We start from the raw sequence: 63932 nt of genomic DNA, 5'->3' as shown, positions 1-63932 counted from the left end.
ACCGTATATCCCCCCAAAATTAATTAGCTTTGGCGAAGTTATAAAAGCGCAAAACTCAATTTCAGTCTCAGTTGTTAGTTAGTTGTCTCTAAATGCATTTTGACGTTAATATAATTATTTAATTGTGATCGAGAACTTACATATTATGTGATAAGTTGATCATCCTCTGCTTTTTTGAATAACTCCAATATTAAAGATCCTTTTTTTATATATACAGTTTCACTCGAAGCTCCATTTATCGCTGGCGCTTTGTCGTCAGGTTCCGCCTTTTGTTGTTTATCGCTTTATTTTGTCGAAGACAACGGCTCTTTTGGCGATTAGAAAAAGGTCACACCGAAATGCACCTGTTTTTCGCCCGTATCAGATGTTTCGCCTGTGTTGTAAGTGTTAGTTTTATTGACTATCTTCAAATGGTCATATTTTCTATATGATCAAAATCATTATTGAGAGTTTTATAGGAGACCATTTTTAATTTTTTGAATATATTACGTTATTTGGTAAAGTTAAAAAAAAGACACGTCTGTTGTAAACCAGGAGTGATGCAGTCAGTTTGCTTATTGTATTGTATTCTCCATTCATCATCCTCATGATAACTACTCCAATATTCTACAAACATATATCAGTATACCTTGTACAGATCTAGAGGATGGGTATCATATGTTTTTGAAGTGACTCGATAGTCTCTGAAAAGTATTTGCTGCCTCAAAACAAATGCTTTGCAGTTATTCACGATATGGTGACTATTTTAGGTCCTCTGCCACAGAGTCTGCAGCTTAATTCTCTGTATAAAACAGCCCCATTTTATGCAGATGTTCTCTTACTGGCGTATGTCTAGTAACGAAGGCTATTCTTGCATAGTTTCCGCAATATTTTAAGCAATTATCCACATAATATACATTTTTTCATATAATTGACTGGACATATTTTAACGGTAAGAGTTATGTTGCCTTCGGATTCAGGTTTATTTCCGCTTGCATACGTATGTTTTTTTAAATTCCCGCGGACGGCTCTAAACCGAAGTATTCTGTAGCTGACGTTCTTCTAATAACTTCCTTGACACTTTCATTGCCGTGTATTTCTGATGATCTGGTGTAGTTAATTCATATAGCTTTTTTTCGTTCAAAGAAAAAATTTAATTTGTTTTTGGCCGCAGACTTTCTGATTTATCTGTGTTATTACTTAATAATAAAATAAACTTCTCAAAATATTATAAAATAGCACATTTAACTGTTTTAATAAACAAGCGAGTTATTGACACTGCATTGCAATGAAGGAAATGATCACACGACGAACAACACTATAATAATTCCACTTTTAAATTGGTATTTTCACTAAAATTATAGTTTCAACAAAAATGCCTGACTATGCATGTGTGTATGTGTATTCAGAAAGAGATGATGGCATTAGGTAACCTTTTTGCGACAAATAGGCCTGATCATGCAGATTCAGAAATTCAGACAGGAAGAGACAGACGGCATATCCAACAATTAAGATCAACCATGATAATATAATTACACAATTTATTTAATTTTTTGCTTTCAACTTGCAGAAACATGTTAGTTGATACAAACAAAAAACAATTACAAAAACAAATTTTTTTTGTATTTAGCATTGATTCCTTAGAATTTATTACGCGATAAATGATGCATGCAAAAGAGCATACCGGTATAAATACATATCCCCCCAAAATTAATTAGCTTTGGCGAAGTTATAAAAGCGCAAAACTCAATTTCAGTCTCAGTTGTTAGTTAGTTGTCTCGAAATGCATTTTGACGTTAATATAATTATTAAATTGTGATCGAGAACTTACATATTATGTGATAAGTTGATCATCCTCTGCTTTTTTGAATAACTCCAATATTAAAGATCCTTTTTTTATATATAGAGTTTCACTCGAAGCTCCATTTATCGCTGGCGCTTTGTCGTCAGGTTCCGCCTTTTGTTGTGTATCTCTTTATTTTGTCGAAGACAACGGCTCTTTTGGCGATTAGAAAAAGGTCACACCGAAATGCACCTGTTTTTCGCCCGTATCAGATGTTTCGCCTGTATTGTAAGTGTTAGTTTTATTGACTATCTTCAAATGGTCATATTTTCTATATGATCAAAATCATTATTGAGAGTTTTATAGGAGACCATTTTTAATTTTTTGAATATATTACGTTATTTGGTAAAGTTAAAAAAAGACACGTCTGTTGTAAACCAGGGGTGATGCAGTCAGTTTGCTTATTGTATTGTATTCTCCATTCATCATCCTCATGATAACTACTCCAATATTCTACAAACATATATCAGTATACCTTGTACAGATCTAGAGGATGGGTATCATATGTTTTTAAAGTGACTCGATAGTCTCTGAAAAGTATTTGCTGCCTCAAAACAAATGCTTTGCAGTTATTCACGATATGGTGACTGTTTTAGGTCCTCTGCCACAGAGTCTGCAGCTTAATTCTCTGTATAAAACAGCCCCATTTTATGCAGATGTTCTCTTACTGGCGTATGTCTAGTAACGAAGGCTGTTATTCTTGCATAGTTTCCGCAATATTTTAAGCAATTATCCACATAATATACATTTTGTCATATAATTGACTGGACATATTTTAACGGTAAGAGTTATGTTGCCTTCGGATTCAGGTTTATTTCCGCTTGCATACGTATGTTTTTTTAAATTCCCGCGGACGGCTCTAAACCGAAGTATTCTGTAGCTGACGTTCTTCTAACAACTTCCTTGGCACTTTCATTGCCGTGTATTTCTGATGATCTGGTGTAGTTAATTCATATAACTTTTTTTCGTTCAAAGAAAAAATTTAATTTGTTTTTGGCCGCAGACTTTCTGATTTATCTGTGTTATTACTTAATAATAAAATAAACTTCTCAAAATATTATAAAATAGCACATGTAACTGTTTTAATAAACAAGCGAGTTATTGACACTGCATTGCAATGAAGGAAATGATCACACGACGAACAACACTGGTATAATTCCACTTTTAAATTGGTATTTTCACTAAAATTATAGTTTCAACAAAAATGCCTGACTATGCCTGTTTGTATGTGTAGGCTGATCAGGCACAAATAGGCCTAATCATGCAGATTCAGAAATTCAGGCAGGAAGAGACAGACGGCATATCCAACAATTAAGATCAACCATGATAATATAATTACACAATTTATTTAATTTTTTGCTTTCAACTTGCAGAAACATGTTAGTTGATACAAACAAAAAACAATTACAAAAACAAAATTTTTTTGTATTTAGCATTGATTCCTTAGAATTTATTACGCGATAAATGATACATGCAAAAGAGCATACCGGTATACATCTGAGTTACAACATTCCGTACTCTACTGCCGTATTCACTTTTTTGCATTAATGTCCCTATCCCGAGAGGAAACACTGTGAAAAATAAAAAGTAATGATGATTTGCTTAAATATTTGTTCCAAAGTAAACATTTATTTTACAAACAGTATTATTGTACTATCCAATTGTCGATAAAATTCACACGAACTACGTTGTAATTATTTTCTCACCAATAAATTATTTCTAAATTTGAATAAGAACCTTAATAACCAATTAATCACTGACACCAGAAATCAAACATGACACATAATTTTTATTATTCTTCACTATTCACCATTAAAATGTAGATTATTATGACATAGTGAATTAGCATAATGTAAGTTTATTTCAATATCCAAAGATATTTTAAAATACTTATCATTAGAAAAACAAATATTGTCTAAACATAAACCTTAATTATCACATAAAGTTAAATTTGTTGTTAATTATAAGTTTTTGATAATTTATTTATACAGGAAGGAGTGTAGGGTTAATTTTTTTTATTTATTTTAGCTTATTTAAAAAAATAAGAAGCTTATTTAAAAAAGGTTGTTAAAGATTTTGCTGGTGTGGTAATTTGGAGTAAAAGTCGCTGCAGACCGTTTTCGTTGTCAGCTATTAGCACTGCATGGTTTGAATAACATAAAATGTTATACTACTTAACAGCAATAACTGTAACAGCAATAGAATTAAACATATTCTTATAAATATTCAATTGTTGTAGAACTATCGCATTAACCGAAGCTGCCAGGATGGGCTTTATTTATTTCTTTTACCTGTTTTTGATCGTTATTGTTCATTTTGTTTATTTCCGTTATAGAGAGTTGTACGATGAAAAACTCGTTTTTGTTGTTTGAGTGTTCAGTTTGCTCAAAAAATTAGTTTAGTATTGTTAGAAAAGTGTTTTTTTAAACTTTACTTCCTATATATTTTATAAGACTCAACTCCACCTAATAATTATGGCTATATGGATGTGCAAATATTCTATGGATAATGCACAATAGTAGTCATAGTATCATAGCAGGCAATTAAATAAAAAACCTAGTTTAAGCAAAACTTATATGACATTGATATTTATTACGTCAATATTATTAAGAATGAATATTAAATATTTTAAAAAGATGAAATAAAAATATGTAATTTGTTGATGAGTAGGAACCGGTTTGAAAATATTTTGGCATTCTTATTTGATGATAGAGAAGCTCGAAGAATAAAAATATCAGTGGAAAAACTTCTGATTCGTGAATACTTTAAACTGTGGACCAGTTATCTACAGTTCCATTGATGTCACATAAGCCAACCAAATATAGCATTAAAATGAGGACAAACTTTGAGAGCGTTACATCTTATGCGTGGAAAAATAAGACAGAATAAACGTGAACTTCCACTAAGCATTAAAACAACCAACGAACGAGAAATGCAAAATAGGGAAAACCGGGGAATTCTGCGCACCTAAGGTAAAATACTTACAAAAAGTTTCCTATGTGCAAACAAACTTCCATAATTTAACTACTGAAACGTGTATCTATTGGGAACGTTATTCCCATAAAAAATAGGATTAAAGTTTAACGGATTTTGAAGAAAAAAATTTACTTTAAAAAACTGTCATTTCGTGGCATTCCCCCAAGTACGGGGTAATTCTGCGTCGAACTAAATAAATCTTTATTCGAAAAAAAAAAAAAATTATTGTAATAAAGCAAATATTGTAAACAAAACAGATTTCTTAAAGACAAAATTAAAAAAAAAAAAAACATTAAAGAGATAATTTTACTTTCTGACTGTCTTTCGTTCGACCTTGGCACACTTATCGCATGTATAATTAACTGCTGAGTCCTAACCACTACATTCTGAATGAGTCCAATTCGAACATTACACAACGTTACCAAATTTCTTTGTCTCGTCCGAATTCATCGCACACCAAACACTCCTCATTTTCTAATGTTAGATCTACATCATCTGATTCATCATCATCACAAAGCTTACTCTCATCATAACTTTTAGACTCAGAATCATCAAAATGTAAGTTTCTAACTCCAGCTTTCTTGCGTACAGGTCGTTTCTTTGCTTTAGTAGCCAGTTTTCCTACCGCTCCTGTCGTTTTTTTCTTGGTTTCATTTTTTTTGGCCTCTTCAGCTTTTTCTTAATATTTCTCTTTTCTAGTTTTATTTCTAATTGCGTTTTTAGCAGTGTGGAAGTGAAAATTTCTGACTGTTGTTTTGCACGTGATTTGGAACTTTTCTTTATAAATTTGGAAGGAAGAGGAGCTAGCTTTTCAATGGGTATACTAGACTGAGTTTTAATATTTCCTGACGTTCCAGGCTGGGGCGCAGTTTGCTGGTTTGATTTCAATTTGGCATTATAAGATGGAGTCTTGTGCATAGTTTTATCACATCTCGATGGTCCCGTTTGGCGTTCGGTATTTCTAGGTGGAGTTCTCTGTATAGTGTCATCATATCCCGATGGTCCCGGTTGGGGTTCAGTATTTCTCGGTGGAGTTCTCTGCAGAGTTTCGTCACATCTCGACTGATCAAGGGCCCTGTCATCATTGGTAACGTCGGTTTCTAAGTCCATTACAACATGCATATCTGAAACTTCAGTGTGATCTATTAAGCTGAAATCATTTTCAGAGAATTTATTAGGATCTATGGGCCATATTCCAGCAATAAGGAACCCGGACATTTCTTTGTCCATCATGGCAACTCTCAGGTATGCTCCGTTAAAAATGGAAGCAAGTTCAAAATATGTGATCTTTTCATGAGTATGAGTTCTTAGATACAATCACACTCACGATTGAAATCATTCTTTAGGGGTCCAAAAAAAGTTAGGGCAAGAGGTTGAAGCCTGTGTGAGGTATGAAGGGGAATGAAACCATAACAATTCCGTGTGATCTGCAGTAAGTATAAATCTCCAAAGAAATGTGACTCCCATGGTTATCCAATATGAGAAGCACTGGATCTTATTTCGAGGCCTTTATATGCTGACAAAAATGTTTTATCCAATCGAAAAATAATTGTCCATTTATCCAACCGTTTTTTGAACATCTGTAGATGGCTCCAATTGGGCCTCCTCTCATTAATTGTGGATTTATACGTATTCGAGGGAATATGAACATAGGAGGGACAGCCAACAAAGTGAAGATTGCTGTGATGGTAGCCAACCTCCGATGGGAGACGGTACTGCAAGAAGAAGAAGGGACAAACTGTCCTGAAACATTTACAGCGCATACTATGGTAACATTTTCCTTCTTTCCCAATATATTACGGATCCTACTTGCTTTTGAACTTTTGGTGCCAAAATTTTTGATGGTTTCTGGACCGTAGAAATGCCCGTTTCATCTACATTAAAAATTCGACTCTCAGGAAATTTGAACTTTTCCATAACTGTGAGCAGATTGTTAAAAAATCGTTCAACCTCATCTTTATTGAATGCAGAAATGTAGTTTTGACTGATACCTTCGGGTTTTCTAACACTAATGTCTGGATGACGCTTTAAAAGGAGTTTTAACCAATCTTCACCAGCGGTCTTCTTTATCGAGTCGAAACGGTGTTTTATTTTATTCTCTTCGGCAAACCTGTATGCTAAACGCCTTAGTTCTGATGGTGTGACTCCAAAAAACATATTCGTCAACTTTTTAACATGGTTGGCTATGGTGGATTCCTGTTCATCATTAAAAATTGGTTTCCTGCCAAGTTTTTTTTTATGGCTATTGGACTTTAGTTTGTCACGTAGAGTGGATTCTGGAATATTGAATGATCGACCTACTTCTCGTATTTTTCGACCAGATCGTATAGCAGTGATCGCAGCTTTTAGTTCATCTTCTGTTCATTTTGATCTTTTAGTTTTCCGAACGTAAGCACGGGGCATTTTGGAATCTAAAATGCAATAAAAACACTATATGAGCAAAAATTCTTACACGGGGTAATACCTCGCAGCACGAAATTACCCCGACACAGCTGCGCGGTATTCCCCCTAAGTGAGTAACCTAACTTAACTTATCACTGTTCGTTAATGACTAAATAAAATGAATGCATTATTTTTGAATGTGAAATTATCTATACATATAAAGCAAAATAATCACTGAATAGTTTTAATGAAAATTAATAACAAAAGCACTTACCGCTTGTTAAAGATTAGTCGAAAATTACATCAAAGTCTTGAAAAACAAACAATCTGTGACCTTGTCTAAACCAATACTACGAATGCAGTCATATTACACACAAGTGGTCGGCTAGCAAGTACGAGACACCTCACTGTGTTGAATGTTGCAATACTTACGCCGTGTTGCCAAGATAATGATGCGCGATATTCCCCCGTGCGCGGTATTCCCCCTGTTTCCCCTACCTATTGTCTCTAATGTCTTAAAAAAAAACAGTCCGATGCATAAGACTTAAATGAAGGCACTAAGAAAAAACTCGAAAATTTTATTGCAGAAAATAATTTATAATCGATCGTCTTGTTTAAGATTTAAAACCCTCTTCGATGGTAAATTTTATTTTAAAACACAAAAACTATTTTTCCAAAAATACATAATTTTATGGGGAAAGGAACTACTGAAAGATAGAAAAAGCTGAAAGAATAGATACTTATTTAAAAACAAATTAACATTGATTAAGCCAAAGAAAAAATATCTAGAATATCAACTTAACCCTTAAGCTTCTCAAAGAAACGACTTTCTATCTAAAAATTGAAACGTCAAATAAAGAATTTTATTTTTAATTTGTGTTATAGTTTATTCGTCTTCCGGGTTTGGACCGTGTCATTTGTGAGTGACCCAAAAGTGGGTTCATCTCGACGTTTCGCTACAATTGTATGTAGCTTCTTCAGGAGAACAAAAAAGAAAAAGAAACAAAAGACAGGAAGATGGGTAGTTAGCAACGGTAACTCAGTTACTCAACGCAACCAGAGGCGAATACTAACTACCAAGATGGGCATTTGGTCACAGTAACTCAACTACTCAACGCAGCCAGAGGTGAAAACCAAATGCCAGGACAGGGATTCACGTCCAACAGCTCAGAACACTAACGCATCGAGAGGCAGGGAGTGAATCAAGTATTCGCCTCTGGTTGCGTTGAGTAACTGAGTTACCGTTGCTAACTACCCATCTTCCTGTCTTTTGTTTCTTTTTCTTTTTTGTTCTCCTGAAGAAGCTACATACAATTGTAGCGAAACGTCGAGATGAACCCACTTCTGGGTCACTCACAAATGACACGGTCCAAACCCGGAAGACGAATAAACTATAATTCTGACTCTGGCCGTGGAAGCCTACGATTTCATTTTAATTTGTGGTTTATTTCCAACAAGAATTTAATACCATTTTTGTGAAGAATAAAAAATAAACGAGAAAATGTCTTGTGCAATACAGTTAACTGAAATATTATGTCTTGTTGTTTTGAAAAGGTAGTACGGAAAAAAGGCGAACAAACCAGAATGGCAATAAGCTCATAAACACCACCGTAAAGATTTTTTTAATTATCTAGTGTTTTTTATTTTTGTAGTATTTTATGAATATTAATTTTGCATTTGAATCTGTTCTATAATCTGGATTTACACGAGCGAGTATTGACAGTAAACTTTTATAAACAACTTACAGTTGACTGAGTATCTTGATCCTTTTATTTCATACAATGTCGAGGAGATATTGGATATGTTCGTATATCGCGAGGACAGTGTTGTAACGTTATATATAAATTTTAGAACGTATTGATAATGTGAACATACATTTATTTTCTAAGCATGATTAGAAGAAATAAACATTGAGGAAGGCGAGGTAAAGGATGCATTAAGGAAATTCCAAACAATTATTACAGTTAATCTAAAAAATATTAAAACAAAACAGAATATTTCAAGAATGGAGATCGATCATTAAAATGGGAGACAAATATGACGCAGAAAATTACAGAAAAATTAATTTATTAAACAAAACACTAAAGTTAACAGCCAAAATAATAACTAGATTTAGGAAAATATACAAAAAAAATTAAAAATATGCGCTTAAATGCACTAATTTACCCCAAAATATGTATTAAAGATGCATTGCTTTTAGAAAATATGCATTAAATATGCATTGTTTTAGAAAATATGCATACTGTCAATGAAAACATATATTTAATAATGGTATATTAACTAATGTTTATTTTAATAATTAGAAAATAATATAAATAAATTTAAAAACTAAGTAGGTAATTTTAACGTACTAATGAATTGTATAGAAAGTAGTGACAAAGTAAAATATTAATGTATACCTCTTCGTTAGAATTATGGAAAAAATAAATTACCAAATGTTTTTCAAAATGTTCCAATAAAAACGTATGACTTCTATCTGTGCACTTATATTTGTTTACTGGGAAACTTCTTTCGACATCAACCGATTTAATGGGAGCATATTTTAAATTCACAAAAATATTTGGTTCTAAATCTATTTCTTCTTAAAAATTACCAACAAGAACGTCAGTAAGTTTTGGAAAACCATTATTTTTTAAAATTATAGTTTCAAATCTTTAAAAAATATCTTTTCCAGTATCACTTTAAATATTTTGACAAGCTGATCTAATTTCTTTTATTAACGCCATGCTTTCTACCCAGGATAACTTTGATTATTTTAATTTAGTAAAAGTTTTTTGAAGCAAACTGAAATCTGTATACTGAATGTATTGAATGAGAGTTACTGCTGAAGAACGTTGTTTTAAAAAATTTGTTTAGCATCTAGCAGAGATTGGGAACTTTTATCCGTTAAAGCGTCAATTATGTTTTTCAAATATACACAATAGCCTGAATAGAAAAAGCGGCTTTTAACCATGAAACCATGTTTCGCAACCCCATCGCATCGTGTTACAACGGGTCCTGGTGGAAGTGGAATATTTGGAAGCATTTCTTTATAAAGTTGAATTCTTATATGAGATTTGAGGAATACTTTTTTATGCTTGATATTAGTGTGTTTACAAAAAGAAAACTTTTTTCTAATTTCTTCCGCAGCTCTGTTAATTTCATGTGCTAAACAAGTAACTTGTATTAAGTTGGTATAAAATATTTTTAAATTTTAGTCTTGCCTTGACCAGAATATGATGCAGCATCGGACAAAAAAAGCAATCATTTATGGCTAGCAACAGCTGCAGGAACAAACAATTTTGATATTTCTTCTTGTACGAAACATGATATTGTTGCAGAGTTGGTTTTTTCTAATTGCTTGCATAAAATTAAATAGGATTTTGGAAAGACCTGATCGCTTAGAACACCAATCATTAAATGAGCGAGCGATATATCTTCCTGACGAATCAGTAGTTTCGTCAACACACACGTAGAAGTAATTGTTACTAATATTAGTTATTATCTATAACTGACGAGTACAACAAGTTGACATGGTTTCTCTTTAGAGTCCTCTCCCTTGGAATATTCAATTTACAATATTTTTTTAAAAAGAATTTAAGTTCTCATTAGATAATTTGGAAAGCGTTTTCGAAACCCATTTCTTTATAATCTTAAACTAAAGACATCAATAGAAGAAATTGATATTGGTATTGTATCAAAATTTAAATTTATTTAAAGGAGACACGAGATATAGCTTTAACAATAAGTTCATAAGTGCCTGGTTATCTGGTTAATATACCAGGTAGGGAAAACTGGAATCAAGGTGTACCCATATAAGCTGCTGCTACCTGGTGTACACGGATGGCTCAAAAAAATCGGAGGGTAAGGGAGCCTGCATAGTAGGGACAAATCAAGGGATACATTTCCTGGTGTCTATCTAAGGATGTGACAGTTTTCCACGCGGAAATAACGGCAATCCATCACTGCGTGGAAGAAATAGAAAGGCAACAAAAAACATTCCGTTCAGTTGCCAACTTCACAGATAGTCAGGCAGCGCTTAAGGCACTCAATTCTGTAGAGGTCAATTCTAAGCTAGTATGGGATTGTGTGGGACAAATACAGGCGAAACAGTTCATTACAGAAGATTCGCCAAAATGCACGGCAGATCTAATAAGCAAAGACAGGAAAACAGTCAAAGCTATAGTAGGTCTTCTAACAGAACACTGTAAGTTGAATAGGCACTTAAAGCTGATGGGATTATCAGATGATGACCTGTGCAGATTCTGTCACCTAGAAGAAGAAACAGCAGGGCACATTCTATGTCAGTGTGACAGTCTGGCAAATGTGCGGTTCTTTGCATTAGGAGAAGAAAATCCACCGGCAAATAGCTACATGGAGGGTACAGTCTCGAAGCTATTAGGGCTAGAGGACAACAATAAATCTGAAAAGGTCGCAGAGGAATAGGCCAAAAGGCCACCTCCGTAAATCTATCTATCTAGTTATACCATTATCTACGGTTAGATCAATATTATTTAAAATCCAAAATTTGATATAAGTTAACGTTTATGCATTTTATGCAATTTTTTGTATAAATATGCAAAACCCCAAATATTTGCTATAAAATGCAAGAGAATATCTAGAATACAACAAACCGGTATATTTACGTTTCGTGAACTTTAAAAATGTTAATTTCTCCAAAAAAGACAACACGCATTGTTATATCGGCAAATCGACTAAGATGTAAATAAGAGCTGAAGGGTCAGATAATAGAACAAGTTATGGAATTTAAATATCTAGGCATCACAATATCTAGCCACGGAAAGCTCGAAACAGAAGTGGATCAAGTAAATAGAGCAAACAGACCCTCAGGTTTCCTGAATGAAATAATATAGAAAAATAAAAATATCGTAAAAGAAGTGAAAGGCAGAATTTACAAAATAGTCATCAGACCAATAATGATTAGTATAATAAATACTAGGGAGAAACATTACCTTACACAGAGAGGACAAAAACGGGTAGAAATAGCAGATATGAAAACCCGTAAAAATTCGATGGTAAGACACTATGGAACAGAGCTAGATGTACTAGAAATAGAAGAGTAGAATAAAACGATCATATAATCCGAATGGCAACAAATAGAGCCAATAAAGACAGGAAGTAAAGAAAGTAAGACAGTCAAAGAGAAGACCACGAAAACGATGAAACGTCAACTTACTGAAGGCACTTTAAAAAATAGACAGTCATGTCTATACAAAAAGAAGAAGAAGAAAAAATGAGATTAGAACACCTTTGTTTGCGAAGTGTCAGTGATCTTTAACAGTAATAAAAATAATATGATCTTCCCTTTTTATTTGTTTCAACAATGTAGCCCAAATATAACAAACTAAAATATTTGAATATTTGGTATCTACTCATGATAGCTACTCATCGTGTAAAGGGAATATAGGGGATATAGTTCACTAATTTCCATGCGATCACTACACTTCTAACAATTTTATGACTCTTAACTAGCAAGTAAAACCGGGATCCAACGGTGCGTGAATGCCAGTTGTGGTCGGCGCATTGAAATGTCGTCGGGTCATTGACCATTTCCACAGACCATAGAAAACCGAGGTCTTAGTTTAGTTTTGCGCTCTAGCGCTTCCGAGCTCCTTTGAACCGTGTTGATTTACTGACAAATGACAGGACTCACCGCACCGACCGAAAATCGCCAATTCTGCCCTATCCAACGCCTTGTGAGCTGTCAAGATTGGAACAAGGAGTGGCACTTCGCAACGTTTTATCCCGGCTTAATACATTGTACATTATGCTATAATAAAAATTACACAATAAAACACAAAAATAATATTTGAAGCACAAGAGTCGAGTCAAGGACTTGAATAAGTTGCGGATTAAAATTTAAAAACTTAGATTTAGAATAGATGCTCTATTAATTTAAAAATGACAATTACTTTCCAGAATTAATTAAAATTTCTTTGTATATTAAAAATTATGTTATGAGAATATTACTATTAAGGTATTTTTTGTAGAAATATAAAATTAATAAATTTAATCAACGTTTCGGCGCCTAAATAATGCATACACTTATGGAGTCTAAATTTTGGGACAACCTGTACGATACGTTCTACCTCCAATATTAAACTCTCGAATATATAAAAAGGATATTATTATCCAAACGATTCAAATTGATCTCGGTCGTGAAACCGGTACGATAAAATATATTATCTTAACTAGAGCAATCACTTCATTGTAAATCGTGAATTAACATATCGTCAACATGAGTAAATACGTCTATCGGTCGCCGTTAAATGACGCTATTTGCGCTCCTGAAAGGGAGCAAAAGTGCCCATGGAATCCGAAGGTTGACAGATCGACCTCAATTCATACGAAGGTCGATTGGTAAGTGGAGTATAATATTTTTATATCGTTTATATTAAATGATTAATTCAATATTTTTGTTGATTCGTTTCTTATATTTGAAAATAATGGGCATTATACAATGTTTTATCTTTATAATATACTGCGCGGCATAGCGCAAGTTAGGGATGTTGCCAATATAATGGTAATGGTACTTCATTATGCATCAATTATGTGTAAGTAAACAATTGAAAGTTATTACAGTTTTTAAAAAAGCATAAAAACTTGAGACCTTTGACCTTATAAAGAGAATCAGGCAAAAAAAAAAACATTCTAAGCATTGACATAGCACCTGTACAGCCATTTGAAAATGATTTTTATTCTCTCGAATGGGATAAATAAATGTGATTGTTTAAAAACTACTTGACCGATTGTGCCCATCTTTCGGAAATGTGATAACTACATAAACATTCACATTATAAACTGTCTTTTAAATGTTTTTATTGTTTATTTTAGTAATTACAAACAATTGAAGAACATGCTTACTTTCGGCATTAATTTGGAATAACTTTTCTGTTTATAAATATTTTTTAATTTAAAAAATCTCATTTGAAAGAGAAGGTATTTTCAAGAAAGTCGTCTGTTGAACGTTTTTATTTAGAATGTGTAGTTTTTTCGCAATATTGAAATGAATGAAAAAAGTCGTTTTTTTTTTGTTTAAATGTCACAACGCAGTAAAAGTTTCGATAACCACGAGATGATATGCCTTTTCTATGGAACACCTTATAAATTTAATTTAATTTAATTATTTATTTCTTTGAATAAAAAAAAAGAGAAAACTAATGTTAATTGTTAATGTAGATCAGTGACTTAATTGATTAAGGTTGAAAGTTGTATAATTGTTGTATTATCGTTTATTTAATAGTTAGCTTAAATGGTTAGTAAAATAGAAGAAAATACTGGCGCACTTAAATTTTTATTTAACGATATTTTCGTTTTGATACATCAACTAGAAGACTTTTTACATTGAATACAACAGGAAAAAGCTTATTTAAATCATAATATAAATAGCGAAGAGTTATCAATCAATTAAGACATTGTGAAGCAACTATTACAATGCCGTTGAAACATTGGCATCTCGTCCTTCTCGAAAATTTAATTCTTTGAATTTTATGTATTATTTTTTATGATTACAAGTTCAAATTATTAAATATTATATATAAGTATATAGGATATAGGACTGAGCCAAAATTGATTGTAATGAAAATTACATTTTCACAGAATTTTTAAAATAGTCTAGATATTTGAAAACGATTTCCGGAGTGGAAGTCAATACGTCAAACATGAGTTAAAAATATAATTTTCACGTATAAACATAATATTGAATAGCGATTTCATAATTGTATTAATACATTCTGTAATTTTCGTTTATTTTGATCACAACCCAATCTACTATGACTAAAAAAGGTCTCAAAAAAAGCAACTATTACTGAACTTTGTCGAATACAATAAGTGAAATTCAACTATTCATAACGGTAATAATTTTGAATTAGAATTAAAATGAAACCAGTTGCTCAAAGTGACTTTTAACCCAAATGACAGACATACTTATGTCAAAGCAGTTTTTAATGGTCAAAAATAGTAATTTCAAGAAAAGACAAAACATTGTAAACCATTCTTTCCTAAAGAATGATTTTACTTGATTTTGTTGACCAAAAAGTCATTATACTAATTATTTTATCATTTTTATCTCTTTTTCTTAGTATTCAACATAATTTTTTACTGAGAATCTTGTTAAACGCTTTACAAAAACATCTTGATATTATACAATTTTTCCTTGTTAATATTAAATCGATTAAAAGTATTGTTATTTTTTAAGCAACAATGTAAATAAGTTTCAAAAATTGTTATTTTTTTTATAGGAAAGCACCCAAGCCAAAAATCTTGCCGAATGCTTTACATGCAATTGGTAATACTCCATTGATCAAGCTCAACAGAATACCTCAGCAAGAAGGATTGGAATGTGATATATGTAAGTTTTATTAATAATATAATTAAATAACACGTCTTTCAAATAAAACCGGGAGTTTTTAATCAAATCTTGTTATTTCCTTGGATTGATAAAAAAATAAAAATACATTAATTTTATCTAAAAGTTATCACAAATAAAATCGGTATTAATTAATAAATTGATTTACCTAAAATTAGATCTATTTGCTTTATTTATCCTTTAATTAATTTAACTGCATTGTTATTTCTTAAATTATCTTTAACAGTTTTAGGGTTTCTTTTTGGATATAATTTGGGATTACTGGTAACATATAAGATCGATTACATTAATTTTACATTTAGCCTTACACGCATGATTGTTTTGGTACTAATTTTCGCACTTTGGTACTAATTTGATCTGTTTGTAAAGAATATTAGCTAACAACATTCAATATTCTCTTTAAGCAAGCCGTTTATAAGCGCAATTAAAAATATATTCAAGCCCTATGACGTTACACTTAATAGGTTAACTGCCACGGGGGCCAACGCGGAGTCACATAAAAAAAATATATGGACTGCGTGAATCCGACCTGGACTCACATGCTAATCTCTCATAAAATATTGTGTAGTTCTACAACGGCTTTTTGTATGCATTTAAAATACTCGGAAGGGTTTTCGGCTTAGCCAAATGGTCTAGAAACCGTACTTGGACTGTGCTTCTGCGAATCCAAGCCGGACACACATGGCTTATATTATTCATAATTTAAAGAAAAATAAGTTTGTCTTATTTTTCCCACGAAATGCAAATAAGAGGTAATTTAAAATAAAAGTCAGAGTAAAAGTAAATGTTACCCAAATTAAAGTTATTTTTCACATAAAATAGAAATAATATAAAAACAAATTTATCTCTACGGTATCTACCAATGGATGATTTTGTCATTGAATGCGTAACCTTCCTTGTTCGTTTATCATTTTTGAGTAACACACTATACATCGTCTTGTTCTAGCACGACAAATGTCTCTAAGTTTGTGTTTGTGTTCCACAACGGCAGGAGCAGCAATAAAATCCCCCACAAGGCTATTAATTACTCCTCTTTGAAATTGGTAATTGTCATTTTCTCGATGGCGACATAAGCGTTTATAAGGCTGTACCGATCAAGGGAAACATCGAGAATTTTCGACATTACTTAATTCCTTTACGTAACGCCAAATTTAAACTTTTTATATCAGATATATAAATTTATTATTATAAAATTTTTACATTTATTATATTTAATTACATTCTTTGGTTTGCCTGTTCGCCTATTTTAATTTCTTGGAAATGAAGTTTTTAGAATTATACTTGTGGTTAGCGTGTAGTGTACCAATTACATGTGTTTTTCAGTATAAAACTTCATGAGCAAGTGTGACTGAGGTGTTATAGTTGTCAACCGCAAAAGTTCGTCCTTTGTCAAGAACCGCATCGATGAGTTTCATTACCACATTTTTTGGTTCACTGCTACCTTTGACATGTTCTTTTCAACAATATACGTTGAAATCGTATTTCTAACCACCTTTTAGGCAAAGTTTAAAGAGCTATATTCCAAACTTATGCCTTTGGTTGACAATATCCTGCTTGAATTTTAGCCGCCCTTGAAAGGCATTAAAGTTCGTCAATTCAGACGTTTTCTTTGGGAATAATATCAGCCTTGAATTTGTGCTTCAGTCTTTTAATCAATGGAGTGGTCTTCTGTCAACGGTCATCATTTATAACCGAATTGTCGATGAAATTGAGCGTTTTCCGTAATATCTGGAATACGTTTGTTGGCTTTATATTTTTGATATGGTTTGAATAAAGGGTATTCTTTTAATAAGATAACTGCAAACATGGAAAACGGTATAATGACATGTAGATAACTATACCAAGAAATCGTTTCATTTCGGTGACATCAGTGTTGTGCTATGTGACAATACGTTTTGTTCGAAAAAAAAATAAATTAAACGGAAATCTCAATTGATATAAATAAAGTAAAGGTACCTAAACTTATCATCATGAATAAAAATTCATCGTCTACAAAATATTTATAAAATTTTAAGGGAGATGTAAAAATTTTCATATAAGTTTCCACTGAAACCTGCAGAATCGTTGTCCTCAAATGTGAATTTGTGTTCATTATCACCGTTAACTGGGCCCCAGATAATAGCTGCATTCATTGCATTGGCCACCGATGTGCCTTCTTCTTCGAAGTCATTAGTATTTTATGAAATGAAGAATTCTGTAATTTCATCCGTAGAGTCCATGATATTAGAATTTGCTTGTTCCTTAATACTGGATTGTACAGCTTGTTCTACAGATTTAGAACCAACATTAATGGTATTTACGGTGGCACGTTTTTTTTATTCTGTTCTTCCGCCGAGTCTACAACACGCGATTTGTATTCACTAGTACTATCTTCCCCATCTAACGATGATGGTTGGTAGTAGTCGGAAAGGTCCGACCAAAAAAGACTGTTTTTTTGACAAAATTTCTTGAATTCAAAGTTTTTCTTGTTCTTTGACATTTATGAGTTTCACATGTTACTGTAGAAAAGAATACATCATCAAGTGCAGAAATCACGTGGACAGACCCAAAAGGAATAAGAAAATGAATAAAAATAAGTAAAATTATAAAGCAGACAAAAAACATCACGCACCATATGAACGGAAGATAAAATTGTTCATATTTATGTAAATATGTACCTACTTCAAAATCTTGAGATAATAATATACCTTTTTATAAAAAAAAATTACACGTGAAGTGCACTTACAAGATCAATAACATATACCTCTGTTAGTTTACACACTGATAAAATTATGTAATAATTTTAGGGTAAATATAATGTCAATATTTGCAAAAATCAGTATTTTTGACTACTTTAGATAAAAAGATAAGGAATATTGACATAAAAATAAATATAAATGACATTGATAAGAAATGGCACACGCGTATTGTTTAAAATCAATTTTAAATGACTCAGACTGACGAGTTATTTTGGCGTTAAAAAAGCAGTCATATAGTAGTACTAGTGCATAAGCAATAAAGAAATAAATAAATCTAAAATTAAAAGATTTTTATGTACATTGAATTATTGAAAGAAAATCATTGTTACTAAAAATAAGTTACATTATAAATTTCAACTATGAAGATACATATATGCGATAATTGAAAATGCAGGAAAAATGGTTCATTTAAGTAAAAAAGATCATATTGAAATATAACTAATGATCTGATATCGTGATCGTGTTCAAGCAGCATTCAAAAAGTTGAATGTTTGGATGGAAATTGTCCAAAATATGCTTATTGGACCATTTTTAATAGACAGAAGACCACCAAATTTTTAGTTTGAACAAGATGGAGTGCATCGTTACTATTATCGACGGCTTAGAAATTTTTTGAATGCTAACTTTCCAAATCGATCGATTGGCCGTAGAAGATTTACAGGATTGCCTGCTCTTTGATTATATTTATATTTATATATTATATATAATATATAAATATTATAAGATATATTTAATTTTATCTAAAATTACGTGTTGACATTAGACGATCAACTTGTTTGCAGGATTTGAAACATTGATTTGAATTATTCATGAATACTAAGTGGAAAAGTCTTGGAAAGAGAGGTTTACGAATTTAATAATAGCTTATGCTTGTCAGGTGGTGAACAGCGAGCATTTTGAACATTTGAAGTAATTTTTTAAATATATTATTCTGATTGATCTTAGTAAAAAAATATACATATTCTTTAACTTTAACTGTAAAGTGATTTACTTTTCGTTTTAACAATTTTTTCTATCAAACTTGATATGTGTGAATTAGGAATATCAAGTTCTTTTAAAATCTACAAAAATATACAGGCAATCCCATTTAAATTTAATAAGTTAATGGTATTTCCGCTGAAACCGAAAGTAGAGTAGTAATAAAAAATATGGCGTCATATGCGCTATGTGTCATTTTACTTACAAGCAAATAAAACCAACAAGCAACTTTCATGAACAGCGTCTTTGTTATTTCATAGATAAATAAAGTGACATTTGACCGATGGCATGGTTATGTTCGCTTTGAGGACCGCTGTGATTTTTGGCTTACATTGGCATAGACCGGCGACTTAAGAAAACTTCGCAATAGAAAGTCCAAATCAAAGGGTCAAATCGCACGATCTCCAGTAACCAGTTCATATCAGCTCCACGTTAGATGACCACGTCTTCAAACCGCTCGTATGGAATATCTAATGTGGCTCGTAGCGCCTGTTAAAATCACATGTTGTTATACCAATCAATCGACGATGATGAACTAGTCAACGCCGCGCGTCGGTCTCACAGAAATATGACCGGTGACTCCGCCAATCCAAAACTCACACCAAACAGTGACTTTTTCTCGATGAATTTGACTCTGAGACTTGATTAGTAAGGCCCCAAATTTGATAATTGTGTTTATTGACGTACCAATTAATTCAAAACTGGCCTCATCGCTAAAAATGATTTTTAGATGAAAATTAGAGCAAGTTTTCAACTGCTCCACTGCCCATTCAGTGAACACACACCGTTGTCTATGGTCGTTTAGACTAAGACTAAGTTGAGACTAGAATGAGACATGTATCTTGCGGTTTTTTGTCGTACGGAAGTTGATTGATTGTTTACTGAATCAGTGGCCTCACATTTATTCACCACACTGCGAATAGTCTCCTCGGTAGAATGATTTTGGCGACCGTAAAATGGGCAAAGCGCACGTAACGTTGTCCGAACAGAAAACCTATTTTGATTAAAAACTTGTATCATTTGCACGTGTTGTTGTACGCTATATCTATTCACGGTAATTTGGACAAATATACTAAATAAATAGCAGCCAATTTGGCAATTGTAGCTTTACAATATGGCCCCTACGAACTAGGAATTTTCGGAAGTTGCCATATTGGAAGACCCGTTAAATATATATGAACCCCTTCCCATATCAGTTGACCCAACGTTAGATTGATAAGAAAATTAAATTATAGAGAATAACAATAAAAGCACAGCGTAAATTTTAAAAATTTTAATGCATCGAACAACATTTTTGAATTTCCTAATTACTATAGAAAATATTTTATAACGTAATGAAACCTATTGATCAAACAGAATAATAATGAATTAAAAAAAAACACATATAATATGTAATATTAACAAAAAAAAAATGTAAAAGTTTATTACTGAGTTACATCTCTTTTATTTTTAATCACATCCGCAATTCTTCTAGGCATAGTTTTTACCAATTTCTGACAAAATTCTAATGTAAACGAATCCCATATTTGTTGCAATTTTTCCTTCAATTCGCTGACGGGCCTGGCAGGATGTTTTCTCAAAGCTTTTTTTATTTCGCGCCATAAAGTCTCTATCGGGGACAAGTCGGGACTATTAGAAACCCATTCCAGAAGTGGTACGCCATGGTCTTCAATCCATTTTAAACTCTTTTTAGAGGTATGACAACCTGCGCCGTCCTGTTGGAAGACAAAATCTTCAGCTGATGTTAGTGGCTTTTCCTTACCCTAAAATAAATGAAATTTATTAAAAATAATTCGTACTAATTTTTTCAACTATAAAACTTATTTTGTAAGTATTAAACCCTAATTTGTGGGCCTTTCGGTGACATGTTGATCTAGAAACGTGTCTTCCAATAACGTCACTCCATAAAACGCTTAACTCCATATAATTTGCTCGTCGATTTTTCACTATAATGCGTCTTAATACCCTTCGATCTGCTTCGGTTATTTGACTTTTTCGTATATTTCTAGTTTTTGTGACGACCGAACCTATAGTTTTGTATCTTCTTACAATATTTCTTACACTATAGTGTGACAATTGCAACATATTCGCGATTTCCGAATTGGATTTTTCAGAATTAAAAAATCTAATAATGATTGAACAAATTTTCTCATCGTTAACTTTACTTCGACCCATTGTACAATCCACAAACGGCAAAAAGCTTTTTAATACCACAAAATACATTTGACATTAACTGACAATATTATTGTTTTGATGTCATTTTTCCATAGCTACCCCTGGATTTAACATAATTATGAAAAAATCAACGTAATATGTTGACATAAGTGAATAATGTGTATAGCCAGGGTTTAGTGAAATTTTTTTCATTGTTGAAAATAAATAAAAATCATAAGGGTAATGTTTTTAAAAATTATTATTAAAAATACCATATTAATTAATATGGGGACTTATAAAAACATGCAGAGTATAATTTGTTTATGGTAATCGACTTAAACGTATTTTAAAGTAGTAAAATATGGAGATGAATAACTATCCTAGCAAGAAAACCAGAAAATAGGAATCAATCATCAGGACATACTGAAAGTTATTAAAAATACTATCTTTATGCGGTAATCTCCTTAATAGGAGAAGACAAACTAATGGTGTTATTTATCCTATTAATTGACAAAAATCGTGTAATGATTTTGGTATTTAATTACGTGTTATCAATTATTACGAAATAATCTTCTAAAGGCAACCAATATTCCATATCAATATTTAAACAATTATATTTAATTTATATTAATTTTAACAAAATGGTTTTGACCTTTAATAAAGCAAATGCCGATTGTGGGGTCACTCAGAAAACGACAAATATTATTGATAATTTCTGTATCAGAATCATAATATTTTACACTTAGTAATTTTTTTCTTATCGTTAATTTTCACAACACGGTCACTTTAGAATCTTATTGATTATAACAACTGCATATTTTTCTGTTTTAGTCATAAATAACTATCAATGGCAATATGGCAATGGCTCTTTAGATAACAAATTTTTTGGATTAGTCACATTTATAAGTTAAAGAATGTACCAATAAAGATAAAGATGGTTACTATATTATAAATATACTACTTCAAAGAATTATTAAAATAATTATCATATTTCCTTAAAATGTCCCATAACTATAATTACAATAGAGAATCATTTGAAAACTTAAGAGTGTAGCCGCAAAATTTTGGGCCAATGCTTTTTAAATGCATTTGTTTTTTTTTGAATCCTGAGAAAACTAATAAGTATTTTTGAAAAATTTAGACGCAGAATGAAAGATTACATTATTATCGAGGGTTGAAAGCTTCTATATGGTTTATTTTAGTAAGTTACGGGGGTGAGAAAGAAGAGAAAACTTAGTGTGATTTTTAATTTCAAATATCTCATTCAAAAACTTTTTGTTTATTCTCACGGACTTTCAGCCCTCGGTAATAACGTATTCTTTCATTCTGCGTTTAAATTTGTCAAAAATATTTATTAGTTTTCTCAGGATTTGAAAGAAATGAAAAATCATTTAAAAAGCATTGACAAGAAATTTTGCGCCACGCTCTTTAAAATTAAATTTTCTTCCAATGATTCCTAAGCATGCAGTTTCTTTGACTTTTGTATAAAGAAATTATCAATATTAAGTTTTCAGTCTTGAAATAAAACAAACAAAAATCAAACAAAGTTCTTCCATTTCCTCAAGTTTTAAATCAAATGAAGTATGAAGAATTCATTATGGTAATGAATAAAATCCTCAGAATGAATTATTCTGAGAATAAAAATAGACTGTCTGATTTCAATACGAAGTTCAACCATCCCTTATGCTTTTTGTGTACTGACAATGTCATATGAGAAGCACAAAAAAGGAAATTTAGACTTGAAGCAGGGTACACTTTCAAAAATTGAATTTTTCTAATTTCCCGCAATTTTCCAAGGTAAAACGTTTCGTTTTCATGACCTACAGGTATGCCATTTTTGTGCAAGTTCCTTATCGTGAAAACTAACAAACTTTCCCTTTGGGCACCAGAAGCCCTTACGCTAAAATTATGACTGAACTTCGTCAAAAAGCCTTTGGTCTAAAACGTGAAACAAGGCCATCATCTAGGAAAATCAGTTTTGAATGGTTGCTTTTCATCAACTGGATAATATGCTTAGCTCTTTTGGTCATATAGAACGATTATACGATTACCTCAATAATAAAGACTATAACTTTTGGCTTCTGTGTTGAAACGTTATCCAGTAATATCCTTTATATTGGAAATACATGCATTCTTTATAAATTTTTAAGTTTTATGTACAATTCAAATTGTTTAAATAAACAAAATAAAACAAAATTACTGACAGTGAAACTGGTCTTCAATTTAATGTTGTCACTCATTTCTAGAAATACTTGGTAAATTATGTGTTTTGTTCATTATTTAAATTAGGGCTTTCAGGACCTTTATTTACCACGATGTGTTCCATACTTTCATGATTTTTTTATACCAGAGCTTCAGGTTAAGTTTAGAAATTTACTATTCTTTAGAGCTAATCTTATAATTAGTTCCGAGAGAAGCGTTCAGAGATAAGTAGAAGAGTAGGATACATTATGTTAATTCCAGCCTTATTTTTTCTTCACAGACACTTAAAATTTACTAAAAATACCGAATTTAGTTACATACAATACCTAACGAAATGGTGACACTATACTCAGAATACGGAATGTCTTAAGAAAATATTTACTACTCCTTCTTTTAGATGTAAAGTGTGAGTTCTTCAATCCTGGTGGATCCGTAAAGGACCGCATGGCAAACAGAATACTAACAGATGCCGAGAACGAAGGAATCTTAAAACCAGGATGTACCATTATAGAGCCGTCTTCCGGAAACACTGGTATTGGTTTGGCTATGGCAGCTGCTATTAAAGGTATGTTATATATTATAAGTACGTACTGTTCTAGAGGTTTGATAACATTTTGTTTTTTTTTTCGTTTTATTAACTTTAATCGCTGTTGCTCAAATAATTTTAAGGCTATTGAAAATAATTGCTCAATTTGTTATATATCTTTTAGGTTATCGTTGTATAATTGTAATGTCAGAAAAAATATCCAAAGAAAAAGAATACGTAATGAGAGCCCTTGGAGCTGAGGTCATCAGATGCCCTGTCACAGCTAACTCGTTTTCTCCATATGGGATGTTTGGAACCGTACATCGTCTATCGAAGGAGATTCCTAACAGCGTTATTTTTGATCAGGTAAGCTTTTTTACACATCACTAAGACTAAAAAAAAAAAAACTGAATTGATTTTTGTTGCCAATGGCTTTCATTAATTTCTTCCTAGTTTTTTTGTTTATTTGGAGATGCCCATGTTAAGATAGATTGTGGAGTGTATCTAAAATACTTTCAGGAAAGGGTTATGACGTTGAGCTTATGTGCTGTAAAAGTTTAGGGCATCATTCTACTGTAGATGCTTTGAAGTGATTCTATTTCTATAGATTTCTTATTGTGCTTGTCTTCTACTGTGGTACGGATACGACAAATTTGCAAGATATGATGTCTATTTTGTGTCCTGTGGTATGTTTGTGGGTAACTTTAAGGCGAAATTTGCAATTCTTTGGACCTATTTAGTTTGTATTCTTCTAGTTAGGTTAATATGTATGTTACTAAATTTTAAGTAGATAGTATATATATATATATATATATATATATATATATATATATATATATACTAATATATACAATACACCTTGCTCCAACTGATTATGCAGGGAAAGATCCAAGGAAAGAGAGAGGCTTAGAATGTCATGGCTGCGCAACCTGAGAGAGTGGTACGGATGTACATCAAATGAACTTTTCAGAGCAGCCGTCTCAAAAGTCAGAATAGCTATGATGATTGCCGACCTCCGCCGCAGAGATGGCACTTAAAGGAGAAGAAGGGAATCGATCCGGGTCTTCTGCATGATCGTCAGATACTCTACCGCCTGAGCTATCCGGTCCTTATAGTGCAGTTAATTAGATTAAATTAACACTTGGAAAAGGATCACTACAAGAGCAATGCAACCAATTTGTTACAAGAATGTTAGAAGACCCTGAGATCTCAAAGCAAAAACTAACACATCGACGAAGGAATCTACATCCACCTGACAAAAAAGGAACAAAATGAGAATTAACTACGAGTAAATAGTATAAACTAATGTAAAGAGCAATGGAATAATTAGCAACAAAGTTGAGAAAAAAATGTTCAAAAAAAGGAAGGTAAATTCGTATCTACCACTTATTAGTGTTCCGCAGTAAGATACAGCATAGTTAGAGTAGGTTAAAATAACTTTGAACAGTTTAATACAATTGATATTTATTGTTATTTTCTTTATTTCGTAGTTCTCAAATCCCGGAAATCCACTAACTCACTATGATACCACAGCAGAAGAAATTTATGATCAATGCGACAAGCAAGTAGATATGATAGTAAGTATCTCTTTAATACTCAATAAAATTTTAAGTGTTTTGTAATTAAATAAAGTACCTATGCTTTGCTTTAGATAAAGATATGAATCTAAAAAGAATTTAATTTGGTAACTAGGAGTACAAAAATTTACAAGTAAGTACTTTATTTATAACTTTCAAGGTTATCCAATGTAAATATGTTTCTAAAATGATAATTGAATATGCATACAGGAATACTCGAATCCTTTAGATATTTTTTGTGTTCTTAATTATTATCGACGCAATAGGCATCAATGTCAACCTTTTTTAATAATAGCATCGTTATTAATCCTTATATTATATGACCGTCAACGTGATAGAAATTTGGAATAGGTATCTTATAAACAACGTGTAGTTGCTATTTACTTTTTTCCAAATATTTTTGTTTTACTTACATTAATTTATTTTTAGTTTCGATGTTAGGATTGTAATGCAAGTTTTATTGTGATTTTTTACATTGTATATATTTGTTTTTATTCTTGTATTTCCATAATTTTCCTAAAAATATGTGCACATCTGTAAGACATTTAATATTTTGACCTGTTTTGACCAATGGAGAATATTCTTAAATAAACAATTTTTCATTTTTGTTTTGATACTTTGCTCTTTATTAAAAAAACTAATATTCATTTTGGTATCTATATATGGAAGAATTTATATACTGATTATCTTGAAAAATATGATATGAGTCAACTCTCCCCACCCCTAGGAACATCTGAACCAGGGGCTGGATAGAGTTGAACATTGCTTTTTGAAGGGAAAAATAAAATCATTTTACAGCTTAAAACACATCTTTATTAACCAAAACATCAAAAATAAAATATATTATAAAGAAACACCGTTATTGCTCTTTATGTATGACAAAACTTCAACATAGGTACTCCTTTAACAAAATTAAATATATAATGTTTCTTTAATCAAACTTTTTGGCATTTCTTAACCAATTGTTTTAATTATATACTTATACTAATAATTTGGTATCATCAATCAGTCTTAATAATTACTTTCACTCGGCTATTCACGTAAAACACGAATTCTGGTCACATTAATGACGAATAAAATTATCAATATCTTGTGTAAGTCACTGTACACATATCTCATGGACATATCTGCGGCATAAAAGACGCATGGCCATAATGTCTTCTGATTAACAAATAAAACAATACCAACGAAACGATCATTTGCTTTCGGATTCTCACCAAAATTCCTATTATTGGAACTATCAGCGTATGAACCATCATTTTCTTCACACACCGTTATCATTATAATTTTTATTCTTTTTCAGCTTTTCCTTTCTGGGTTTCCTGTTTTGAACCGTGTTTAGTTTTCAATTTTTCCTTTCATTTAGTTTCTCCTATAACGTTATAGAATGTTCTTTTTTTGCCATCTTTTAGTTTAGGTTTTTGTTTAGTTTTTATTATTTTCTTTTCATTAGTGTCTTCTTGAATTTCGAACTCTATAGACTTTTTGGTGATGCAGATATCGTAAAAGTCATCAAAATAAACCGCTTAAGATGGTTTGGTCACGTTATGCGGATGGATGAAACTGATCCTACTAAAATATGCATGCTAAATAGGCCTGTCGGAAGAAGAAGAAGGCGACCTACACTCAGATATCTGGACGATGTGCAGGACGATTTAAGGGAGATTGGAGTAAGGGGATGGAGAAGATTTCCATTCTTCAATCCTTCCCACCCGACAGGGTTAAATGGAAGAATGTTTAAGGCAGACCAGGTCTGATGAAGGATTGTACCACCAACTGATAATGATGTTTAAAGGGCGGTTCAACTCTCCTACCTGGTCAAGTCTCCCGGACTCCCCTTAATGATCTAAGCGATTTTTGTCTTATAAAAACATAAATAATAATTAAAACCAAATATACCAATAACACATAAACTTATAGCTAATTACTAGAGATGCTGCGAATAGTGATTTGGCCTAATACCGAATATTCGGCTACGCTCTTGGCCGAAGTGCCATTTCGCAACGTGACCGGTACGAATTGTCTCAATGCCGTACGTGCGGGACCAAGAGGACCAACACTAAATTTATCCAGAATGAGATTTTCAAATTTGATTAAAATGACAAACATCTGTTTGCCACTTTTCTTGAATCACGTATTAAAACTCGCGTATTTTCCTGGGATTAGTTTAAACGGAAAGAGCAGGGCCGAAAATACTTTTAGAATTACGTGAATTCTTTTTGAATTAGAATTTTTATTGGGAATAAGCCACAATTTAAGTTTATTTATAATAAGTTTATTTTTAACGCTTCGATTTCCAATCGAAAATGTTCCAAAAATATTTTTTTGAGAACGATTTCTGAATTGAAACGTCAAAAATAAACTTATTTTAAAGTTAAATAGTGGCTTATCTCCAACAAAAATAGTAATTACATTAAGATGGCACCAGAAAATAGCTTCAGAAGAATAATTCTTTTAGAAGCACTGAAAATGAGTTGTGATGGATCAAGCAGTATCAATGATGATTCTTCTTTACTTCTAAGTAAAGAAACACAATAAACTAATAAAAGAAGATGGAAATACAGGATAGTTTTTGGAACGGTTTTGAGGATGTCGCTACAGAAAACACGCAAAGTGATAATAATGCAGAGATAAACTTTGTGGCAAATAATTTTGATTTTTATTTGAAAACCGTTCTTCTAAATCGGAAGGCAAATCCTTACAAGTTATGGTCAGCAAACGCAAAAGCATATCCAATCCTGAAAATTAGCCGATTTATCCATCGTCTCCTGGTAGTAGTATATATGGTGAGAAGCTGTTCTCAGAATCGGGTTATATTTATAAAAAAAAAGTGTAATCGTTTGCTATCAACGAATGCTGAAAAAATTGTTTTTATTCATCATCTTCAACTTACCATTGATAAATTTTTAGTATTAGAGTAATCATTAATTGTGATTAAAAGTACATAATATTTCTGAATAATATGTGTTTTTTCCATGATTTTTTATTCGGGATTCCACCAAAAAGGCTGCAGTATTCGGCCAAGTACCGAATATTCATGACATCAATACTAATTACACTGTCAAATACAAAAAAAATATTGCCTCACTGCTTCGTTTTACTACTTTTAATTTTTCCTCTAAGTTTTTCATCTTGAAAATTCTATATCTTATAAATCTCTCTAATATTCATAATACTTATTCTATAAAAATTAAATTTTAGATAATGGGTGCAGGAACAGGTGGTACCGTTACGGGTATAGGAAGGAAATTCAAAGAAATCTCTCCCAAAACCGAAATCGTTTGTGCAGATCCATTTGGATCGTCCTTTGCTTTACCAGAAGCCATTAATAAAACTGACGTCACTTTCTGGGAAATAGAAGGAATGGGTTACGATTTCATTCCCTCAACTTTGGACCGCAAAGTCATTGATACTTGGATTAAAGTAGGAGATGAGAACGCCTTGCCAATGGCAAGAAGGTTGATTAAGGATGAAGGACTTTTAATTGGTAAGAACTAACAAGAAGTCAAAAATATATTAAATAATCTGGCACATCAACAGGATTAACAAATACTTTATTTTTTTTGGACCCCTTAAGTATTCAGGCGGTGGTTTGATGCTCTGTTCAATTTATTTTATCTACACTTGCATGTATTCCTGTTTTTCTTACTGGCTTCTATTCGTGCGTGTTTCCTTTCTTTTTTTTCTATTATAAAAATTTTCTTTAAGATCTTTTTCACAATTTTCCCCTTATTTTTCCAGTCATAACTAAAAGAAAAATATTAACACCATAGTTATAAATGGCTTCAAAAAGATATTCAGTCCTGCTGATCATAACTATCGATAAAAATACTAATGACAAAAAAGTTAGTGAATAACTCATTCTATAAATTCCTTCTACATTAGTTTTTCTTTTTCTTTCTTCTTCTTATTTTTATATAGAAATGACTCTGTCTGTTTTTCAATGTGCCTCCAGTAAGTTGTCGTTCCATCGTTTTCGTGGTCTTCCTACTGATCGTCTTCCTATTGGGGAACCGTCTCTACTACTCTATTTGTTGTCATTCAGCTTATATGATCATTTCATTCTACTCTTCTATTTCTTACTCAGTTCTTGATGTTCTCCACCTTGCATCTACGTCGTATTTCTGTACTAGCTCTGTCCCATAGTGTCTTACCATAAATTTTTCTAAGTATTTTTATCCCTTCTGTTTCTAACATCATTTTTGTCCTCTGTGTGTCAGGTCTTGTTTCTGCCGCGTATGTCATTATTGGTCTGATGACTGTTTTGTAAATCCTGCCTTTCGTTTCTTTTCCGATATTTTTATTTCTCCATTGTTTCATTCAAGCAGCCTGCGGCTCTGTTTGCTCTATTCACTTGATCTTTCACTTCCGTTTCGAGCTTTCCGTAGCTAGTGATGCCTAGATATTTAAACTCCATCACTTGTTCTATTATCTGATCTTCCAGCTCCAATTTACATCTTAGTAAATTTGCTGTTGTAACCATGCATTTTGTCTTTTTTGGTGAAATTAACATGTTACATAAATTTTTTGGTGGTTATATTTAATTGGTGCAGCATACGTTGTAAATCATCTTTACTTTGAGAGAGTAGTATTGCGTCGTCTGAATAGCAGATTATTTTAAGTTGTTTTTCTCCCATTTGGTATCCTTGTTTAGTTCTTACATTTTTTACTATTTCATCCAGAATTAGATTAAACAATAGAGGACTCAGGGAATCTCCCTGCCATGCTATTGCCAGCTTCATACCGCACGGTTAGTTCTTCTTCTGCTTTTACTTTTATTGCGTTGTTTTGGTAGATACCACCTTCTACCTTCTACATTAGTTGAATCGAATACCTTTTTTAGTTGATCTTTATATATTCTTTAGTTCCCTTTGCGTTGTTGATCTTTTTGGTTATTATATATGTTTTGTTAACATTTCTTTTAACACTTTAGTTATCATTTGTTATAGAACCAACCACATTTTCTATAATTCATCTTCCCTTATTTCCTGGTTAATATTATTCACTATATTTCTTGTACCAGCACTTAACGCATCTTAAAAGACAATTAATACTATTATCTTTTCAGGGGCTAGCAGTGGAGCTATGATGTGGGCTGCTATTCAAGCAGCCAAAGCCAAAAACTTTGGTCGCGGTAAAAAGGTTGTAGTTGTTCTGCCAGATAGTATTAGAAACTATTTAACAAAGTTTGTTTGCGACCAATGGATGGAAGAACGAAATCTACAACCTGCTGTAAACGTTAATAACCATCCGTAAGTACGAGTTTATACAAGTTTATTTTATTTATTTTATGTAATGTTATTTTACTGTTCAGTGGAGCTTCTTTGAGTTGTATAGGCACTGACGCTAGTGACTATCTGTGGTATATTGTTAAAAGACATCCCAATGAAAAGATTACTTTAATTTATTTAAGAATTGTTTTTACAGGTGGTGGGATTTAAATGTCTCCCAACTAGGTCTTCCTGCACTACAAACGGTTCCAGTAAACTCTACTTTTGAACAAGCTTTGAACCTAATGAAGAAACTTGGTCTTAGTCAGATACCAGCATTGGATAGTCAAGGGTAAGTTATTTTTAAAACATTACACTTTTATATTATATAACAAACAACAACTGAATAAATTATTCACTATGAAACTTTGAGCACGAAATTCTATATAGTTTTTTCCATTGTACATTTACGGATAAAAATAAAGATGAGTGCGGGTTTATAAGTTCAGTTTTATGAAACTTTGTCTAAATTCTAAATATAGAACTAAGGAACTCTAAATATGGACTCTTACTGAAATTCTATTGTGCGTTAATGTGTGTTCTTAGTAATAATTGATTATATTTTTAGGGGTGTTGTTGGAGTAGTTTCTATGCAGCTAATCATTAACAAGCTCACCTCTGGTAATGCTAAGCTTAGTGATCCAATAGCAGATGCTCTCGACCGACTTTATCCCAGACTAGAAAAATCTGCCAATATTGGACTTGTCTCAAGAGTATTGGAACGAGAACCTTATCTCATAATTTTGGATACTCAAGGTAAGAAATTAATAATAATAAAATGTTTTACAACATTAACGACAAAGAAATAATATTTTCGCTTAGATTAATTCTTTATAACCTCTATCTTAGCTTCTTTTCTTCGTTTATACTATTACAGTTACTCTGTTGTTAATATTGTTCTAAAGCTATTTTCTTGTGGCATGCTAGATTAATTACTATTTAAATGGGAATAAGTTACAATTAAAGGTTAAAGTACGTTTATTGACGTTTCAATTTCCACTTCGGAAAACGATTTCCGAAGTGGAAATTGAAACGTCAATAAACGTACTTTAACCTTTAATTATGGCTTATTTCCATTTAAATAGTACTTACTCTGCTGTTAAATAGATTTCTTGTACCTATTGCCTATTTTTAAATTTTTTTCCATTTGCATTTTACTTTTTCAAATCCATTTTCCAATCGACTAAAGAACCAAAAATCTTCCATGTCTTCTAGTTTTTAATATACGATTCATGCTCTTTTAATTTAACAATAGTCTTTGGATTTTAAAATAATGGATTTTATTATTTTTTTTATTATCATATTTCACCAATATTAATAAACTTTTAATTTTAGGTAAAGGTCCTTCCAAAATCAATAAACCAGTAGGTGTCGTAACTCCTTTAGATTTTCTACAATTCATCCAGAAACAAAATTAAGATATAATAGACTAAGGTTTACATGCATGTAACAAAAATAATTAAGTTATATTAACTAATCTAATAAACAAATAATTGTTAAAATCAAGAGTTTTATTAAATTGGTCAAAAGATGGAAGATCTTTATTGACGTGATGCAGTGTGTATATATAATGAATTATAAAACACATTGGAAAAACGCAACAGAGGATATGGTAATCAGCCATAAAAGAGTAGAAAATACAAGTTCGAAAAAAAAAAGAATATATCGATACCTCAGTTCCATAGGGGAACAACTTCAAAATTTTGCGTTTGGAGTTAATTATAAGGAAGTGTTCATTAGGTCTTGTTTTATCTTTAACATATAGAACCAAGTCAAAAATATTTTATTATTCATCAAAACAATTGGATATTTCCTTATGATAAAATCTCCATTTTGTTCTTTTACTAGTTTCTTTATGAACGATAGAGTTGTAGTTAAAGCCTACAATTCATACAGAAATATTTTGAGTTGTTTCTGTATTGTACCATACTCTCTTAACCCTGCGTTGGTGTGGTGCCTAAAACTTACGTGTCTGGTGTGGTGGGTGTGACATACCCCATATTAAAATACGTCTTGGAAAAACTTGTAAAACTCAATACTTGAGTATTTTCATCAAAAGTATATACTTTTCGTTTGAAATAGTGCGTACTATTTAAAAAATTGAAAATGTATTATCAGCTCAAACAATTTATTGCACAGTTTATTACATTGCACAAAATAATTACATTTTTCTGAAATGAAAAAAAAAAACTAAAGACTTCTGAAGACAAAACACAACACGTCAGTGAAAAATTAAGACATTTCAAATATTTTCGACGCTTCTGTGTATAGTCATTATTGTTGATCTTAGAGATTACTTGGGAGTTAATTCCACACATATTCAAGAGCGCATAGAATACCGCCAATGGCCACCTTCTGCTGTTTCTGGAAACGTCTTATGTACCTGATAACTAGTCAACGGTGTCAACCCCTCCTTTATTAACATTGTAGAATCTTTCTGGCATCTTAGCGTTTCCCGTAGATGAGTCTATTCTGTCATTATGGTGTAGTGTTGATAACAACAGAACATTTTTGTTTTTCTTTGGGATATAGGATACTAAGGTTGTATTTTTTTGGAAACCAAAAAGTGTAGAATACTGTTCTTGATTTTTTGTGTTAACTATTGTGAAAGAAATTTGCTTCTTGTTCTTTCGAACAGTACCTACAGATGTTAATTGATGTTCTTCAAGAAGTTGTTGCATTAATGGATAATTAGTGAACCAATTATAAAATGTAATATTTCGTTTGCTGCCAGACACTGGTGAAATCAATTGTAAAAATTCATATGTAGGCTTCGTACTCAGCTTGAAAGGACCATCCGGTTGAGAATCACAAGTTTTTTGTATAATAACATCTTGAATCGAATAAAGCAAAGATTTTGATTCCATAACAAGCCGGTTTATTTGAAATGTATTGCCTAAAAGGGCACCTGCCACATAATGCCTCCAATTTTTCAACAGTGAGATACATGCCAGGTGTATAGGCAGACTGAAAATTGTCAACTACTCTTTCAAAAACACCTCTAATTGGGGCTAATTTATCGATTTTATTTCTATCTACGCGTGTAGCTCCATTGTTAAACCGGAAACACCTTAGCAGAAATTGAAAGCGTTTTACAGACATAGTTTTGAATATTGGCATTTCTGTGCCGTCGTTTGCCAAGAAATCTTCAAGGTTTTGCTGGGACGATTGATGAATTCCTGCTAAATAAAGTAGTCCAAATACAGCTTCGATTTCTTGCTCGGAGGTCTCTTTTACTACGTATTGATTTTCTCATTAGTATGTTATACAATATCAGCAAGGAGTATGTCATCCATGAAAAGCTTTCAACAATCAATTGCAGTTTTACCTTCTTAAGCTTGTCGTCTCACGCCAGGCAATAATATCTAGCAAATGTACTCACATAATCTTCATTCTCTTTTTCACTTTCATCTCCACGCTATCTTGTTCTGTGTCTGTGTCATGAGAACTTTCACTAACATTGTATAGCTGCACTTGGCCTTCGGAATCAGGAATAGCCTCATCTTCATCACTTTGTACCTCTTTCCAGAATCTTTGCAGCCTTACTTGTTCTTGTTCATAACTATACATATTCATAACAAATTTTGAGTACAACAACCGGAGTAAAAAACAAAAAATCACGTGAAGTTCGGAAAAAAATGTCCAGACATCAACAATGATTAACTGACTGACGCTGGTGTGGTGGGGTATGACATACCCTTGCGGCATATTCTGACATCTATGTAAGTGGGTATTTAAGAAATTATGTAAATAACAATGCTACTCGATGGGGTGATGTTATAGTAACACCTACTAAACAATATAGGGCGGTAAGGAAACATTCCTGAAGCAGAGTTTGCCCATTTTAATAGACTGGCTAAAGTAAGAACCATTATAAATTTTAACAGTTTGCAGTTACTACAGAAGTTTGCAGTTTAAAATTATCCTATTATCTAAACGATTTATAAACAATATCTCGTTTTTATTTCCGATTAAGGCGGTTAGTGTGTGGAGTATTTAAAAGTATTTGTAAATTATTATCATTAGTAGTAAGTAAATTCTTAGACTAGATACTTTGTGATCAGTAGGGATTCACCTGCATCTAAAAAACGTGGTGAAAAAAGAGTCTATGAGATAATAAAAATGAAGACAATCCATCTAATGAGGTGAGTTATATTTAACAAAGAATTCATTATTCTTTTTTAGTTTTTTTTACTCTAAAAAAGTATCAGTGCATACAATGGGAATTTTATAAAGTGTCAATAATATTGCCATGATAATTACTCTAGGAAATTCTTATGGGGTGGTTTTCCGTTGCCTTCCCCATCGCAGTACCACAACCATTCAAACTGCTCCAGTCATGCTTGTGGTAGTCCAGTTTTAAGCCGATCCAGGATCATTTCCTTTGCGCGTGGAGCTGGTACTGATGATCGCTGCTGCCCTTCATCAGGGTATCACTCGGTAATCACTCGGTGAAATTTTCGCCATATCTGGCTACCCTCACTTAGTTTAGCCTGCAGACCAATGCAGTTGCCCGGGGTGTGGCACATGGAGCCATAAGTGAGAGTTAGGTGTCTTATGAGGACCAGTTATCTGGAACCATCTCCCGTCTATGACGCTCGATGTGGTCGTTCCGATAAAAGGTACTACCTCTATAGCACAACCCTACACCCCCGCATAGAGCAGCATTTAGCAATATGAAAAAGCTCCTCATAAGCAGGGATTTGTCTCTTCCCCTAAAACTACGTCTAGTTAAATGCTACATTTTTCCGATCTTACTGTATGGTGTGGAGGTCTGGACGCTGACGGAGATGCTCACGAGAAAACTAGAAGGATTCGAAATGTGGGTATACCGACGCATTCTTCGTATATCCTGGACCAAACATGTAACCAACATAGAGGTAATCCAAAGAATCGGAAAGGAGAAAGAAATCGTGAATACAATTAAACAAAGAAAGCTTAAATATCTTGGCCACATATTGAGACACGATAAGTACCGTCTACTGCAATTGATTGTCCAAACAAGATCAGAATTGCCATGTTAATAGCTAACGTTCGCAACGGACAGGGCACTTGAAGAAGAAGAAGTCAATAGTATAACAAAAATTGTTAAAACAAAATAAGTATTAATACACATTACACATCAAAGAAAAAGAAATGTGCTGAAAAGAAAAACATCTTGACGTTCTTGATTCCAGACTTATTTCAGATTTTTATTTATAGGCTATAATGTTCCTTTCTTATGGAGAGATAAGTGCATACTTTTATAAGAGACGGTTTTCTATAATAGTTACAATTTTACCAACTACATAATTTGCAAGAAACAAGGTTATTCTTATGCATGCATTTTAACAATTGAGACAATTAAAGAAATAGCTGTTAAATTCTTGGTTGTTGGTCACACGCAAAATGAAGGTAATGCAATGCATGCTTTAATTGAAAAGGAAAATAAGAGTTGCCTTAAAAAAGATATTTTTTTAAACATAACGCATACCCTGATAAAGCATTTATGAAGATTAATATTATACACAAGACAAGAGGGATTCCCATTGTTCCTCGACTAAAAAAAAAACATTTTCTACCTGTCCAAAAATATCTAATCTACCTACAAAAAAAGGTCTAATAAATTTGTGTTACTAATGCAATTCCTTAAAAATACTTATCTCATAGATCGATCATTTAAAGATAATTACTAATGGCAAAACATCCTCACATCACGCAACCAAAGACGGTGTCCTACAGCAGCACATTATTTCTCTTAGTATAAATGATTTAAAATCCTTTATAAATAATGATCCTGTATAATATGAAATACATGCTGATGACATAATATTATTCTGTTATGGAAAGGTGACATCCACCACAAACACTTTATTGCATAAAACGGTAAATAAGATAAACAACTGCGTCAGTCAATCCAGCTTTAAATTCTTCCCATCCAAGTCAAAAGTTATTCATTTTACCAGAAGACAAAACACACAATCTACTACCATTTTTTTGAATGGAAACTTTTTTAAATGAAAAAGTAGTAAATCAAATAAGGCTACTCGTCATTATTTTCGATAAAAATCTTTCATGGACACAACACATTCGAGAACTTAAGGGCAGCTGCCTTCAAAGAATGAATCTCCTTAAATCTCTAGCTCATTATAGTTGGGGAGCAGATGAAAAACACTACTACTTCTTGTATACATATGTTGATTCTTTATTTAGATAATATCAATCTGTTGTTCACCACCCCTTTCAGGGACGCTCAAACTCCTCCATTAATATATGCAAACTTCCGAATCTCGATATCGAATTATCCAAATATAATAAGAATAAAATATCACCGTCCATTATTAAACAAAGATTCTATGAAATACTTCTTCTTCTTTTGGTGCTTATCCTCTGTAAATTTTGGCAATCACGTTGGTCCATACAACTTTGTTAACAGCTGCTCTAAATAGACGTATGGTAGTCATCCTGCCCACTGTCTGATGCTCTTCAACCACGAACTCCTTCTGCGCCCTTAAGATCTTTTGTCTTCTATCGTGCCTTGTAAAATTAGTGAATTAGTTAATACTTTTCATTGCGCATCACATGCCCTAAGTATTTCATCTCTCTGATTTTCACGATACACATAATTTCCAAATCTTTATTCATACGTTGGATCACGGTGTTGTTTGTAACATGATGGATATAGGAAATTCTGAGCATGCGGCGGTAGCACCACATTTCAAAGGCTTCTAATCGTTTGGATGTTGCCTCCGTCAAGGTCCAGGCTTCGACTTCATATAAAAGGGTAGAAAATAGATAGCACCTCAAGACTCGTGTTCTTATATCAATGTTCAGGTGCATATTACATAAAATTTTCCTGAGGTGATTGAAGACAGCTCTTGCCTTTTCTATACATCTTATTTCCTGTGATTGGTCCCATTCCTTATTTAAGCTGCATCCAAGGTATGTAATTTCGTCGATTATTTTCAAGGGTTCATTATTAGCTGTGAATTGGTCCTGTATTACGTCGTTTTTACTTACTACAAGAATTTTGGTCTTACAGTTTAATTTTATGCCGTATCTGTCACAGGCTTTCACTACACGGTCTATTAATGTTTGCAGATTCTCCGCATTATCAGCAATCAAAACCGTATCGTCCGCATATCTTAAATTGTTTATGATTTCACCATTGATTTTTATACCTTCTCTTAAACCATCAATCGCTTCCCTAAATAGCATTTCCGAGTAAGTATTGAACAACGTCGATGATAAAATGCAGCCCTAACGTACTTCCCGTTTTATCGTGAATTCTTGTGAGGTTTCGTTGTCTACTCGTACAGTTGCCCTTTGCTGTAAGTATAAATTTTTAATTAGGCGTAAATCTTTGTCATTAACACTAGTTTCTGTCAGTATCTGAAATAATTTTTGATGTTGCACCTTGTCAAATGCTTTTTCAAAGTCTATAAAGCATGCGTAAACTTCGCAATTTACGTCTTGAGTTTTTTGTATCAATACTTGTATAGTAAATAGGGTCTCTCGCGTTTCCAGTCCGCTTCTAAACCTAAACAGAACACTGCTAATGTTTTCTTCAAGTTTTCTATATATGCGAGAGTGAATAACAGAAAGAAGGATTTTGAGTGCATGGCTCATTAAGCTTATAATTCTGTAACCAGAGCATCTGGTGGCATTTTCCTTTTTGGGGAGAGGGATGAAGGTAAAAACTAGCCAATCTGTAGGAAATTCTGCAGTTTCATAGATTTTGTTCAGTAGACTCGTCAGTAGTTTGAGTTGGTTGTTTTCAAATAGTTTCAATCTTTCAGCTTGTATGTTATCAGGTCCAGGTAATTTGTCGGTTTTTAATCTTTTTATTGCATATGTTACGTCACCGAGCGTTATTTCTGGTCCTGAACATCCAAAAACACTAGCTTCTGTCTCTTGCTGTTCCTTGAATAATTCTTTCATGTATTGCCTTCATCTCTCAAGTATTCTCTCATTTTCGTAGAGCAGATTGTTGTGCTCGTCTAGTATTAAGTTATGACTTCGTGATCCGTTTCCTCCCGTTTAGTTTTTAATCTTTTTATGTAGGTTAAAAGTGTCATGCTTCTGTTCTAAGGATTCTATTTCTATGCAGTGATCTTGTAGCCATGGTTATTTTGCATCTTTTATCTTTTTATTAATGATTTTGTTTATTTCTTTGTACCTTTCCTCATTCATATTTCTGTGTTTTCTTCGTTCTTCTATTAGCTCTAAGATTTCTTGGAAAAAGGTGATGAAAAACTACATCAATGCGACTTCGATAAGATCCTTTACTCAGACGCATCTAAGAATGAAGAAGGTGTTGGCTGCACTGTTACAATTACAACTATTGTCAACCTGTTTCGACTCTTTAGGAATTGTAGTATTTATATTGCTGAACTATAGCAATACAAAAAGCTGTAAAAATTTCACAAAATATCCACCCAATAGTTCAAAAAATCCAGAGTATATGTAATCGTCTTAAAACTAATGGAATTATAGTAACAATATTGTGGGTCCCATCACACGTTGTTATTCTAGGTAATGAAAAAGCCGATCTAGAAGCAAAACAAGTCTATTCTCTAAACTTACCAACATATATTCAAACCTCATCAGATCTAAAAAGAACACTCAAACAAAAAATAATGGGCCTTTGGAATGACCATTGGAAAATGAAGCAACACCAAGTTAAGCGTCCTCCAACCAAACATTTTCTGCTACCGGTTCTTACCAATGAAAAGAAAGATTATATCTTATTACTATTGTTCGGAGATTAAGAATAGAACACACACGCCTTACACATGGACACTTAATTAATTCCAGAAATCAGATTTTGTGCCAGTACTGCCGAACTGTGCAGTAACGGCCAGAAGTAAACACTATTTTGGTAACAACCTAAAATACATTCTTATTTCAATCAGCGGCAACTATAAAAATAACACAAAGCTATACAATTTAATTTAAAAAAATCAGAACCAACTAATTAGTCACTTATTCCTTATCTGCAAAAAATTAAATCAACACATCTATAATACCTTACCATATTACAAGATTCATAAAACAACAACACGAAATATTACACATAAGTAAAAGTAACAACTATAAGTGTGGTAATTTTATAAGAAAATGACTAAAATAAAACTGCTTTTTAGTTTAAAAATATATGTGTTTTTATAAGTGATGAGTATTTATAATAAATTTTGTGGAAGTTTTGAAAACAAAGTTTTCAGTGTTTTATTGTTATATAGATATTTATGTGTTTTTAATGCAAAGATATATTACGTATAATAATATAATGGTATGGTAAAGAAAGAAAATTTTGATTATTTAAATCTGATTTTTATTACAATACGAAATCTTTTATTGCGATTTTCTCAAAATTATAAATTTTTACTTATTTCCCTATGGAACTGAGGTGTCGATATAACCAAGCCAGAATATTTCGAAAATAGTTTTTGTTATAGACAGACCTAGACTGAGCTCTGCAATATAGAACTATTCCCCCAATGCGACAGAGAAAAATTATGCAAAGCAGTCCTTGCATTTCTTTCTAATTGGCGGGGTTTATTACTCACGTGACCTTCCCACTATCAAACATAAGCAACTTAAATATAACTCACTTATTTGATATGACAACTCTATAGAGCGTTTCACGTAGATAATGCCAAGTATTTCTTGTTGACGATAGAACTGCGCCGATGCCACGATGAGCACGATACAGGGTTGTATTTTTAGTTTCTTTTCCACAGAAAGGAATTAAAATAAGTGTTTTCTAACGTAACTGAAGTGTCCATCGGACACAAGGGATGAAAAGTAGGGAAAATGATTATTATTAAATAAATAATATTTACAAGAGACAATTCTATTTTGTATTATTTTAACTATGTATATTAACGACAGGTTAATTGTTTTTCTATAATGATGAAAACAAGGTTTTGTGATTGTTTAGTAGTTATTCTGATTCACAGTTTAATGCTCATTGAAAATGGAAATTTAAACATTAAGCCAAAAGAGTATATTGGACATATGTGCAAAACACATTATTTTAAAAATATTTAATTATTATTTAAATTTAAAGAGTGGTGAAAGTATTAGAAGTTTAATTAACAAAGTAAGTGCTATGATGGGAGTAATGACTAATTAGCTTAGTTCCAGTGCCATAAAACAAAACACACACACATGACGGGAGTAGGGTCTAGTACTATTTCAAAAATACGAAAAAAAGCTGAGAAAAGAGGACTAAGATCAAACAAAGTTTTTGCACTGGTTAAAAAAGATAAAGATTTAGCAAATATGTCAATGTGGAGAATATTCCATGAAATAAACTTTGTTTTTTGCAAATAAGGAGTAAAGTCGACCATGATAGAAAGGCCCAATATTCTGAAATGGAGATATCAGTATTTGCGTGAAATAAAAAAATTGTTCCCAAGGATACACCGTCGTTTATTTAGAGGAAACTTGGTAAATGTCGGACATAGTGTTTACAAAGAATGGAAGGACCTCTCAGTGACTTCAGCCAGGGATGAGTTTGTTAAGAGGTAGTCAACAAGCCTAAAACAGCCGACACAACTAGGCCCCCGATTTGTTATAGCACATGCGGGTAGTGAATTGGGCTTTGTGGAATATGCCGGTTTTTGGTTTTTAAAAACTCGCTAAAAAACTCTGCGGACTATCATGATGAGATAGATGGTCCTATATTTGAACAATGGTTTAAGTAACAACTGCTTCCTAATCTTCCAGAGAAAACTGTTGTGGTGATGGACAACGTCTCGTACCATTCGATGAAAATAGAAGTAATTTCCGACACAAGCATTTAATAAAGATCAAATTAAGACATGGTTGCTTTTTTGAAGAAGATTTTCAAAAATTAGAGCTTATGGAAGTCGTAAACACATTCAAAGAAGAATACATAAAATATAAAATCGAAGAGATGTGCAAAGAGATGTTGCTATTCTGAGACTATTTCCATACCATTGTCAGTAGAATTCAATTGAAAAGGTCAAGTCAAAAGACAAATTGCTTTAGACAACACAAAGTTTAAGACCGCCGCAATGAAACAATTAATGAGAAATGCGTTTAGTGTAGTAACAGTATACAACTGGAAAAGCTATTGTAAATTTGCTATTAAGGAAGAGCAACAATTTGGGTTATTGACGGGTTTAAGGACAATATTGATTCCGTGTAATAGCGATGAGAGTAATAGCGATGACAGTCCTAGCGATGATAGAGAAGATAACGATGATGTTAATATTCAGTGAGTAAATGATGTGTGAGTGTGATGATCGGCGGACACAAAGTGCCAGATTCGAAAAGTATATAAGTGATAGTCCAGCAAAAAGTGAAAATTAGGTAATAGTGAGAAAACTTTTAAATAATATAACACCTTTTTTATGTGGAATGCATGTTATATACAAGGAAACATTTATATGTAAGTAATTGTTTGTAAAATGACTATACCGTTTCCTCCTGGGAAGTGGAGCGTAGAAGGGAAAGTAATCTGCACTTTACTGAAACTTTAAAATAGTACTTTACCTGCTAAATTTAAGTGATCACAAACTATTCTATCCGCCTCACAGTCTATGAGAAAAGGCTGGATTTTAAAACATCAGTTTTCTATTTGGTGGTCCATTTAATAAACAGTCCAATTGATATACTGAGATTACAAACGCAAAGCTTTTATACGACACATTATTGAATATTGTGTTTTCTATTATTCGCTGTTTAAGTGATAACGAAGTAATAAGATTCTGGCTAAAGAATACCTAAACCCTACAGGAAAGTAAGTTTGTATCCCTTAGTCTTCATTTATAAGCTTGGTATGTTATCTCACATTGAATAACTTATTAAAAAATTCATCCTTGTGTCGCTAAAAAAGACCAACAATTTAGAAGAAAGAATATCAGAGAAGATTACTAGGAATGAAATATTAGAAAATGATACTATTGAGGAAAGCTGGGAAAAAATCAAAAGTAACATAAATATTGCAGCAACAGAAGCACTTAGAGAGAGGAATGTAACGAACATATAAAAAATACCATGATTTAGAGAGAAAGTGAAGACAAAATGTGAAAAAATAAGAAGAAAGCCTTTTATAATACAGAGCACAACAAATAAATATAATAGGCATACAACCACTATAAACGAATCAGAAATGAAACGAATACTTTAGTTAGACAAATAAAAAGGGAACACTGGTAGAGCTTCTCAAAACAGAAAGAACACGACTTATACTAAACACAAAAAGAAATATGGAGAATGATCAGAGGATAAAGAAAAATATGAACCAACTAATAAAAACAAAACACATGCAGAAGAAAAAATGGGTAGACTACTTTCGATTACTATTTGCTAAAGGTGGCCACAATGAACCAGCAACACTAGAGGTGGCGACAAACGAAAAAATAAATATTGAGGACGAAGAGGTAAAGGAAGTATAGGGAAATTAAAAAATAGAAAATCACCAGGAGAGGACAGAATACCGAACGAACTCCTCAAGTACGGAGGATCAGATCTGACCAAACAACTATTAAAAATAATTCTAAAAATAATACAACAAAACCACATATATCCACATATATCCATCTGCTTCATTCTTGTATACCACAAGAATGAAGCAGAAGAATAACAAGGTTTTATGCCGAAAAGACACCAACACTATATTTATAATGAGGCAAGTGCAAGAGAAATAATTAGAATACAACAAACCGGCATATCTAGGCCAAAATTACACATTGGACGCCAAGAGCAGACAAACATAGTAGAGGAACACCACCTACACGTTGGGCCGACGACATCAGGCGTATCACGAAAAATTGGCAACAAAGACCACAAAATCACAAAGAGTGGAGGAGTTTAAGGGAGACATATGTCCAGCAGTGGACGTGATAAATACAGGCTAGATGATGATGATGGTGATGATTAGACTTAGGCAAATATGCAAATTGCATATTTTGCATATAATGTACAAAAATAAGCGTGGGAAGACCCAAAAAGAGATGGATAGACGATATAACAGCTGTAGCTGGAAAGCAATGGATGAGAATTGCAAAAGATAGGGAAGCGTGGAAACAATTGGAGGAGGCCTATGTCCAACAATGAATGAATGAAGGCTGAAGAAGAAGAAGAAGCATAAAAAATGCAAAAATGTAAAATTTTGCATATTTTTATAAAAGTTAGCATAAAGTGCATATAATTGGAAAATTTGGTGTTAACTATATATTTTTATATTCAAACTTACATATAGCATGAAAATGCCAATATTTAATTTTGTTTTATAATCACTTGGTATTAAAATTCTTGGTATAGTAACTAATAAAAGACAGCGACTTATAGTTTTGTCCTGGAATTAAGGGTTTGTGTTTTCCAGTTTATGTCTCTAGCTAAAAATTTTGATTTTGACGGTCAGTTTCACTTGGTTTCACTTTTGTTGTAAAATTGGAGGCATAAACAACGTGTATTTCTAATTGTCATTGTCAACTTGGATAAAACCTTACAAAGAGCTATCTATGGATATGGATAAAGTTTATTGCTCTTCTTCTTCTTCACGTGCCATCTCCGCGACGGAGGTTGGCAATCATCATGGCTATTCTGATCTTAGACGCTGCTGCTCTGAATAGTTCGATTGATGTGCATCCGTACCATTCCCTCAAGTTAAGCAACCATGATTTATTGCTCACGTTGTGGCAAAACCGTAAGTACATACATATTTTTTTTATTTTATGTTAAAAATTTACACGGTGGTACAAACAAAGATTTTAGAATTGGAGATTATGCTTAAGAAAAGTATCGACACAAGGCTAGTTCGCAATAAATCGATGTATTTTTTCTTTTTTCAAGCATTTTTTAAACTCCTTGCCATAAAAAATATGATACCTATTTAAAATTCAATAGTCTACTGAAAGGTCGCTAACATTTTTTTTCTAACAATAGCATAGTTTGCTTTAATTTTGCTAAAAACAAAAACATATCATACATTGGACTTAATTAATTAAGTGCTTTTAATTTATGCTCACACCATTTGTTGTTTAAATGTAAACAGAAAACACCAAGAGCCTCTTGTAAATATTTGGGGGTTCTTCCTTCTTGCACAGTCATTTCTTGACATTTTCAAGGTTACGACACCGATTTTTATTTGATTTAATTTAAATATTTTAATTGTTATAAAAAACAATTCATGTTTAAAATGAAAAAGACAGAAAAGATTTGATTTCACGTTCAAAGCGTCTATGTATCTATTGATACGTATTTCGACTTAATAAGTCTCATCAGAACAGATACATAGACGCTTTGAACGTGAAATCAAATCTTTTCTGTCTTTTTCATTTTATTCGGATCTACTCTGTATGAGTACAAGAAACAAATTCGTTAAGGATTTCTGCTTAGTTGTAGAGACATGTCGTGAAATGCAAATTTTAGATTCCCCATGTCTCTACTAACATCTTTATCAACGTCTGGCTATGCCTTGCAATTTTTAGAAGGCTCCAGATTAAAGCAGAAATCTGAATTTGTTTCGAAACTATCTTACCAATTCATTTTTAGTTTATTTCTACAATCTTAGATTTTAAAAATGAGTACAACTATAGAATATTTATATTCTTTTTTAGATTTCACCCAAAAAAAAAATTGAAATAGATCAGCATGTCAGAACCGCGAAACATTTAGCTAAATAAGTAAAAACCACATCCGGTGAAAAATATCAACCTTCAGTGTCCAAGTGCTTTCAGTCAAGTTCCAAAAAACAAACCCAACAAGAAACTTTTAACTTGTGCCATGCATTAGTATCTTCTAATATACCGCTTTCAAAATTATCTAATGAAAACTTCAGTTCTTTTTTAAAAAAATATTGCAAACAAAACATTCCCAGTGAACGAACTCTAAAGAGAAATAATGTTAATTTGTTATACTTCTCAGTTATTCACACCATAAAAGCCAAAATAGGTAATAATTACTTTTACATATGTGTGGACGAGACCACTGACTCATCAGGAAGATACATTGTGCACTTATTGATTGGTGTACTTCGCGATGAAACCTTTCCAAAATCGTTTTTAATTTCCTCTAAGCAAGTGGAAAAAACCAATGCTCTAACAATATCACGGTTTCTACAAGAAGCATTAGCAAACTTTTTTCTTCCTGCTGCTGTGCCTAATGATTAATTATTGCTTATTTTATCTGATGCCGCACCATATATGGTGAAAGCAGGACAAAATTTAAAAATATTTTATCCAAACTTAATATATGTCACCTGTTTAGCGCATGGAATAAACAGAGTTGCGAAGGAAGTAACAAAAAAAATTCCACTAGTTAACAGTTTAATAGCGAGCGTCAAAAAGGTATTAAGAATACAATGTTACAGAGATATGCTTCCTGCTGTTCCACTGCCACCGCAACCCATTTTAACACGTTGGGGAACATGGTTGGAAGCAGCTAATTTCTATGCTGATCATTTTGTTGATTTAAAAAAAATAATTAACCTTTTAACGGATGATAGTTGCCAATCTTTATTGAAAGCTAAGCAAGCCTTCCAAAATAACATTCTCCAACAGCAACTGTCATTCATTAAATCAAATTATGGTTTTGTCCACAAAAATATAAGTCAATTAGAATCCTCCAAATTTTCATTGTTAGAGAGTACAGTTTTAATAAAAGATTTTGAGTCATTGTGTCAAAACGTTAAAAGTACTATTGGAAAGGAAATTTTTCAAAAATTTAAAGTAACCATGGAAAAAAATAGTGGTTACCAGGTTCTTTCTGAAATGGTTCAAGTACTAGCTGGAGCATTTTCCGAACCACTTAATTTAGAACCATCCATTATAGTAAATTTGAAAAATGTCCCAGTTACATCAGTTGATGTCGAAAGAAGTTTTTCTATTTACAAATATAGGAAGCCATAAGTTTTTATTAGAAAATTTTGAACATCATTTTTGATAATCTATTGTTACCACAATTCAAAATAATATTTATATGTTAAAATAATTGTATATTTTATGTATTTAAAATATTGTAAGTATTTTTGTAAATAAAAAAAAATGTAAATATTTTTTTATTACATGCATATTTTCTAGATAAATATGCATATTTGCATAAAATGCTGCATATTTTTACATAAAATACTGCATATTTATGCGCATATTTCATACTTTTTTATTTGCATATTTGCCTAAGGCTAGTGATGATGAAATCGGCATATCTATGTTTCGTGGACCTTGAGAAGGCATTTGACACCTTTAAATTAAAGGACATATAAAAAATGTCTACCAAAACAATACAATAAAAGTAAAAGTAGAAGTAGAACTAACTGACCCAATTGAAGCTGACAATAGGATAAGACAGGGAGATTCCCTGATTCCCTATTGTTTAATCTGATCATGAATGAATTAATAAAAAAAGTTTGAACTAAACTATGCAGACGACGCGATACTACTCTCTAAAAGTGAAGATGATTTACAACGTATGCTGCACCAATTTAATATAACCGCCAGAAAATTTAACATGTTAATTTCCCAACAGAGACAAAATGCATGGTTATAACAGCAAATCTACTAATGTGTAAATTGGAGCTGGAAGGTTAGATAATAGAAACATTGATAAATTTTAAATATCTAGGCTTCCCCCTTTTCTCGCTACGAAAAACTCGAAACGGTAGTGGAAGATCAAGTGTATAGAGCAAACAGAGTCGTAGGTTGCCTGAATAAAACAATCTGGAAAAATAAAAATATCGGGAAGGAAACAAAAGGCACAATTTACAAAAGAGTCATCAGACCAATCAGGCCAATAATTACATATGCGACAGAAACACGGCCTTACACAAAGAGGACAAAAGGGATGATAGAAACAGCAGAGATGAAAATACTTAAAAAAATTGATGTTAAGACCCCATGGGACGGAGTTAGAAGTACAGGTAAACGACGTAGATGCAAGGTGGAGAAGATCAAGGACTGTGTAGGACACAGAAGATTAGCATGGAACGATAATATTTATTTATTTATTTATTTATTCCACAACAAACACATTTTACAGAATAAAATGTAATTACAAGTGGGGATTTTGACATTAGATATACCGACATGCTAAGATAAAGTGATCGAGGCTGGTAGAAAGTTACATTTAATTGCTTTGATGTTGGTGTTGAAAATATCTATGTCGCTATTTTTCTTTAGTATTATATTGCACTACCTCATCATGTTGTTTATGGCGAGCAGACTGTCTCACAAATAAAAAACAGCCCTCTATGACTTAACCTTAAGTTAATCTTATGTATTAAGAACTTTATATATTTGATTCAAGAAAAAAAATAAGTCTTTATATTTTAAGTTATTCACAATATAATATACAAATAGCATTGCTTGCATTTTCCGTCTCTGTTCCAGCAGTGGCGCACCCAGGGATGTTTTGGGGGTTAAACCCCCCCCCCCCCAGGACTATATTCCGACACTGTTACTCACACATTTTAAGGACTCAAAATGGAGGTAGCACCATAAAAAAAATTTCGGTGACCAACCAAACCCCCCCCCCCAGAGGCAAATTCTAGGTGCGCTACTGTGTTTCAGTGTTACAAATTTGAAAGTTTCAAGCATACTCTGGTAAGACACCAAGTATGGATAAGAATTATATTTTCTAACATATAGATATCTTAAAAACCTTTTTTGTACCTTTTCAATTAAATCTATATTTACTTCTGCATGGGTGACCAAACTACAGAAGCATACTCAAGATGTGGTCTTACCAAGGAATTATATAGTTTGATTATGCTATCTATCATCTTAAAATGTTTGGTGTTTCTAATTATAAATCCTAACATCCTAAAAGCCTTATTAGTAGCAATGTGATAGTGATCATTGAAGTGTAAGCTTTGCTGAAAATTCACACCAAGATCTTTACACACGGATTTTCTGGGCAATTCTCTATTATTGATATAATACACCATTTTAATAAAGTTCCTGTTACGTGTGAAGGTCATCACTGAACACGCACACACACACGCAGTGATCAACCCTGCCCCTAGGAACATGTGTATACCAATATAAGAATGGAATCCACATGTCCGAAGATCAACCGGTCACACTTCGCTAGTCGAAGTGGTACCTATCTGACCCCCAGGTTTTTTCCTCCACCCCTCCTCATCGTGTGACTTACGTGAGGAGGCTTATGATCTGAAAGTTACTTAAGGTGCCCTGGGTAATGGAACACCCTCTGTTTTTAATGACTGTGGTTATGCCACCTAACTGTAGGGGTAGCCACATCTAGGCTTTTCTCCCTATTTACATTACTGACTCTATTGAAGTTACTCTATCATGACTTTGGGACTCGAGTCCCTAAAACAAAAGAAAAAGCGTGTGTTCAGCCGTCAGCCTGAGCTGACTACTCTATGCCCGGAAAAGAGTGTGTGCTCGGTCACTCAGCCGCCGATTTGGCAAATAAATTTTATTCTCCTCGCCGGCTAAGCACCCGAGTAGGGTCCGGCCACTGAGCCCATGTATGCCGCACATGACCTCAGTGCTCGGATTTCGCGTGAAGATCAGCATTCACCTGATCTGCCTTAAGGGCCAAGTCCGCTGATACGGTATATGGGGAGCCAGACGGGCCCTCCATATTTGGTCTATGATGAAGAATATAATTTACATTGAATGTAGAGTGAAAATTGAAATTTTGGATGAATCCAGAGTGATTTAGACAGAGAGACCTATTCTTTATATATTTTTTTTTTTGGACTTCATTGGTGCTTCGGGACTATAAAATGCCTGGGCAACAATTCTTTCCTTTTTTCCTTAATCCTATTTGTGTGCGTGTATTGGGGTGTGCATTCCCAAGTGTATACGGCTCTCACACACCCCGTTGTATATTGGACTTATATTTACCTAAAAACCTAAAAACCTAAAAAAGAAGCGTACCCTCTCGCCAGAGTTTTTTTGGTCGGTTTCCTGTCTTTCTGCATCCTTAACACTTTTCAACGTTTAGATCTAGTCTATTTATCTGAAACCAATTAGATACCGCATTTAAATCTAGTTGTAATAGTTGGCAATCACATTGATCTTCTACAACTGTAAACATCTTAAAATCATCTGCAAACATTAAACAAGTGGAAAATTTGAGACAACTAGAAAGATCATTTATAAAGCAAGCAAATAAGAGTGGTCCAGGTTGCTGCCTGGTCCCAAGTTACGGAATATTCCTCTGAGAAAAAATTACCTCTAACTCTAACTTGCTGACTTCTATCTGCTAGGTACGAATTCAAAAATGTTAATGCATTAATTGAGAGGCCAAAGGTGCCAAGTTTTTCTAGTAATAAACCATGATCAACCCTATCAAATGCTTTTGCACAATCAGTAAAGATTACATCCATTTGCCTCTTAGTATTTATGGCATCTGCAGCAGATTGTATGAAAATACATAAATTTGTAAGTGTTGATTTATCCGGTAGAAATCCATGTTGATATTGATTAAAAGATTTGATAAAATGTTGTAATAAGTTGTTATATAAAATAGATTCAAATATGTAATTTAATATTAGCCAAATGACAACAAATAGAGTAGTAAAAACTGTAAAAACCATCCCCAATAGGAAGAAGATTAGTAGGAAGAGGAAGACTACGAAAACAGTGGAACGACAACTTACTAGAGTCTCATTGAAAACAGACATGTCTACATAAAAAGAAGAAGAAGGAGATAAATTTTGAAAAGGTTCTTTGACTTTGTGGTATATTCTTGAATTTAAATTATGACTTAAATCAACCATCAAACGTCCCAAGAAGAAGAAACCCTGCAAAAAACCACCCGTAGTAAACTTAACAGAAAAATGGAAAAAAAAAACAAAAACTTGTGCCGTCTTGTCCGAAACCTCTACCGTCTAACCACATTAGTCTTTAAAAATCGTTTCTCCCAGTCTAATCCAATACGGTATCCTATTTCTTGAGAGAATTTAAAAAGCTTAAAATAATGATTTCCTTTTGTTTATTCCCCCAGTAACTGACCCAGAAACACAAGGGAATTATGTAATGCTCATCATCATCTTGGTGCTACTGCCCTTAGAGGGCCTCGACCTTCTCAAGCTTTCTGTTTCTACGTCATTCTATTCTGTCCCTCGCTTGCATTTTCCAGTTGCCGACTCCGATCTTCTCGGCATCTTGTGTTACCCCGTCCATCCACCTCAGCTTTGGTCTACCCCGTCTTCTCATTCCCACGGGTTGCGCTGTTAGAATCTTTTTTATCATGTAATTATGTAATGATATTTTATTTAATAATTGCTTTCCAGATTACATTAAAAACTAATTTCTGTGGCCACTGTTTACTTAATTTATATCAAAACAAAGTTACTATTTTTAAAAGAGAATTCATGTAAAAGTCAAGAGGTACTTGTAGGCACTTTTGAGGTTAATGCAAACTTAATTATTTTATTATTAATAAATTATTTTTAAATTATACTGATACAAATCAAATACCTACATAATTATTACCAATATCACTCTACATTATTAAAAAGCTTATGATTCATTATTTTTTAAATAAAAATTGAAAGATCATGATGATTTTCAGAAATATTTATTACAATGTCACTCTTTTTAAAACAAAATTCATGTACAACTTAATGGTAGAAGGTAATAATAATACTTGTCACTAACATCAAAGTGAAGTGCATGTGGTCTAATATACATTGTAATTAATTTTAAATTAGACCATGTATCTGAAATATGTGATAGTAATTAACTAAACAGTGACATTGTAAATTAAATTGATAATAATAGGTATTATTAATCCCCACCACCTAACTATAAGACTAAATAATTATCATAATGATTTTCAGAAATATTTTTATTACTATTCTTTTAAAATATGTTTCATATTCATAATATACAATAGGTCCTTCACACGTCGGTAAAGTTCACACGAATTACTATTCACAATGATTAGTTCAATTATATTAATTTAGAAAAATAACCTTAATAAATTGATAGAAATCAAATACATAATTATTATCAATCCCCACTCCTCACTATGAAACTCAAATATCATGATGATGTTCAGAAAATATTTCAATGTAATAGTTACAATGTAACTATTATCAGACACTTTGTCTAGTAGGTCAATAGGTGCAATTAGCGGCAAAGTTCATAAGAATTAATATTTATACAATTATCATAATAATTGTCTTTCCAAAAATTAATTATGTGTAAAGTAAACTGATAAGTAAACTAATAAGCTGATATAAATGAAATAAACAGTGATACCTCTTAGAATGATACTTAAGAATTGAATTAACATATTTTTCGGTTTCGGTATATCAGACATTTTAAATCATCAGGAGTACATACGACCATAAAAACAGAAGTGTAAATTACTTAGCGCTGTAAAATATGTTGTTTATCATCACTTTTTGATAATAAAATTTTACAGGACGGATTAATAGACTACAATTAAATTGAATAAAAACGTTTTTCTCTTTTATTTATTATCTATATTGTTTATTATTTATTATATATTAATTCCTTATCCTTTATCCAAACGACGGTTTAAAAAAAAATATTTACTTGCTTAAAATCACGTTTTCATTGTTTGAAGACCCTAAGAAAGATTTGATCTATCTTTGAATAGAACAGATAAGGATAACATAAAAATACTAGTAAAACTTTTTAATGCAATATATAATAACCCGCAGACTGGCTCAAGTTCATCTTGTCACAATACCTAAAACACACAATGCTAGAAAATGCTCAGAATATTGATGAATTAGATAATACTCCACAAAAGAATTAGAGTCAAATGCGAAGAAGTCCTCTAAGATACCCAATTTGGTTTTAGCAATGCTATGGGAACTAGGGAGGCACTTTTTGCAGTGAAAATATTCTATTACAAAAATGCCGTGACCAAGGAAAGGATGTATTTGTATGCTTTGTTGACTTCGAAAAGGCACTCGATAAAGTTTAGCATGTAAAATTAATGCAGATGTTAAAAAATAAAGGAATAGATGAATATAGGAAGATATTCGTGCCTATAAAAATCTGTACTGGAATCAAACTGCTATCGTAAAAATTGGAAACAATTACACCGACGAAAACTCGATGCAGTCTTGTCTGTTGCATTTTGCCCCCAGCATTATTCAATGTTTACTCGAACCAGCTATTCAAAAGGCATGGAATCAAAATCAACGGGAACTATTTAATGTAATTAGATACGCGGAAGATACAGTAATTCTGTCAGAAAATATTGAAGGTCTCCAAATTCTGCTTGATCGTATTCACGAAGTAGGAGTATTAGTAGGACATTAAAATAAACTCAAAAAAAACTCAATTTTTGTCATAAGTCGTAATCCACATCCAGATGCAGAGTTTTAAGTAAATGTAGTCCAAGTTGAAAAAGTTCACAAAATTACATATTTAGGAACTGTCATAACAGACCAACTACATAGATCCAGACATGGAAATAAATCGAAGAATAGCAATTACTAAAACTACTTTTAGGAAAATGATTTCTTTGCAATAATCATCTCAGTTTAGAACTAAGACAAAGAATGGTTAAGTGCTATATTTGGTCTCTACTTTTATATGAAGCAGAAGTGTGGACCCTAAAAGTATCAAGTATGAACAGAATTGAAGCATTGGAAATATGCATTCATAGACGGATGCTGAAGATACCTTGGACGGCAAGAAAAACTAATGAGGAAATACTAAGGGAGTACAACAAAGATAGAGAATTGCTAAAGACTGTTAAAGACCGGAAAATGCCTTATCTGCGACATATAGTGAGGGGAAATCGATATAGAATATTACAACTGATCCTTAAAGGCCAAATAGAAGGCCGTCGAGGTGTAGGAAGAAAACAGGTTTCTTGTTTAAAAAACATTCGTGAATGGACTCAGATATCAAATGCAGGACAATTATTCCATGAGGCAGAGGAACCAGAAGCCTTCGCAATGGTGATCGAACTCTGATATGGCCCGTGAAAAGGAAGAAGATACTCATGCAATCATCTTGCAGTACAGTAGGGAGGACTTTATAAATATGTCACGTTGAGTAATGTTACTCCCTTGTAATTTGAACACGTTATTTTTTCGGTGTTTTTAAAAAATGAAACCTATTTTCCATTTGTTAGACATTTCTCCCTTTTTTTAGATGCCCAGCAACTTATGAACGGTTATAATTAAATCTTAACCACCTGATTTAAAAAACCATTGCTATTAGCTAATCTTATTCAGCGGATTTACCTTTTCTTAGTCCCATGATTGGGCCGTTTACCTCTTTTCCTTGCTTTAACTTAATTTACAGTTCTGCTATTACATTTCATCTTTATCTGTTCTCTCTCTCTCTCTCTCTCTCTCTCTCTCTATATATATATATATATATATATATATATATATATAATCATCATTATCATCATTATCATTGTCATTGACATCTTGAAGAATATGTTGTTTGTGGTTCATCATTGAGCTTCAGCGTCTGATTGGTAATGTCGTCCATAATTGGTCTTCTCTAAGTTTATGCTGGGCGTCAGCATTTTCTTTTTCCTTGGAGCTTCCACTCTAGGGTAATCTTTGCAATACAGAAGCTATTTTTACGAAGTTGTTTCTGATCCAACCCCAATTTCTGTACTTTATTTCATTCTTTATCCCTTTCTGTTCGGTCAGGTGTAGCACATCTTCGTTTTGATCGTGTTAGGCCAAAATATATGAACAATTCCTTATGGGAATATGTTAACAAAGACCTGCAGTTGCTCTATAAGCGTTTTTGTCACTTTCCAGGTTTCACTTTCATAGAATAGACATTCAATTGAAATTTTCGACCTTTATTCGCTTGCTGAGCTTTTTTTATTCTCTTTGGATACTTTCAAGGTATTGAAATATTCCATGTATTTGATGTTTTATTTCGACTTATATTTTCTTCATGTAAGAAATATCTTGACTTTCTTAAGACAAGCCATCAGAAGACCACAACCTGATTTCGACTTAAATGGAAATGGATTTGGGTAGAGGAGCTCTCCAGAGCATATTCGAAGCCCTCTACAGAGCGTCCGAAGACCTGAAGCTGTTTAAGACCCTTATTAATTCCCCCGAAACGACATAAAGAATCAATAAATAATTTGGAAAACAATTAATGGTTTCTACGTTCTTCCTCTAGTAAAATTGAGGTTCTTCTAATTCGTTTCTTCGGTTCTTATTGTGTATTATGTAGTGAAGCTTTCTAAGATTAGTGACATCTTGTTGTGTGGGGAACAAGTACATCATGATAGGCGTGATAATAATGAAGTTAGTATAACTAAGTGGAAACTAAGGATGACTAAACATCGAGACCACGCATCACCGAGATTTCATTAACTTTCTCTTGACATACGAGAAATAAAAATATCGGGAAAGAAACGAAAGACAGAAGTTACAAAACAATCATCAGACCAATAATGCCATACGCATCAGAAACAAGACCTGACACAGAGAGGACAAAAAGGATAGAAACAGCAGAAAAATTGATGGTAAGACACTATGGGACAGAGCTAGAAGTACAGATATACGATGTATATGCAAGGTGGAGAACATCAAGAACTGGGAAAGAAATAGAAGAGTAGAATAGAACCATCATATAAGCCGAATGACAACAAATAGGGTAGTAAAGAAGACAAGAGACGGTTCCCTAATAGGAAGACGATCAGTAGGAAGACCACGAAAACGATGTAACTACAACCTACTGGAGGCACATTGAAAAACAGACAGAGTCATGTCTATATAAAAAGAAGAAGATGAAGAATAAGCTTCTTTAAAGATAAATTCAAAGTAGATATTAAAAAGTAGAGGCTATAGAATATACCCTTAAAAACATTCTTAAAATACACTCTTAAAAACAAAATATTTAATTACACATAAAAAAAGGCTTGCGCTAAACTCGAACTTAAAACGTTGCCTTGTGCAGTCTGACAAGTGTTAAATTTTGGGACAACCTGTAAAATATATTTATCTCTACTCTCTGTATAGAAAATGTATATATAAAGAGGATATCTGAAACCATTCAAATTACACTCGATCGTGAAACCAATTCGATATCTATTCTAAGTATTATATCTTAAATTCCGTGATTTAATAACATATTGTCAACATGAGTAAATACGTTTACCGTTCACCTTTAAATGACGCTATTTGCGCTCCTGAAAGGGAGCAAAAGTGCCCATGGAATCCAAAGGCTGACAGATCTACCTCAATTCATACAAAGGTCGATTGGTAAGTAGAATATAATTTTTTTGTTTAGAAATATAGTTTTTTTACATATCTATATTACTCTCAATTTATTCGTTTAATATAGTTCATGAAAAATTTAGTTTATTTTAATGGGTTACATATTATTCCTTAGTAATAATGGAGGGAATATTCTATGTGAAAAACATCGTCTATTTTTAAATTTTCACTGAGACAACAAATTTTTCACCACCAACTCATCGCTGAGCAATCACTTATATCGTTGATTGAATAACCCAAACAACGCTTATATACAGTTTATGTTATAAATAGTCGAAAGTTAGAAATAATAAAATTCTCAAGTAATATTCCAATATCCCTATAAGTGGTATAAGTTATAGTGATATTTACTGACGTTTTCCGGCCAGGGATCAGACATTAATAAAGTATTGCAAACACAACGAAATAAGTCACGGATTGAGAAGGTGTATACATATTAGAAAAAACAAACACAGCTTACAAATTTAACTTAATAATTATTTTATATTTGCCTGTAATAAGAACGTTAAGAAGAGCAAAGCAGTCGCTGTAGAAGTGGCTATTGCAATATCGTAGAAATAATTATTCCTGCTCAATCCAATTCAAACAAAATTCCGCGAATTTTTGTGTCATGAATAACCAAATAATCGTAATAATTGACATACTGAATTTATGATTATACTAACTTTAAAATAAGGAATTAACAGGTTACACTTTTTGCTAATGTTTTCAGAACTATTAGGAACTGTAAAGAGGATTATTATGGTTCACTATGAACACATTTTTAAAACGATTTTACTAAACTCCTCAACTCGATTTCTACAATTCGATTCTTTATAAAAATAGTTTTTCGCAGTTAGGATTAAAATTTTGCGAACTGCGCAGTGTGGGTATCACTTAAAATGAAACGGACAAATGGAACATCATTAAAACAACTGTTATGATATCCATCGTAGGAAGTCAGGAAAATGATTGTAATCTTTACATTTTTTGATTGTATGATTTAATGAATACGAGGTTCCGTGTGGGGACTGTGACAAATCGTACATCGGACAGACCAATCGAAGGATTCATATTAGACGAGAAGAACATCGAAATACAATCGAAATGAAAGAAAAAACATCGTTCCTTGCACAACATGTCTCAAAAACAGGACATATAATAAACCTGAACCAAACGACGATACTAGCTAAGATTCAAATTAAAAGAAAACGTGAAGTTAAAAAATTAATAGAAATAGAAAAAACCCAACAGTATAAATCAAATAAATGATGCTCAAAGACTTCCAATAATATGGAAATCGGTATTGAAGAAGAAGACAAGAATAAATTAGGCAACAAATCCGACGAGTAGGAGAGAAACATTATACTTTAAGCACCAGCAAGAACCATTACTATCTGACTTAACAATGGCAAGAGTGATCTTGCCAAATCAACAAAATAATGGTTTTTCTCAAAACCAAAATTATTCATCGCGGAGTAAAATCCGGAAAACCACCGAAAGCACATATAGCTTCTCTTGGAAATTGTCATTTTGTATTAGCCCACTTATAGTATATTGGAAATATCGTTTACCATTTGGTCAAAGAATTTGGAGGAAATCAAATCTACTTGTCTTAAACGAGTTTCTATAAGTGTGGACCAGGTAGCTGTTTAGATTAACTAGTAGGTGAAATGGGTTTTTATATCGATTGATATTTTATTATTCAGTCTGGTCCCTTATTTCTCAACACGATGTATGCAATATTCATATACATAATTTTACTCTTACTGGGTCTCAGTGTAATAGGTTAACCTTTTAAAATCTATGACTTTTTATAGGAAAGCACCTCGGCCAAAAATCCTGCCAAATGCTTTGCATGCAATTGGTAATACTCCATTGATCAAACTTAACAGAATACCTCAGCAAGAAGGTTTGGAATGTGATATATGTAAGTTTTTTACTCACTATAAAATCAGTTTTTACATATTTTAATATAAACCTCGTAAAAATCTTAAATAATAATTAAATTAAGTTAGAATAGTGCAATTATGTTCAATAGTAGGTAATTTAAATAATTAACTTATCAAAATTTTTGTTACGTTTTTTGTTAGTTTTTTTATTCTAACATTACTTTACAGGAAATAATAAAATAATATCAGCATTTAATAGAAATAATAACTTTATAGAAATAATGAGGAACTTACTTAAATTATTATTATTTTTAGATGTGAAATGTGAGTTCTTTAATCCTGGCGGATCAGTAAAGGACCGCATGGCAAACAGAATACTAACAGATGCCGAGAACGAAGGAATCTTAAAACCAGGATGTACCATTATAGAACCTTCTTCAGGAAATACTGGCATTGGTTTGGCTATGGCAGCAGCTATTAAAGGTAAATTTGGCTTGTGAAAAAATTTTCGTTTTTTTGAGTTTATTAGTTTTTTCGTTTTAGTTTATTAACATGTATATGTTTTATCATATTTTAGGATATCGATGTATAATCGTAATGTCAGAAAAAATATCCAAAGAGAAAGAATACGTAATGAGAGCCTTAGGAGCGGAAGTCATCAGATGCCCTGTCACAGCTAATTCGTTTTCTCCATATGGAATGTTTGGCACTGTCCATCGTTTATCAAAAGAAATTCCTAACAGTATTATTTTTGACCAGGTAAGTTCTGAGCTCATATCACTTGAATTTGAAAACTGTGTTAACTCCAATATTTTTTGTCTACTATCATTGATGAGCTTGTTTCATAAAACTATGCAACTACAAATTAAACAAGACAAATCAACAAATATTATTCTTATTTGAATATTATTTTCCAGTTGATTTCTTCTTTCAAAAGTGTTTTTAAACAATTCCTGTAAGCGAAACTTGAATATTGCTATGCCTTTATGTCCAATATTTAGTAACAGTACAACCTAGTCGTTAAAGTAAACGACAAAAAATAATGGTGTACGTAATACAACAGAATCAACTCAATAGTCTAAACCGTAATCCATAACAAAATTGCTTGTATGAAGTGATACTCCATCCAAGCAATACTTAGGTTAACGGTAAATAGGTCGTCTACTTTTGGTGACCATCTGGTGAGCTTAAATAATATTTGGAAACAGAAAAACCACATATCGTATATATTGTATCGCCTGATCTTCTAAAATATGACATAAAACACTAACGCACTATATATTATGTAGACTAAGAGAACTTAATTGGAAACGTGTTCATTTACCATAGAATTGGAACATAGTTGCAAAAAAAGAACATCAAACACTTTACGACAAATTTAGAAGAATTATACTCGTGTTGCTTAACGAAGCATACAAAATATTAGTCTACACTCTATGATATTCTCTTTGCAACTGTCCTATTCGATTTTCTAACAAAAATTACCGATAAAATATTTCTTCTAAACCAGGTGCAAAAAAACCTAATGAATATGTAATTGACACACACCATCTGGGAAAAGTCATAATACAATTTGATATCCCAGTACATTTAATAAAGTTACTGAAAGGAAATCTTTCAACAGTCGAGTATCAATATCGTTCTAGGCAAAGATAGAATTATATTACAAGAATATAGATTATCATGGATCTTATTCACTATTGCTATGGAAAAAGATTTGGTAGAAATTGTAGTAATAAAAAGGAAAACCAAGGGATTACTTTTCTTCTTTACAGGCTGTATCCGTATTTAGACGTTGGCCGTCATAATGTTCAGAGTTTCCTGAAACCTTTATCTATCGGTTGCTGCACGAAATAATTCTTCAATCATTGTCTAATATCACGTAACCATAAAACTTTCTTTCAAACAATCAATCTCTTCCTCCAATTTTCGTTGTATTATAAGGCAAAGTAGTTGGTATTTGGGTCCTCTATTTATATGGCCAAAGTACTATGTTTTTCTCCTCTTTATGATGTTTTTGATCGGACGTTCTGAATTTATCATTTTACGAATATCTTCATTGGAAGTGTTATACTCATAATATATTAGGATTCGTCGATAGTACCACAATTCAAATGCTTCTAATTTGTTAAAAATTGTGGTTTTTGATGTCCATGTCTCACAACCATATAATAGAATAGACCACACATAACATTTCAGGACCTTCTTACGAATATTCATCGACAGGTTTCTGTTGCATAAAACTGGTTTCCAGGTCATAAAAGACTTACGTGATATTCCAATCCTGGTTATTATCTCTTTATCTGAGTCACAATTAACATTTAACCAGCAAGCAGGGAATTAAGCGAAAGAATACCTTGATCTATATTCCAATCGCCATGGGATTAATAGATGTATACAAATACCAACATATACCGATGACATCGACCTCATGACAAAATAACGAACCCTATCCAAGTTTTTCAGAATGTTAAGAAACACCATCAAAAAGAATGGGTTGACGTAAAGTTTGATATACCTAGCAACTTCTGCGCTTCTTTGAGGTTGTATAAAATCATTAAATACCGTCAAAGAAGCATAAGTGGTTTAGTCATTCACCATCGATGTTGATTACTATGTTCTTCCCCTCAAGTTTCCTAAACATATATTCTAGCAGTATTGTAACCAGTTTTAGTGGAATGTTATTACCTTGCCAGACTCTGTAGAATGTAAGATATGTAGGCATATATATACAACAGTTTTGCTACGATGGCTAGCTTTTCAGGAAAACGGAATGGTGCAGGCGTTACAATTTTGATCTCTATTATCCAACTCATAAAAACAAACCAGCTACAATGGTTAGGCTACGTAGAGAGAATAAAAGAAAGGAAACGTACAAAATACACATATGACTAAAGAACGGATTACTGGAGAAAAAGTCTCAAGGCAAGATTAAAAACATCTCCCTTTTCAATCCTGACGCCTTGGGGGAATATGGTGGTCATCGTAATGTCGTGTAATGTTCGCCTCCAAAGATCTCTGTCTCTGGTCATTCTTTAACTCATGCATACGTCTTTTGCATATCCTTGTTGATCGATTGATCTTGTTAGGGATCTTACTCGTGATTTTTATTCTTCTACCTTTCGTTAAATAATAAGTCTCTCCATTATTTCTGTGTCTGCTCTCATAACATGTCCAAAGTATTTTAATTGTTGGAGATGGAATTTGCTGGATACCCATTTGCTGATTAAATCTAAATGGAAGAAAATTTAACTAATTATAAGAAGTGCGAAACTGAAAAAATAAGGTAACAGGTGGATTAGAAATTGATTCTGAAACAGTCTAAAAGACACAATGGCCTATTGAAGAATAATGATGGTATTTAGAGATGTGATTAGAATTTTATTTACATATTGTTAGCGCTAAAGTTACCAATACGCAGTTGCCTAATTTTTTTTTGTTAAGCACAGTATTATTGTTTTAATAATTATTGTTTTTTTATTTTATAGTTCTCGAATCCCGGAAATCCACTGACTCACTATGATACGACAGCAGAAGAAATTTATGATCAATGCGACAAGCAAGTAGATATGATAGTAAGTATCTCGTTTAACACCAAATTAATTTTAAGTGCTTTGTAATTACATAAATTATTGCTGAAGTTTGGACAAAGACTTGATTGGAAAATAATTTAATTATATATAAAATTTAATATACAAGAGGTACAAAAAAATTACAATTACTTCAAACTATCAAGGTTTTCCAATATAAACATGTTTAGCTGAAGTATGTTAATTGTTAATTCCATCTGCATACAATAATATTTAAGTCCTTGAGGTAGTTTTTGTTAGATTCATTATTATTGATACAATAGTAAACATTATTTGCATTTTTTCATTTTTGTGAAAGGGCATTGCGTTACAAAGCTTCTAAAATTTACAGATGTGTTGCTATTAATATTTTTTAGTATAATTTTAACTTTTTGGATCGAAATAATAACACGAAAATAAAATTTCGATCCTATAGATTATGCTTGTCTCTCCGTCGGTCCGTTTGCCTGTCTACTCAGTCTTAGATTAAAAAAACTCTAATATATAGTGAAAAACTGATGAAGGTTTCCGATCCAGCATTAAAAGTTACTACGGCAAAAAATCTTAATCATCAGTAGCCGTTGTGCGCTAACTGCTGAACATAGGCCTCCCGTAAATAATTCCATTGCATTCTATCTTGCGCTTGCTATCGTCTGACTACCTTGTTGAAGGACGTTCTCGATTACAATAAGCATCGTATCCAGGTATCATAAAATTTTCTTGATCCATCTTCCATCTCTGACTGACCCTGGCAACATGTTCTACACCGTTCTATTTCAGCGTTGCTATTCTTCTAACTGCGTGGGTGACACCAATTTTTCTACAAAATATTTGATTTGAAACTCTGTCTCTGAGGGATATATTTAACATTGACCTCCCAATTGCTCTCTATGTCACTTATATTTTATTGATTACTTTTCTGGTAAGAGTCGATGTTCCTGCTCTATACATTAGAACTAAAAGTACACATTGATCAAAGACCTTTCCTTTCAAGCACATGGGAATATCTGATCTAAAGGCTTCCCTCAGTTTTCCGTAAGTCGTCCCTGTTAGTTATATTCTCCTGTTTAACTCTGTTGTTTGATTGTCTCTTCCTAATTTAATCTCGTGGCCTAGATACCTATAGGTAAAAACTTGTTCAATTTGCGTGCCATTAGTAGAAATATTTTTGGCACTTTTCAGGGTGGTTGTAGAGCAACCTTGTACGGCAAAAAAGATTAATACGAAAATACTTATCCGGTTTTGAGAAAATTAATAAAATTCGTTTGTATAATCTTAGATTGAAAGAAAATGTAGTATATAGAGAAAAACTGATGACCGATTCCAATTCAGTACTTAAAGTTCTTTTTTTTTCTTCTCAGCATTCTATCGTCCATTTGCAGACATAGGTCTCTTCCAACTCCTTCCATCGATCTCTATCCTCAGTAACATACTTCCAATTTGTTCTAGCTATTCTTTTTATGTTGTCTACCCATCTCATCTTCCTCTTGGTCGCCTACCTTTATAAGCCCTCCAGTGTTGTATTGTTGCGTTCCAATGTTGGTCTTTTTGTCTAGCAGTTTAATCTGCGAAGCTCAATTTAAGTTTGGTAATTTTTGCTGTGATATCCAGTTTTTTGTTTTTGATCTTACCCAGTCGTTCGTCTTTTTATCTGACCGCCGTATACTTAATATTGCTCTTTCAATTGCCCTTTCTATTGTGGCTAGTTTATTACTATTTGCTTGGTTAGGGTCTAAGTTTTACATCCATATGTCATGAGAGAAAGGATGCACTGGTTGAATACATTGTTCCTCAGTGGTTTCGAAATTTCCAATATTGTTGTCGGAGTTTTCAATCTTTTTTCCAACTTTGGTGTTAAAATCTCTCATTATTATTACTATTTTAGATTATTTGTTGTTGTCTATAGCTTTTTAAACTCTTCGTAAAAAGTATTTATTTCATCATCAGTTGCTTTTTCAGATGGAGCATAGACCTTGCGCAATCTGTATTCTGGTTTGTGAATTTAGTTTGAAGATCATGTATATAACGATGTCCAAAAATTTAGGAAATATTTGAATTTGTGTTTTTTTCTTCTTGTTGATTAAAAATCCTACTCTATCGTATGCATAATCTTGTTTGCCTTTGTAGTAGATTCTGTTGTTGCTTGAATGTAACACACACCCTTCATATCTTCTTTTAACTTCCGATAGTCCCAGCATGTCCTAATTAATGTTCCACAATTTCTCTTCTAGTTCGTAGAGTTTTTCATCTTTTCCCATTGAACGTATGTTTTGTGTTGCAATATGAAGATGTTTCTTCTTTTTCTTCTTCAAT

The 63932-nt window shown here is 32.5% G+C and overlaps 3 protein-coding genes across 3 annotated transcripts in view; 2 read left to right on the top strand and 1 right to left on the bottom strand.

The window, feature by feature from the left end:
* Window positions 1–5166: 5166 nt before the first annotated feature.
* On the bottom strand, window positions 5167–7596 carry LOC140440538 (uncharacterized). Its single transcript, XM_072530918.1, has 2 exons — window positions 7455–7596; window positions 5167–7209 (listed from the first exon to the last, which is right to left on the bottom strand). Exon 2 carries the CDS (start codon window positions 6029–6031, stop codon window positions 5420–5422), a length of 612 nt encoding a protein of 203 aa, XP_072387019.1. The 5' UTR covers window positions 6032–7209; window positions 7455–7596; the 3' UTR covers window positions 5167–5419.
* Window positions 7597–13320: 5724 nt separating this feature from the next.
* On the top strand, window positions 13321–32495 carry LOC140432326 (cystathionine beta-synthase-like). Its single transcript, XM_072520157.1, has 10 exons — window positions 13321–13540; window positions 15421–15530; window positions 24018–24185; window positions 24331–24512; window positions 25637–25723; window positions 28925–29210; window positions 30792–30975; window positions 31151–31285; window positions 31562–31749; window positions 32329–32495. The coding sequence occupies exons 1-10, from the start codon at window positions 13419–13421 to the stop codon at window positions 32409–32411; spliced, it is 1545 nt and encodes a 514-aa protein (XP_072376258.1). The 5' UTR covers window positions 13321–13418; the 3' UTR covers window positions 32412–32495.
* Window positions 32496–55963: 23468 nt separating this feature from the next.
* LOC140432327 (cystathionine beta-synthase-like) overlaps window positions 55964–63932 on the top strand; it is a 15605-nt gene continuing 7636 nt past the window's right edge. The window contains exons 1-5 of the mRNA XM_072520158.1: window positions 55964–56164; window positions 57979–58088; window positions 58366–58533; window positions 58628–58809; window positions 61539–61625. Of these exons, the coding sequence (XP_072376259.1) occupies window positions 56043–56164; window positions 57979–58088; window positions 58366–58533; window positions 58628–58809; window positions 61539–61625 (669 nt within the window). The 5' untranslated portion in view covers window positions 55964–56042. The remainder of the gene's footprint in view (window positions 56165–57978; window positions 58089–58365; window positions 58534–58627; window positions 58810–61538; window positions 61626–63932) is intronic.

The sequence above is a fragment of the Diabrotica undecimpunctata genome, chromosome 1 (genome assembly GCF_040954645.1).
Source record: "Diabrotica undecimpunctata isolate CICGRU chromosome 1, icDiaUnde3, whole genome shotgun sequence".
NCBI lineage: Eukaryota > Metazoa > Arthropoda > Insecta > Coleoptera > Chrysomelidae > Diabrotica > Diabrotica undecimpunctata.
Note: the sequence above shows the minus strand (reverse complement) of the source record. Positions and strands in the feature narration are given on the sequence as shown.

What these genes read in the sequence shown, in the direction of transcription:
- LOC140440538 (XM_072530918.1), bottom strand. Translation starts at nt 6,031, where the DNA reads ATGATGGACAAAGAAATGTCCGGGTTCCTTATTGCTGGAATATGGCCC.
- LOC140432326 (XM_072520157.1), top strand. Translation starts at nt 13,419, where the DNA reads ATGAGTAAATACGTCTATCGGTCGCCGTTAAATGACGCTATTTGCGCT. An exon ending in AGGATTGGAATGTGATATAT is followed by an intron (nt 15,531 to 24,017) that starts GTAAGTTTTATT and finishes TCCTTCTTTTAG; the next exon opens with ATGTAAAGTGTGAGTTCTTC. An exon ending in GGATGAAGGACTTTTAATTG is followed by an intron (nt 29,211 to 30,791) that starts GTAAGAACTAAC and finishes TTATCTTTTCAG; the next exon opens with GGGCTAGCAGTGGAGCTATG.